Below are 72,089 nucleotides of genomic sequence, written 5' to 3'. Positions count from 1 at the left end.
AGCACACTGCTTCACTATATAAAGAGCATAAAAGTGTCGGCAAATGCCAAAGTTTTAACAATACAGTTTAATTCAAGGTCATACAATGTCATAACCTGGAATGCAGAGCCTGAGACAAGGATTTTTATGCAAGTAGTTTTTTTGGGGGGTAGAGGGGATTGATTCCAGGGAATAAAAGTAGGCAATTGAAGAAAAGGAATAGGAAAAAAGAGAAAGTCAATAAATCAATACAAAGTGTATTATTGAGTTGGCGACATCTGTGGGCAACTGGGGCTTAATCATGCTTAGACTCCCTGAAAACCTCTTAGAAATAAATCATACTAACATGTGGTTCAGAATTATCTGGCTAAGAATGGAAAAAGGGAACTTTTATCCCTGACTCCCATCCCACATTAGTCAAGGGCCTTTGGACCTTTAACTTCCTCATATTCCATAATACACATGTGTGGGTGCCAGAGGGTTCTAACAGGCCTTTGTGTTGAAACATCGAACAAGTCCTGGGGTGGAAAATGAAATATTCACTGCAAGGCTAAGGCAAGGTGCTATCTGGCTACACCCACATGAAACTGGTTACTGGATCAGTGACTAGACTAAAAGGTGGGCTGAAAGGATGTACAGTGAGGCACAAGATGTGCCCAATACACATAGCTACTAAGTGGCAGAAATGGAACTCAAACACGTATCTATCACAGTTCAAATATTAGGCACTTGGCACATAAGTGTATAAACATTGTCCACTGCCTTCAAAATAGCCATCCTTACATTTCTTCTCTGCTAAGAGAACACTAATATGCCACCACAGACCTAAATCCCTTTTTCCACCATTCTAACAACCTCGGTGCTGGCATACATCCAAGAGGTCACTCCACAGTCCAAGATGGCTCTGTACATCATGCCTGCATTCCAGGGTAGCAGCTGGAGAAAATAGGAGTTATAAAAGGGCCCTCCTTCCAGCCAAGTCAACTCTCTAGGCAGGCTTCCTAGAAGTCCTGCAAAACACAACATTATCTCTCACTAGCAGAACTCAGTCACAGGAACGTACTTTGATGCAAGAGATGCTGGGTAGCAGAGACTGTTCACTGGATGAATTGCCACCAGGAATAAAATTGGATTCTGTCACCAAGGGAGAAGGTGAGAAAGGATACCAGGTAGCAACTAGAAGTCTCTGCCCTAGTATCCATTCAATTCGGGACAAGTTTTTAATCTATATCTCAGTCTTCCTATTTGTAAAATGGAAAGAAAGTAGTACCTCACAAAGTTGTTATGAGGACCAAATAAGATCATGTAAATAAAACTGCACAATGCCTGGTATGCAGAAAAATGATTAATAAATGCTAGCTAGTATTAATTCACTTTGGTGACTCATCATCACCAGGCCTGACATTGAGCAGTACAACCTCAGAAAACTGATCTTATCAGTGTTTCTGCATGCATCAGGCTTGAAGGTGCTGGATGCTGACTCACACCCACAACGCTACTAAGTGTTTAAAGCCAGAGTACTGGCTTAGTATCTGACAATGAGAAATACAACTTCCGGGCTGACCAGGTTATTCTGTCCCAGAAAGCAATGAACATGGGGAATCTTAAGGTTGATTGCTGAGCATGAAATCAGGAGAAACAGAATTCATTACACAATTCAAAAGTTTAATAGCATTGGGTTCTAAAAGCCTATTGCATCTATTTCTAAAACTGAACTTACCTAATGTGGTGCATCTTATGATCAGGCTGGAAACATGACAGGTAACCTGTCCCCTGGACAGTGCTGGAAGGTATACTACCAATTGCTGGCAAAATTCACCAGGACTGTGGAAAATGTGTGAAAGCATTGAGAGTAAACACTTATGGAAATGGCAAATCCATTCTAAATAGAGGCCCTATTACACCTAGCAAGATTTTGGAAAAGTCATTAAGTGAGGGGAATATTTTAGCAAGACCCATTCTTTTGAAAAGAGCCCCAGAGTAAACAGGGAAGCAAGAAACCTGCCTTTATCTGTTTAAAAATGTTTATTGGATTACAGGTTGAATCCATTTCTAAGTTTAAAATGGAAACATTTTAGTTGTTTCATATAGACATAATAGAGAACAATAAAAATTAAAAACAAAATGTTTTAAATTGAGCAAATAGGAAAATATAGCATAATAGTGCATAATATACATACATATGTGCATAAAATCTCAACTGTCATTTAATGTACAAAGATTTTTTTTTTATCCTCTAGGCTGACCATATACCTTTTGCTGACATATTATTCTCTAAACAGGGTACAGTAAAAAGTAGAAAAGCCATGTAGTATGAAAGAAAGAGTATTAACCTTTGGCATCAAAGTTGATTTGAATCTTGGCTTCACCTCTTAAAAGTAATGTGATCTGAACAAGTTATTTAATATCTCTGAACTTTCTTTTTTCCTCGTGATAGACTGCAAAAAATGGCCCCTATTCTTCACTGCTCCCGACGTCCATGTTTTTTGCCATGTAACTTTGTAGGACCCTCCCACTCTGACTCTGGGTATGACCACATGGCCAACAGAATAAGGTGGAAGTGATGATATGCCAGTTATGAGTCTAGGCCTCAAGAAGCCTGTATATTTCCATTTGTTCCCTCTTGCACCTCAGCAACTGCCTTGAGAACATGACTGGGTAGCCTGCTATAAGATGAGAAACATGTAAAATACAGCCTAGGCATACCAGTTACTTCAAAGTTTGCCCAGATCAGTCAATATCCAGGTATCTCCAAGATATTGTAAGCAATCCTAGCCAAGATCAGCTAAGCAGTCTAGCCAACCCTCAGCTGACCCTAGACACATGAGCGATAAATGTGTATTGTCATATGCTTCTGAAGTTTTGTGACAGGTTGTTATACAGCATTATCATGAGAATAGATAACTGACATACACGCATCTGATATATTATAGGTTACAAGGATTAAATGAGGTACTATGGGTACAGTGACCAGCATACCACAGTCAACCTAGAAAAATAGCTATTATTCTTCTTGACAGATTTCTTCTTTATAAAATACAATCACATTCTTGAGATTATACCCAGTTCAGTAGTGTAAAGTTTTGGATAATTCTAAACCATTTAGTCTCACATTTATAGATCGTCTCGTTTTACTCCCACAAGAATAATAACATCCACGGAACATGAATTTTACTAATTTAACTCTCAAATAGCAGGCCAACCATTTTCCCATCTCCAATGATTTTGGAGAAGAGAAACTGATGTAGCTCTCTGTTGCTCTCATATAGAAATAAAAATATAATTAAATTAGAAGTAATTTAATGTTTTGAGAATTTTGTAATGCCTCTGGAGATTGTACAATCTCTAGAATAGTTAATCCTTCAAGAAATTCACATATAGGAAGCAAGCAACTAGTCTCTTAAAATCATCTTTGAACTGATATAAAAGCAAGCTGAAATTTAGCTCTGCAGTCAGAGAAGGCACATGAATAGAAACAAATGGGCTGATGTGTAGGCTCCATATTCATTCACCACAATTTGTGCAAGAAATTAAGAGAAACCTCAATGAAGCATTTTCTCCCATTTTCTCATCCTTTGTCCTATGATCAGAAAAAATAATTAGGCTTGGCAAAAGAAAAAATGCACCACAATCAGCAATTATGATAGAAAATACTGCAGATAAATTTCACATACATTGATGTATGTAATGAGCTAGACTCCCCCAATATCATAAAGTCTCAAAATAACCAGAGATATGTGGTTCACAAAGTATGGTCCATAGACAAACAGCATCACTATCACCTGGGAACCTGTTAGAAATGCAAATTCTTGGGCCCTACCCCAAACCCATTGGAATTCAGAGGCCAGGACCCAGCAATGTTTGTAACAAGCTCTCCAGGTGATTCTAATGCCTGCAAGAACTTCAGAACCACTAATCTAGACAGAACCATTCTACTTAAAATATCTCTGGATTAGCAGCACTGGTATTACCTGGAATTAGAAGTGCAGAACCTCAGGCCCCATCTAGACTTACTGAATTGAATCTGAACTATGAAAAGGTCTTCAGGTGACTTGTATGCACATTAAAGTTCGAGAAGTGCTGCACTTATGCAATGGTTCCTGTTACAGGCTGAATTATGTCCCCTCCCCAAATTCATATGTTGAAATTCTAACCCCTAGTACCTCAGAATTTGGCTATATTTGGAGATGGGACTTTTAAAGTGGTAAGGAAAAACTAGGTCATATGGCTGGGCCCTAATAAGACAAAATTAGGACACAGACACGCACAGAAGGGAGACCGTGTGAAAATAGAGAGAAGGCAGCCATGTATAAGCCAAGGAAAGAGGCTTCAGAAGAAGCCAACCCTGCCAACACACTGATCTTGGACTTCCAACATCCAGAACTGTGAGAAAATTATTTTTTGTTATATGAGTCTCTTAGTCTGTGGTACTTTGTTATGGCAGCCCGAGCAAACTAATAGTTCCCAAACTCAAGTGCATATTGGAATCATCTGGGGAGTTTTAAAAATCTTGTTACCTGGGTCCATTCCCAGAGATTCCATCCAATTTTAGTCTGAGGACCAACCCATACATCCGGATTTGTATAAGCTTTCCAGGTGATTTGCAAAGTGCAACAAAGTTTGAGGACCACTGATAGCCTACATCTTTCTTTTGACTGGTGGGAAATCTAAGACCCAGGGTCCTGCGATTGTTAAATTCCAGTCTCTCAACACTTGCTTAGCTGATCTTCCATCATTATGGCCCCAAACGTTCTGTAGTACTTCAGGATTCCTATTAGGAAGGAGACTCAAGAAAGCTGGCAGTAATATATGCTCTCTTCGTTTCATGCATCAACTTTGCGTGTGTGTACTAGGTATCATCTTGAACATTTTTTGTAGTACATCTTCCACAGTACATGGATAGAGAAAGCACCCAAAGAAAATCAGTTGCCGTAAACTGTCATTACTCACTACCTCTCTTTATGTTCTTCTTGTCCTTCCTGTTAAGTTGTCCTCCAGGTTCCTGGATCCAAATTAAGAACTCTAATATTGTGTAAACCAGCATTTCAGGGCATAGGTGCCAAACCACTAATTAGTTTTTTTCCTGCTAAACACTTTCACTTGTCCTTGTGAAGTTGTGAAGCTCCCAAAGTCTATACAGGCACACCTCATTTTATTGTGCTTCACTTTACTGCAATTCGCAGATATTGTGTTTTGTTTTGTTTTTTAACAAATTGAAGGGTGTTTTTTTTACAAGACCCTCTACGAGCAAAATGATTATGACTCACTTTACTGTGATATTCGCTTTATTTCAGTGGTCTGGAACCAAACCAGCAATATATCCAAGGTCTGCCTGTAGCCTACTCACAGGACAACTACTTACTGAATGTTTACTCTGTTCCAGAAACTGGAGGATCTGACCCATATTTAATACAATGGAAACCATATGAGCTATATCTATACATTTTTTCCTACCTGTAGTCTCTAAAAGTTAACACACTACAAAAATGATTATTTAGCATCCTTAAAATACTGTACACCTTAGAGGGAAAATCCCTGCTCTGAATGCGCTTTTGCTTGGACCAATCATCAATACAATCACAGTTTAAAATAGAACCATTTTCATGACAGTCAAGCAGACTTGCTGGTTAGCTCCCCAAAGCTATCTCCAACCCCCATCTTCCTGGCCTCCTTTCTACTATAGAAGCTGAAAAGCTTGATATTTTCCCAGCCTCCCTTGCCACTAAGGACTGTTACGAAGCCCACCCACCTCTGGCCAATGAGATACAATGGAGATTCTGTTGGGTAACTCTGGGAAAAGATATTTCTTCTCTGGTAAGAGAAAGTGGCATGAGGAAAATTATTCTACCACTTTCCATCCCCTATTTCTTGCCTTTGAACATGAGATAAGAATGTAATGCCTGGAGCTGTTAGAGCCATCTCAAAACCATGAGAGCAAGGTACTGACTCAGAACCCTGACATTGCTGGGCCACTGAACCAACAACTCCATTGCTCACCTGCTGTCAATGTTCTCTGTTAAAGCCATTTTTAGTTGGCTTCTGTTACATGCAGCAAAAAAAAACAATATAGTTATTTTCCATATATGTCAAACTCTAATTTAGTTACAACAGAGTGGTCTGAGGATCCACACCTTGAGAGTCACTGAATTATAAGGACTATCTTCTAGCAGTGAAGAAAAAGCATGCCCAGGTGGTGGTAAAGAAATGCTAAGACCATCTGGACTGCTGAATTCATTTATCTATTCATTCAACAGACCCACTTTAGTAGGCTCATGAGACACAAAGATGAGTAACACAGTATTTCCGCCTTTCAAGAAATTTTACTATCTTGAGCAAGACTGCTATGTAAAACAAGATGATAAGCACCAAGATTATGCAGATGAGAGATGTCATGTTACCAGGTGGGAAACCTAACTCACTTTAGGGTGCTCCCTGGAAAGAGCCAAAAAAAAAAAAAAAGAAAAGAGAACCATCAAAGCTTCAGTTCAACTCTAAAAAGTTATCTCTGTGATCTGAATAAACATGTAAGATTTTATTAATCTTCCCAGTGGAGGGGTTTTCTATAATCACAGACTATAAACCAAATAACAATTCAGGAAAGAGCAATTTATGATAGGCGACTCAATCAACTGCCAGGAAAGCTTCCCCCACCCATCTTCCTCTCTCCCACAAAGCAGGATAAAGATTTGGTTTTGTGGGGGAAGGGGAGGAATACTGTCCTCCATATCAGCAGGGATGCTTGCCTAGAGCAAAAGAATTCTGTGCTGCGAATAAAGACCACCTGTTAACACTGCAGCAAACCAAACAATATTGATGATAAAGCAATCAGTTAACATTAGCCACAAATGCATGCATTCTAGGAGGCTCTCTCCTATGCTACTTTTAAGCAGAAACGACAGCAATAATCAGTACCTATTTAATAGTTACAGAAACACTGTGCTTAACGGTAGAAATGGGGACTCATCTTCCCCGCATTGATTTTTCAAAAGGCAGTTAGTGGAAGCGCAACAGACACGTAGAGGAAAAGGAAAACATGTAGCTTTACATTATTAAATCCTTTTAAGAAACAGAATAAGTCCTCATTGATTTTCTTGCAAGGGAAATAATAGGTTTGGAAGCATCTCTGAAAATAGAGAAAATAAGACTAGCAGTAATCTCCTAAAATTTTCCTGGAATACATTAAAAATAAAATATTCAACAGTTCAATGAATTGTTTCAACATTATCGTGGCATTCACATTAATTGTGCCTCTGGAACATTTTGATTCAGCCAATGGTAACAAGATAGGCAGCCCTGGCATGTCCTGGGCTGGGGAGGGTTGTTCCAAGATACCAACTCAAGCTACAGTAAAATATCTGCCACCTTGCCGAGAATGAGGACACCGCCCTGGCAAAGGGTTCTACCCCATCCCCCCGCCCCACTCCACGCACCGCCAACCTCTAAGAATCACCTAGGAAGAAAGTGGGGGAGGAAGGAAACCCACCAAACAAATCAAACATTCCTAGCCCCATAAACGCCACATCCGGACATTTGAAGGTACCCGGGAAATTAAGAATATGGCCCCAGAGTTTGCCTTGTTTGGGGTATGAGCATGGATTTGATATTCTCCGTTGCGTTTTAAAAATCTAACTTTCTGTCTCCAATGGAGAGAACCAAAGGGAGGAAGCAAAGGCAGACAGATATACAGACTGGGAGATCCCCTCCCGCCGAGTCACCAATGCACGAGGCATCAAAAGACAAGAAACTTACCTAGACGGGAAAGCGGTTGGTCCAAGCCTCCGGAGGGGGACAATATTCGTGGGAGAGTCGTTGAAGCTGGAGATGAAATGAGGACCAGTGCGAGAGGCGAAGTCCCGCTCCTAACCCGGAGGAGCAGAGTGACTCACGCGCTCCGTGCCCGCCTCTCGCGCCATGCGCCCCTCTCCCTCCCCGCCCCGCGCAGGTACGGGGGCCGCGCGTTGGGAGGCGGTCTCCAGCCGCCCTAATCAACCGGGTTCTCTGCCCGACGCCCCCAAGCGGCGGCGCCAGAGCCCACCCAGCCAGACCCACTCCAGGCATCACCAGCCTCTCCAGATAACCGCCGGTCACCGCAGGACCGGAGCCTCCGTCGTGGATCTCGCCTCTCCTCTGCGACCCCGCTCCTCGCCACCCCAGGACCCGCTGCCTCTGGGCCACCCATCTGAGCTCAACGCACCTTCCACATGCCATTTGGACACGGCATGACCAAGGCCCTCCCTCCGGCCGTGCCAGTGGGCTCCAGGATGCACTGCCCCCCAAATCCGCCACTTTCGATCGCCCCCTTTTGGTGGCTTCAGAACCCACCAAGCCCAGAGACAGGTACAACTGGCTCTTCAAGATCCCAGGTGTATCCTTTACCATAGGTCTCCGCTCTTGTCAGACCCAAAACTTGCGGGGACTCCTTACCCCTCCAGGCTGCCAATTTGACACACTTTACACCTGCCAGCTGGGTTTGGCAACACCCAGATCCTCCCACAGTCGGTGTTTATGGCCAGAGTAACCCTATTGCCCACCACAGCAAATGCACAAATTACTCCTACCTGCTTAGAGTCCTCTTCTTCGCAGAGGTGGCTGTGAACCTCCCCCCTCTCAGATCCTCCAGAGTCCGAAAAAAATGCAGTGGGGATGATGGGCCCCTGGTGCCAAGTGGCACCCTCTTATTCTGACCGGTTAAGAAGAGCAGCTGAGGCCCTAAACCAAGCTTTATTAGGACAATTGAGGCACTGTAGGGTGCCAGGATTTCTAGAAGAAATATCTCCAGCGAATAAGGATTGGGAATTCCGCCTTGGGGCCTAACATTTTTTCTGGTAGAGGTTATCTTATTCTGCTGGAGGGCGGGGAGGGGAGTGATGAGACCACAGTCCTGTCTCTATCATACCAACTGGCAGGAAGAGTATGTACAATAAGAATCCCACTAGACTTAGCAGAAGTGAGGGATTATAGAGTTCAGGGAGAAATAAATAAAAATGAGGAGAGAGTAGAGTATTTTCCCAACTTGAGGACAGCATTTCAGCTGCCATACTTGCTACAACTTGAGTAAGTAATGGAAGGTTACTGCCTATTCAGAAATGTAGGCAATCTCATCCCAACACACATCCCTCATCATCCCATTGCTTCTTGACCACCATTATAAACCTAGATCTCCCCCAGGATAAGCAGGAACTATGACATTCATTTCAATGTCCGAAGAACCCAGAACGAGCCCTGACACCCAGTGGAAAATTAATCTTAATTGAAAGCTGCAAGGTCTAACATCCAGAACCTTCCTACTCCTGCCTTCCACCTCCACCTCTATACTTTTCATCTTTCTTATCTGTTTTCCTTTGCTTTTCTTCCTTATCTATATCTACTTTCCTGAATATCATCCCTCAATTTTCTACCTCTACTCTCTAAGTCTATAAGGTCATGTTTCTTTTCCAACTTTATTTCTTCTCTTTTTCTAAAGCCTCCCCTACTCTGCATTCTCCCTTCCTATCTTATTTTCAAGTCTAACCTCAATGAAGTGCTTTTGCTGCTTTTTTAAGCTGGTAGGTACTCAGATCAAAATTCTTATCTACCAAAAATCCTACATTCCTCAGAATGTGTGTGTGTGTATCTATCCAAGACAATGTGTCTTTTCTTGAAAGGTGATCAACCGTAAGTATTACTAGAAATTATATCATTATCCATTCATTCAACTCACATTTACTGTGCATCTACTATGTGCTAAGCATTGTGTTAGATCCTGTGTTTATAGAGATCAATAAGACAAAGTCACTACCATCAAGAATATACCAAGGGATAGGGGAAGAGGAGGAGCAGACAATAAACAAAGTATGTAACAATGCTGTTGTAAGGAAGTGCACAAGGTGCTGTAGGAATAAGAAGGGAGCTCATAGCACTCCATGAAGGAGGTGGGAATGATAGTGAAACATTTCACCATAAATTAACAATTGAACTGAGTCTTATAAAAAGATGGAGTTTCCAGGTAAATAATGGGAGAAGTACACAGAACATGAATAATTTACTTTGGATTCTTAATTTGTGTCTCTTTTCTCTTGTGATGACATTATTCTTTAGGCGGATAGTGTCAAAGAAATCCAAAATTGAGAGAGTTCTCATTCCACATAGCTCCAGCAAAGCTCCAGGGATAAATTCCACTTGGATCATGTGTCTGTCCATCCCTGAAACAATCACCATAGCTAGGTAAGTAGTATATTCTGATTGGCTATCTTGGGTCATGTGCCCATCCCTGTTTGTTTGTTTTGGGGAGATGTGATTGATAGATTGATAGTCTCACCTGATGAGGAAGGTACAGTTAGTTCCTAAAGGAAAAGATGCTAGGGAAGTTGTCGACAAAAGTAACATGCCAACTACATGTATGCAAGGATTTCCCCAAAAAATCTTTCATTTTGCAAAATAACACACTAAAATTAACAAGACTTATAGAAAAAAAATAGTTAGGAGCAGATCACTCAAAATTTATGCAACTTTATTAGCAGAGCATTAGCAGTGTATCTTAGGCAATAACTTGAACGGTTCAGACACACAGTTTGGTATGGCTAGAGGCTATCTTAGAGAATATTAAAAATGCAAGAAACCAATAAAGAAGAAATTCTGGGTCAACAGAGCTGAGACAATGCACATGGAAGCAAAGCTCTAAGACAGTGAGGCTACCATTAAGGTGGGCAGAGGAGGAAATGCAATCTGCAGGAAGCAAGAACCATGCAAGGCTGAAGATGTACTTCTTCGGGAGGAAGCCCTGGGTGCAGACCCTCACTTTTAATTTTCTGAAAATAAAGCTAAAAGGCTCCTGACTCTGCAACAGCTAAATTCATTCTTTTTTACTCTCATGATGATGGTTATAATTATTAACTCCGACACAACTTCTACACTATGTTGATGTAGTTCCCCTATTTGCAATTGCATGTAAGCTAATTTTATAGAAAATGTGTTCTAACAGAAGAGATAACGCATATTTATTTGTTACCTATCAAATATTTATCAAGCACCTGTAATCTAATCCAGTCTCATGTTTTTAAATCTAATGATTTGCTAATGACTCCCAAATTGATATCTCTGGTCTGAATATTTCTGAATTCCAGACACTTATCCAGCAACCTGCTTAACACCCTCACTTGGATGACTAATAGGAATCCGAAACGTACCTTGGTACAACACCCAACTCTCGATTTTTCTCCCAAATCTTCTCCTTCTGAGGTCTTCCCTATCTTGTTTAATGACAATTCCATCCATACTGATGCACAAACTAAAAATCCTTAGATCACTTTTTACTTTTCTCTTACACTCCACATCTAATCTATTAGCAAATACTATCTAGTCTACCTTGAAAACACATTTAGAATCTGACCACTTCTCACAATCTGCACTGTTACCATTCATGTCCAGCCACCATCATCTCTGCTGTGTTATTACGAATAGACCAACTGGCCTCCTTGCTTCTGCCCTTTGCCCCCTATAGTCCTTTCTCCCACAGTAGCTGAATGACCTTTTAAAAGTACAATTCCAAACTTGTCATTTATCTGTTCAAAATCCCCTATTGTCTCTCTGACTCTCTCAGAGTAAAAACCTAATTCTTACAAACAATGGTCATTAAGTCCCTGCATGATCTAACCCTTTCCGTTTTCCTAAATCTATCCTTTTCCATGATCTCCCTAGTTTACCTCACTTTATTCATACTTGCTTCCCTTCTATTCCTTCAACATATGAGGCTGTTGCATTGACAGTTTCCTCTGCCTAAAACTCTCTTCCTCCAGATAGAATCAGGGCTCACTCAACGACTTTAGATTTCTCTTCAAAAGTCATCTCCCTTGGACCTAGAGGGTATTATGCTAAGTAAAATAAGTCAGACAGAGAAAGACAAATACCATATGATCTCACTAATATGTGGAATCCAAAGAACAAAATAAATAAACAAACAAAACAGAAACAGACTCATAGATACAGAGAACAAAATGATAGTTGCCAGATGGAAAGGGGGTTGGGAGGGTGGGGTGAAAAAGGTGAAGGGCTTAAGAAGTACAAATTGGTGGTTACAAAATAGGTACAGGGATATAAAGTAAAGCACAGAGAATATAGTCAGTAATGTAATAACTATGTATAGTGTCAGGTGGGTATTAGACTAATCGGGGGATCACTTTCTAAATTATATGCTGTACACCTGAAACTAATATAAAATAGTGAATGTCAACTGTAATTGAAAAATAAAAAACAAACAAACAAAAAGTTGTCTATCCCTGAGTTCCTGCTTGACTGATTTAAAATACTGATTCTCCCACCTAACCCCCAGCATTCTCTGTTCCCCATTCCTCCTTTATTTCCTCCATAGTTCTTATCTCATCTAATATACTAAATATGTATTAATTTATATATTTCTTTTTTTTTCTGTCTCCCACCTGTACAATATAAACTCCATGAAAGCATAGATTTCTGTTTTATTCAGCATGGTATCCTTAGTGCCTAGAACACTATCTGGCATGTAGTAAGCAATCAAGAACTATTTGAGTGCACATTTTCCTACTATGTGCTAGGAACTGTTCTAGGCGTTAGGAATATGGGAGTAAATAAAAGAGATAAAGCCTCCCCATCACGTGTGTGTGTATGTATTTTCAACTAAAATACTAGCTTCTAGAAAGCAAGACCTGTTTCAATATCTTTCAGCCAATCCTGTATTGACAAAGTTGTAATGCTTAAGAGAATAATGTACGTTAGGTAATAAGGATTCACCTACTTACTAATATTTGTATATAAAGTCTGATGTGTTGCTTGATTTTTTTTTTTTAATCTGAAAAGTCCAATTAATCATTAAGTCTGATTTCACTGAACACTTTTTTTTTTACTGGTAGATAGTTCTATAACATCTTGACATTAAATTATCACTAGCTGAGTAAATCTGTAAATCTGTTTTGTCATGGAACTATTCCATTCTTATCAGTGCCCAACATAAAAGAAAAATGTCTGAAAAGTTAAATTACAATAAAGCCACATGGCACTGAAATAACATGATCATAATTACGGAGTAGCACATTGGTGTCATGGGGCAGCACATAATTAAATGGCAAATGAAATGGGGAGAGAGAATGTGTAATAAGTTCAGAGGTGGAGCAATAACTGGTGGGTAGAGTGTCTGTGTGTAAGAGTTGGGCATTTTCATATTTCCAGCCCATTAAAGGTAGCTCCCTTGGAGTTGGGAGGTGTCACATTAAAATAACCTGCGGAATTTGCTCTTCCTATGCCTCTTTTTATCTTTTGATTTATTTCTAGGCCTTTGACCCACCAAGGGTGGCCAGGAGGCCAAAGATAACTGCATTGCTTAAGATGGTTCCAGATTCTCCCTCTAAGTATCAGGGAATGGTTTCTTACTAAACCAAACACTAGAGCAGAATTGTAAAGTGTGGAGGTATTAATTTTGTCCATTGAATTTCATTATTGTTCTTGAGGGTCTCTCAATCTGCCTGCTGCTCTCACCATTGTGGCCCACTGTTCCCTCACTAAAACTTTGGCACAAGGTAGAGAACAGTTGAGACAATGCGGAATTTTAAATCAGAACCCTATAACACACCAAGGAAGAAAAAAATATTTTAGAAAGAATAAATTATCTTCAGTAATAAAAAAAAAAAGCATTCATCTATTATATATTTCTGAAGATCTTTACATGTCTTGGATTTTCCTCTTAGTAGCCCTAAAAGATAAGGTAGATAGTATCATACCCACTTTACTAATGTGGAAACTGAGACTCAGAACATTTAAGTGCTTTGTCTTTGCGCACATGAGCTCATCAGTGAAAGAGCCAGAGTTCAAACTAAAGTCTATTCTATAAGTTTTGTGCTTGTATTGTGCTGGCTGGAAAATTACTGCTTGGCTATCACCCATGGGAACATAACATTCTAACAATAAGCTTTCTGCTTCTGTACCCCTACTTGCACAACCGACCTGTGGGTCGACAGATAGTAAATAGAAGAAAAATAAACCTTTGTGTTCAGACAGAATGAGGAATGGGGTTTAGGGCTTAAAAACCCTGTACCTCTACATTTTGGGGCTGCTTAATTTGGGGTCTGCGTAGCCCTGGCAGACCCAGCTGGCTGAATGAAGAGTGTGTTTCCTATAACTCACTGGTTTCTGGTGGTCCGTGTGTTTATCGGGGGCTGGCGGCTACAACAGTATCAATTAGCCACAAAATGCTGCCCCAACCAGAATCATTTACTCTCACGCATCTGCGGATTACAGGAAACTGATTTAAACTGAGTTTGGTAGGTGATTCAGCTTCACTGAGTCTATTAGCATCCGAGACTAGAAGCCTGGGGGCATGTTGTTCTTATGGTAATTGTAGAAGGGCAAAACACAAAAGAAAATATGCAAAGCCTCTTGGTAGGCCCAGATGCTATTGCCAAATAAAGCCTTGGGCCAAATTCAAAGTTAAAGGACAGAAACACCGCACCTGTGGAAGACACTGCAAAATTGCATGGCAAAGGGCATCTGTTTAGGAAGGAATAAGAAATTGGAGCCATCAACGTATTCAAAGACTGTGTTCTCTCCCATTGTACCAAGCAACTTCTCCATACAGATTTCTCATCTACATTTTAGCTCTCTATGGCTGATACAATGGATGCCTATTGTCCTCAAACTAGAGTCTGTTAAAGAGAAAATCACAGGCTCAAATGGTGTCACTGGTTCTAAAAGCCCATGATATCAAACCTAGATTTAATACCTGATATAATTGCAGTTTCAACCTCTCTCAGAAACAGTCTTCATCAACTGGTCTGAAGCTTTCTGGTCAAGCACCAGGAAAGTAACCTGTCACATGGGCCCTTTTCCATCTCCCATAGAAAGAAGCAGCAATCTGCATGATAAAAACCCTTGCCGTTCCCTTCCCTCCGGAAGAATATGTCCTGGTCTAAAAATAATTCTTTTGTTGTTGTTGTTAATAATTCCCTTGCCCCACCCTTCTTCCTATAAAAAAACTTCCATTTTATACAACCCCTGGGAGAGTCATTCTAATGCTAGATGGAATGCTGCGCGATTCATGAATCGCTTAAAACAGTTAGATCTTCAAACTTATTTAAAATTTTTTAACATATACATACTTTAACAAAAATTTCAACCTCAAAAGTGACCCTGGTACCAGAGAGTGGGGATCCTCTCGCGGCGCATTGTCCAGGTTCTTGATGTCTCGAACAAAGAATTGAGCAAGACACCGAAATACAGTAGGAAATAAAAGCTTGATTAGAAGGGAAAGTACACTTCCAGACGTAGAAGCGGACTTGAGCGAGAGAAGCGTAGCTCAAAAGGCCTGGTAACAAACCCTTCGGGGTTTTTATCCCTTTTTGCTGTGGGTCGTTACTTTCCTTAGAAGGGTGGGCTTCCTTGATTGACAACTAAGATTAACAGGACTCAGTGATTCATCATTTTGCTTACTGAGCACGTTTGTTCCCAGAATTCAGTCTGTTATAATGATATTAATGACTTCCGGGTATATGCATCGTATTATAATGATGGTGTAATGAGGCTCAGGTGAGTTGAAGGTCGTTTGGGGTCTTCATTGCGCAGGTGCGAGTGACTGTCTTAAACTGGTACCTCATTCTCTGCCTACTGGTTTCTTTGTGTGACTTGTAAAATACCCTTGTTAAGGGTGGCAAATTTTCAAGTGAGCCAACTAGCTAACTCAGCTACAGGGAAGAAACATCTTTAGATACCAGAAGTTGTCCTACTAGCTTGTGTGTGGTTTACGTAGTGTATTGTATAAGATACGAAGATGGCCAATGTCTGCTTCGGTAATCCATTTACTTGTTAATTAAGGGTGTTGTTTCGGGCAAAGATATGCTAACAGCCAACTTGCACTTCTGTAATCTGCTTGCTTGTTCAGGAGACCACCAGGATATGGTCTTAAACTTTATTAGCTGCCTCCTCTGAAAGCTCGGGGCTGATCTCCTCTAGCCCTGCGTGGTAGAGTCAGTCGCCGGTCAGCTAATAAAGGCTCATAATTAATCTCAATTGGCTCCTTGGGTCTCAAAATCGTTCGCACCATAACGAAAGAAATCACAAGATAATTATATTAGTTAAGGTTATTTTATTTGCAAGCAACAGAAATTAACTTTGCCTTATTTAAGAAGAAAGATTGAGTGTTAGAGCAAATTTATTGTAATGATTCAGGGGTCTTCCATAGCCTTAAAAACAAATTCAGCAACTAAGGCTTGACACAGACAAAAAACAATCCAGCTCCAGAAATTCAGTAATTACAGCAGGATTTGGATCCTGGGTCACCTGAGTTCAGCCAGAAAGGTGACTTCAACTCCAACACTTCGCAGTCTCTGGGTCTCTATGTTCAAAGTTTCAAATTTCAAGGAAGAAGAACCTGATTGTCTCAGCTCATGTCAGTTTTCTACCACTGGATTGATTCATTATCGTGGCCTCTTATCAGACATGGCAAGCCATGGGGTTGCCACCTCCTATGTATTAGAAGACTCTTCCCAGATGTTAATAGGGAACTCCTGGAATATTTGGTCTCCTGTTATCTCTCTGCCCTCATCTCCTACAGTGCTCCAGAGAGGCTGACCTTGTTCTTCATCAAAAAACCACACTATGTCTCAAGAACTTTCTACTTGCTATTCTCTTTGCAAGGCATGTTCTTCTCTTTAGAAACCACACGAATAACTCTTATCTCTTTCAAATGTTTAGTTAAAAGTTATCAGAGAAGCCTTCTCCGAGGTTACTTAAAATTGTAACACATCTCCATTCCACATACACATATACACTTCTACTCCTTCCTTTTCTGCTCTATTTCTCTCTGAAGTATTTATAAACTTCAGTACCAGTTAGCTACTTCTGCCTAACAAAACACTTCAAACTTTGTGGCTTAAAACGATCACCATTTTATCTAGTTCATGATACAGTGGCTAGCCTGGGCAGTTCTTCTGACCTGGACTGACTCAACTAATCTCTTCTAGGTTTGCCCATGCATCTCTGGTCAGCTGGCAGGTAAGTGATGGCTGAATGATTCAGAATGGCCTCATTTACATTAGTAATTGGTAGTCTGAGGGATCTCTGTTCTCTACCATGTAGCTTTATCATCTTCCAGGTATCTTCCTTGGATTTGTTCACATAGTGGTCTCAGGGTTCCAGGAGCAGTAAGGAGTAAGCTCCAGTGAGCTACACGTTTCAAACCTTGCTTGTGTTTGTGTCTTATTTGCTAATGTCCTATTAGCCAAAGCAAGTCACATGGCCAGGCTAGACTTAAGGGATTGAAAAAATGGACTCCAGTTCCTGGTAAGAAGTGCTACAAAGGCATATTTCAAAGTAACATGATAAACGGGTATACGAACAGGGATGGGAAGAATTTGTGGTCATACTTACAAATCTACCACATTTTTTAATGTATCATGTAATTTTCTTATTTATTTTGCTTATTGTATAATTGACTCTCCGTCCATTCGTGAATCTCTGCCACAGGAATAACGCTGGGTGGAGGAGATTCGTGTGGAGGAATTAGTTTCACTTTTTTTGCCCACACTGAAGAAAAGACGTCTATTCATGTGAGAAGCTTTCTTTCCACTCAGCCCATCAATTGCCACATTTGTATGTTACTGCTTCTGTGCAATCTTTTAACTGTTTTAATAGTACAATGTCTTAACTGCCCTAGTAATTGCACAGACTAAATCAAAGTCCCACATGAACAATTAAATGAATGCAAATCAACCTAATGGTCTCTCCTAGAGAGATCATTATTATGCAATGAAAATTTGCTCTAACTGACCTTATATATGCAAAGGAGATTTTAATTTTGATATTCTGTCACATGGACATATTTTCAGTTCAATACAAATCTAATTATAGTCTATCACTAAGGCTGAATCAGTCTATTTTCTAGTGTGCGTATGTGTGTGCTTAATATTGATATAGACAATGGGGTTTAATTTTTAGAATACCAGGTGTTCTATTCTGCTCACCACCCCAGATGCCAGCATTATTAGGATAAGTTTATTTTAAGGATGGGGACATGATGTTTTACCCTCCTACATTTTTAATCTTTTCTCTTCCCCAATCATTCTCTACCCTCCCACTTTCCCTATTGCCACCCCAGACTTTTTATTTTGTTAAGATAATTATAAGGGCACAATGCTGTCATCGCTCTTTTTTCTGGCGCATATGAACTAATTAATTATGATTAAATACCATTTCCAGTACTGTCTGTTGCTTCATTCTGTGCCCCCCATTGTGCCCCTCACCACTGAGCCCCAGGAGGGAGTCTCAAGTAGATGATGGGAAAGATGCGACTTCTCCCCAGTGTCGACACAGGAACCCGTTTCTGAAAAGGCTTTATCACAGGCAGTGGGGAGGAAGAGCTCCGTCCTTCTTGACTGCTGCCTTCCTCGTGGCCACAAGGACGTTGCTCAGCTCCTTCCGCTTCCTCTTGGTGTGGATGTGTGTCCCCACCTTTTTCTTGGTGATCTTCAGGGCCCACTTGTCCTTGGAGACCTTGAGCACCTCCATGGCGCACCGCTCGTAGAGGGCAAAGCTGCACACCTCTTGGATCATGCCCTGCATGAACTTGCTGTGCTTGGTGAGGCGCCCATGACGGTAGCTATGCCTCAGCTTGCCCACGTTCTTGGTCACCTTGTGACCCTTGTTAAGGACCACAGTCATTGGGTAGTGCAGAGCCATGGCTGCCTCTCTTTAATGGCTGCCACAGCAGAAGTTTGTCATCATTCTTTATTGACTCATTTGACCTCTCAAAGTAGAAGAAAGGAAGGAAAAAGGACAAAAGAAAAGAAGGAAAGAGAGGAAAGGAAAGGAGAGAGCTAGAATTAGTTGAACACTTGCTCTGTGCCAGGCATCAAAATCCTAGACTAGTTCTGTGAAGTAGATATTATTGTCACTCATCTTACAGCTAAGGAAACAAAGGCAGGAAGAGTTTAAGTAATGTACTAAAGGTCATAAAATTACTCAGTGGCATATCTGGCTTTGAACCAGGTCTGTGTGAACAAAAATTTTCTCAAACCTTAGCAAAGGTGGATTGAAGCAGAACTTTTTGAGGATGTTATTAACAATATCCCCTGGAAAATATTTACATTTCAGATAAAAATGTTTGAATACCTTCCTGATAAATGTTGTGAAGTTTAGAGCCCTGTCTCGGAAGTTAAATTTATGCTCATAATGCATTAACCACACAGCCAACCATCTTTCCTGTCTGTATGCTAGAAGCAGACCTTCTTTCTGTTACCTATTAACATGAGCATCTAACCACACTCTCACCTTATTAAAAATATTTTCTGCTGGCACTCTCATACATTGCTGGGAGAAGTATAAATATGCACAGCCACTTTTGAAAACTGGCAGTCTCTCCAAAAGCTGTACTTATGCGAACCCTACAATGAATGCAGCAATTCTGCTCCTGGGTGTGTACTGAAGATAAATTAGTGCATGTTCCACCAAAAGACTTGTATGAGAAGGGTCATGACTGCCTTAATTCTAATAGCCAAACACTGGAAGCAACTCTAATGTCCAACAAAAGGTAAGTAAACAATTGTGGTATATTCATAAAATAGAATACTACACAGCAACAAAAAGAAATGAACTACCACTACACACAAAAACATAAAGATGCTCACAGACTTTTTTTTTTTTTTTGGTAGAACAAAAGAAACCATATAGTATGATTTCATTTATATAAAGTTCAAGAATAGGCAGAACTCATCAATGGTTACCTGGATGAGATTGGGAAGAGGCATGAGGGAGCTTTCTGGAGTGGTAGGGATGTCGTGTACCCTGAACTGGATTGTGGTTACACAAGTGTAAAAATTCATCCAGCTTAAGATTGATGTATTTAACTGTATGTATGTTATACTTCAAAAATAATTTCTTTTTAATAATCCTATTCCAGAAAAGTTCTTTACCTTCACTTGCTACAAGTTTGAATAAAACCTTTGATACATACTGGCAATCAATTTGAGAAATTGCTTTAACTTGTGACTGGCTCAAATGTTACATGCTTTACATTCACTGAATAAAATTGTGCCCTTTTGCTCTTAATTATCTAGCCAGAGGGCAACATAATTCTTTATTGTTCTACTTAAACTCCACCTTCATCATTAGTATGTCTATGGCTTATGTTACATTTAGTTCTCAGATTAGTAGATTTCCATTCATTCATACATTGTTAACCAGATATTAATTTGTCTCATATGCCTTTGTTTCTCCCACAGTTCCTACCTCAGTGCAATGCTGATTAAGGGACTGAAGTATAGTTGTTGAATTAAACCACAGCATGAGTTTCTTTATATATTTCACCCACATCTTATTTCTCCAAAGAGATAAACAATTTGGGACAAGTTTAGCATGCATAAATTTCTTCTTAAGCATTCCTTGCTCCAAGATTTCCTTTTTCCTACATCTATCAGATGCCCAGAAAAAGTGAGGTGATGCTAAAAGACAGTTGCAAAGCATTGCCAAGAGGCCCATGAAAGATAAAAACCATGGCATTCTTTTTTATGGGTAAATCTGAGATATTTGTCTTAAAACATATAATCACAGAAAATCCTTTGGATTATATATGCACATATGTGTATTTATGTACATATACATATGCATATACATCACATATAATATTTATATATCACATATAATTTACATACCATGAATTCACCCATTTAAAGTATACAATTCAGTGGTATATACTATATTCACAGAGATGTATAACTATCACCGCAATCAATTTTAGAACATTTTCTTCACTCCAAAGAGAAACCCCTTAACCATTAGCAGGCACTCCCCATTTTCCCCCAATCCTTCAGCCCTAGACAAGCAATAATCTACTTTCTGTCTCTGCAGAATTACTTATTTTAGATGTTTCATATGGGAGCACACAATGTGTGGCCTCTTGTGTCTGGCTTCTTTCACTTAGCATAATGTTTTCGAGATTCATACAGGTTGTAGCATGTGTCAGTATTTCATTTATTTTACTTAGTTATATTCCATTGTATGGACATATTATATTTTATTTATCATTTTGTCAGTTGATAGACATTTTTGGTTGTTTCTACTTTTCGGCTATTATGAATAATGCTCCTATGAACATTTACATACATGTTTTTCTGTGGACATATGTTTCCATTTTTCTTTGTTGTATGCCTAGAAGTAGAATTTCTGGGTCATGTGTTTAACTTTATGTTTTACTTTAAGTCAACTTACAGGGTTCCAATTTCACCACATCCTCATCAACATTTGTTATTATCTTTTTTTTTAATTATGCCATTCCATTGGGTGTGAAGTGATATCTCATTATGGTTTTAAGTTATATTTCCCTAATGATAAGTGATGTTGAGCATCTTTACATGTGGTTATTGGTCATTTGTATATCTTCTTTGGAAAAATGTGTATTTAGATCTTTTGACTATTTTTAATTGGACTGTGTTTGGATGATACTTACACAGAACAAAATAAAAATTCAAAACTTAAGAGGGCTTGTGATTCCCATTTAATTTTCTTTCATAGTGGCAAGGCCAATATACAAATAGGTTTGGGGATATCAGGCATCAGTATAACATAATAAAGGTCATACAGAAAAAAATCTAGAAGTGTAATTGTGATATATTTTTACCTATCTGGAAAACAAGTTGAATTCAGTCCTGCAAGACTGGACATTTACCTTAAGCATTAGCAGCATTCCATTTATTCAATTTTCTTTTAGCTAAAAACCAAGGAGCTGTTAAATTGCCAATAGGTGCTCATTTTGTCAAGATTGAGATTAAAGCACCTAGGAGGAGTTAAAGTAATTCTTTTCTACTGGGTAGGCTATTATTAGGCAAACTTCGCTTTGCTTTTTCAATGTTTCTAATAAAGATTTTTTGGATGATCATCCCCAAACAAAAACCTATCTAAAATTCAGGAGTTATTTGGCTTCATATGACCTTACTGTAAAAACATTAAAACCTATCATCCAAAAATGTCTCTAGGATTAATAATAACAGTAGTAGAGGAATCAACTTAACTTCTTTTCTTTTTTAGTATAAAAAAAACCCCAAAAACTTGAGAATTGTCTCCACCGGATAGCTCAATAGACTGGCACAAACTCCCAAACCTGAAGGAGGCCTGACACATCACAACAACAAACTCCCAAACCTTAGCTGAGGCCTGACATCACAACAAACAAACTCCCAAACCTGAAGGAGGCCTGACACATCACAACACAAGAGATTTTTATGATAAAGAAATATAATTCAACTAAATAATCTGCAACAAGCCAAATGCTGCAACCTGAAGTCCCACGGGGCCTGATAGTATCTTAACACTCCACAGTGAGTATTCTCCAGGTCACTTACAGTTCCTGTGACTCCCTGCAGAAGCACTCCTGCTACTAATAGTAGTGAGCAGGGTTATAGTTAATTCAGTATCCTCTGCCAGCCTTGTGTCTTTCCTATAACATCTGGGGCATCTAAGTTTCCCTTGATGCAGCATTGACAGAGGAATCGGCGAATGGCCTCTTCTGTCCTGCTCGTAACTCCAATTCTTTAGTGGAACCCACAATCCTTGCAGTAAAGTGTCTGATGAGAGATTTTCACTTCCTGAGGCCTCTCTCTTTATGGCATAATCGCTTCTGAAAACTAAAGAAATTGACTCTGAAATAAGGTCAAGGTGGACCTTTCCTTTTTCTTTCTAAGACCTTAGGATCAAAGAGGTTAGAGTCTTAAAGAGTCAGACCTAACTTCAAACCTTAGATCTGCTCTTTACTGGCTGTAATGCTTTAGGCAGGTTAATTTGACAGGTTCTAGGTTACAGACTTCAGAATTTATTTTAAGCAGGAGAGAAATTGTAAATGAATGTTAAAAGCTCACAGAATGAGCTTTGGAAGGGTTTGAGGAATAGTCTCTATGCTGAGCTTCTAGTAACATTCCCAGGGTACATGGCAGAGCTGTCCTCTTCCACCACTGAGGCTAGCAAGACAGTTGCCCCACACACTGCCTTTCTATCTTCTGTCTTGACATTTATAGTAGAGAAGTGTTTATCGTTGTTCAGTGTAGTTCGAATTACAAAATATAGCTATATTTAACAACATAAAAATACTAACAGAGAGCCTCTCACATCTCCCATCTTCAATTGCTTGTGAAGATGGACATATGGAATTGACTGGGGGCACAGTGAAAAAATATTAGATGAGACACGAGGAAACCCAAACTCTGTGTCTAGGTCTGCCAACTTACTTGCTCTGTGAGTTTATGCAAGGCACCGGACCTCTCTGATTGTAATAATCTCATCCAGAAAATGAAGGAATTGGCCCAAACAGTTACTAAGACCAGATCTAATACTAGGCAAGTGATCTGTAATTCTTCTTTTTTTCTTTTCTTTTCTTTTTTTTTTTTAGTATTCAAACAGCACAGAAAAAAAGAGAGAAGAAAACCAGGTCCCTGGATGATTTTTTTAAAGCAGAGTTTCCCTATCTCTCCATCCACCTCTCAGTCAGACTTCTCTGTAAGAGGGAAATAAATTGTCAGTCTTTTAAAAAATTGTTGTTATCTGATCTTTGTTAAAGCAGCCAAACACTGAGTTTGCTACCAGAAGCAGGGCTATATAACAGAATCTGAAATATGTGCTACTTGCCTAGCACTTTGGGCAGCAGGCAAAGAGGAAACAGATAACGCAGGCTGGATAGATGATGACCCTTATTATGTCATAGTAAACATTTGGTAAACCTGTGGAAAACCTGGTGCATTCGAAGGAAGGCCATTTGCCTACTGAGCTTGAAGCTCATGAGGAAGTAGTTACAAGTCACTTTGTTGGTATACCTTGGCTTCTTTTAGCAAAGTACTGTAGTTAAGAACTAAATACAGGCAAGGGTTAACCATTTTGCAAACAAAGATGAAAGGGAATACAGTTCTACTAAGGGATGCTTTTAGCATGTAGTCTACAATCTAAATTTACTGAGAATCTGATAATGTAAGGTTTTGCATGTTTGGAAAAATTATACACCCAACACCACAGAGATAAGACTGTGGCTCCAAGCCTTTCTTGAGAGCATCTCATATAATTGTTCTTTGACAGGCAACAGGAGCCAGACCAGCAGAAAGGTCCACATTAAGAGTATTATCATCTCTCCCAAGCTCAGTCAGTGCTTCAGGAGCCTTCAAGGTAGCCACCATTATACTAAGGAAAAAGAAAAATAATTGAGGAACAAGACAAAAGTTGAGCACAGATGTTAGTAAATAAAAGAAAACGTTGGCAAACTTAAGAACTACTATCCCTGGTTATTTTCCATGGAATTGATTGAAAGCAAATAAACTAGTAGTTTTCTAATTTTTTGGTGGAATTACAATGTCAAAACCTGTTTAAACCATAAAATAACCCCTAGTCCCTCAAATCTGTAGAAATTGGGCTATAAAAAGTTTTGCAAACCCCAACAAGGGTATACTTTCCAATGGCCATTTTAAATGCAGCCCTGCAGAATGAGAGACAAGGGAGTCACTCCCAGAGTAGAACCGGTGGCAGTCCACTGCCAGGGCAGGAACTTGCACAATTGCTGTGCAACAGAATTTGATAACTGCAATGGACAACGAGTGTTATGTGTTTCTTATTCTTCCCTTTTACAGTATGAGAGCTGTAAGTGTGCTTATCCTATCCCTCTTCACCATTTATCCTCAAGTTTGTAGGTTGCCAGACTATGAGAATTCATCTCCAAACCTAATAGTCAGAACTATACATCACCCAGAGATGCTGGGTTTTGAGTTAGATGAAGTAACTGCAGGGCTCTTTGGGTTGTTTCCTTGGCAAACGTGATATTCATGGATACTTTAGTGGCCAGAGAGTAGACTATAGCCTGGACTGCTAAATGTCCCCCATATTCACTCTTTCATTTTTTTTTAGTATTAGAAACCTCCACTTTTTAGCCACCCAGCTAAAGTCTACATTTTCCAGAACCCTTTGCAGCTCGGTGTGGTTAACATGTTCTGGCATGCAGCTCCTGGGTTATATCCTCAAAAGAAAGTTTCCTGGCCTGTACTTCATTTTCCATTTTTTTCTTCTTGAGTTAATAAAGATGTGATGATGATGAACCTCCTACGTCTCCTATGACTCCCATGGGTTAAAAAAGATGTGATGATGATTAGCCTCCTATGACTCTGAGGATGAGGACCATCCAAGGGGTAGTCAGAGCAACAAGAAAAAAGGAATATGAGTCTCTTGATAATGTTGTTGACCATTGCTTCTTTATCCTTATGTTCTATTAGCTTGGACTTTCATATAGAAGAGAAATAAACTTTCTTTCTTGCTAAAGCCATTGGTATTTAGTCCTTGCTAAAACAGCTGAACGAATAATATACACAGGCCGCTTCTAAAATAATTCCAGTTGTCACAATTTAAATAATCAAGTTATTGAGACATCGATAAGACCAATATAGTTTTTCTATTGAAATGCATGGTCCCTATGCAATCTCATATTTCTTCTCAAAATATGTGTTAATTGTTTGGTAAATATAATTATGGTAAAAATTACTATTTCATATGTTGCTGAAGTTTTTCAGACAGTATGTAAAGTTTGGGAAGTTTGTGCTGACCTACTTCCAGATTCTTTCCTTAGCCTTGTCCAGTCTACTGATAAGCCCATCAAAGGAATTTTTCATTGCTGTTAGTGTTTTTGATTTATAGCTTTTATTTTTATTTTGTTATTATTTATCAGACTTTCCACCTGTCTACTTAAATTACTCATCTGATCTTGCATGTTGTCTATTTTATCCATTAGAGCTCTTAACATATTAATCATATTTATTTTAAATCCACCGTCTGATAGTTCAAAACTCTGTCTGAATCATGTGTGGTTCTGATGTTTGTTTTGTCCCTTCAGACTGTGATTTTTATTGCCTTTTAACACAGCTTGATTTTTTTGTTGTTGTTGAAAACCAGACATAATACATCAGATAATAGGAATTGTGGAAAATAGGTCTTTAGTGTGAAGTTTCATGTTAATCTCGCTACGAGCTGGGCTCTGATTAATGTTTGCTGTACCTATAGGTGCCAGAGGCTTCAAGTGCCTCTAGTGTCCTTGTTTTTGCCTTCCCTGTTGACTGTGGGCTTTCCTAAGTAGTCCTACTCAGAGTCTGCATCTTGCTGCTCTTTCATCCAAAACTTATTATTATATTGGAGCCCCATTGGTGTGCAAACAAGGTGTTAGGGAGGGGAAGCATTCTGTAATCTTATGATGAAGTCTTATGATGGGCTTGTGTCTCTGGGCTGTGACCTTTATATGCATTTTTTAGCTTTATTTCTATTTCTCTTAGGTGAGAAAGAAAGGCTAAAGGCGAATGGAGTATGAGAAATACCCTTCTTTGAAGTGGGATAAGACTCTGATAAAGTTGTCTCTCCCTGGAGAGTAGACTTTGTCATAGAGAATAATCTGGGCATATCTCACAATGGTTACTCTTCCTCTCTCACTGTTCAGAGTTACCAGGGGATCTTTTTTAGTTCTTCACCATGAGAATACCATGGGAGTTCTTGGAGGTAAATCTCAAGAAAATATGGGATCCCCACAAAACTCTCCCAGGAGTTTCTCCTCATCCTAGTTCCATTCAGCCTCCAGTAATTCCTCACAATTACCATTTAAGTATTCCTACCAGTTTATGGCTCAAGCCACTTCTGCTACAGGTAAACAGGTCTTGACTGTGACTCTGGATTTGCCTATTTCTCCAGACTTTGGGGTGGTAGTTTGCCCTGTAACCTCAGTTTCCTGATGGGTCTGAGAAAAATTCACTGATCTTCTAATTTAGCTTTTTCTTGTCATAAGGATGAAAATGAAAATTTCCAAACTCTTTACACGTTGAAGTTGAAACCAGAAGTCCTATATTATACAATCTCAACTTTTAAAATTATGTTTGGGTGCCATATAGAATTTGAATGATAATTGCAAATAAGTACTTTATTTTAACCTAGATTTGGCCAAAATGGTTTTTTATTCCAGTAGTGGGAACTTGGGATCTTCTGGCAAGCTGTTTATATAAACATCTGGGTCTGTCATGCTACATAGATGGGAACCCTCTGGGCTAACTCTACTAGGGCTGACTCTACTAAAACTACTCAGTAGGTTCCTAGCCTATATATGAGGATATCAAATGAATTTGAATTTTATCTTAGGCTAAATGAATGAATTTCTACTGATATCAGGGTGGACTCATAGTCTCTTGGAAATTTGGGATGAGAAAAGGGGCAGGAAACAAAATGGGCATCCAAAGTTTAGGGCCATAAAAATCAGTGGAGTCAGGGAAGGTATACACTGGAAACATCAATATACCAAGAAATTGACTAGCCAGGACTTCCATGGAGTGTGTAACGGTGGCCACAGTGTAATGTTGTGGTTACCAGAGTGATCTCAGATCCCACAATGTGGACTAAGGTTGTGGACTCAGCAATGTGACCCTGAGTTGAGGAAAATCTTGGCTCCCAAATGATCCAAGATGTTCTAGTTTCCTTGGAATAATCAGCCTATGTTATTACCTCAATCCACTGTTAACTTGTATAAGTTCACTTTCCTGGACTTATTCAATATTCCCTTTGCAGCCATATGCTGTTAGCACTGTTAGTTTCTCTTTCCAAGTCTAGCAAATGATCCAAATCTATTCCCACCCACTTGCTCCCTCTTGTACTCTGAGAGTGGGCTATTTCCACTAAAGAGAACCTGTCAGTGCTAATTAGGGAGGAAAGCCTATGTGGCAACGCGCAGGTTTAAAAGACAAGAAAACTCCCCCACAGACATGCCATGGAACACTTTGGATACACTGACAAGTTAATAAAAAGCTTGATTCAGTGACATTTTTAACACACCACCATGGAAAGTACCACTGGAAATAAAATCTTTCAAGGAAAAATACGTTTCATTGAACTGTGTGAAAAGCTATGATGGCTCTTAAATATCCTCTGCTTCATGGTTTCTGAAGTGATGCATCAAAGAATAAGTGGTAGGGGAGTTGAGTTCCCCCTCAGGTCCCACAACCTGACAATAGCTACTTTGTAGCATTTGCTAGTGTCATTGTTGGAGAAACTCATCCAGAGGAAGCAGACTGAGTGTTCTGGTTTTACTCTTTCCAAACTTGTATTCACACAGAGCTAACTTGGAGAGAGAGAAAGAGGAGGGGAGAGAATGAACCACTCTGACACAGATGGATGTGTGTACGCTCTGGGTGGGGACAAACAGAGTCAGGAGAACATTTGGTATTCACAACTTTGAGAACACCAGGCTTGATATTGTTTATTTCAGATGTGTGAAGGATCACTAGATTTACAAAAAGTTCTCCTTTCTCTCTTTCATCACTCTCATAGAGGTAGTAGAAAGCCATCACTGCCTGCCTGATTTTCATTGGGATTCTAACAAGTGGCTTAATATACCAGGCATATGATAGCCAAGCAATTCAATGATGAGTCTGTACATTATTACATGACTGGTGAGATGAGGGGAAAGTTATTATTTATGAAGTGGCATAAGAGCTCAGTGTGCATAGTAGCTAGTAGGGTTAGCAATTCAACCTGAAGAAAAACACTATTCAAACTTCTAAGTGGCTTATGTCTATTCATATTTGTGACTACACATCTACTGATATTTCAAATCATCCCATCTAATTAATCTAAGGGAAGCCATTTAGTCAAACTATAAGCATTTATGCTTATTTTCATGAAGAAAAAAGTATAGTCAGACTTACCATGGCCACGAATTTCAGAGTGACTGAAGAAAATAAACAATGTGGTAGACTGATAGCAAAAATGGTTCCAATTCTGCCCTTCCTGTATCTGTGCCCCTTTCATTGTGATATTTCAGCTCCTCCCACCAACAGGTGAAGTCCCTTCCCCTACCTTTTGAATGTGGGCTAACTTTGTGACTTGCTTTGGTCAACATAATGTGGAAGAAGTGAAATTGTTCCAATTCCGAACCTAGGTGGCAAGAAACTTTGCATACTTCTGCTATTTATCTTGGACTTTTTCCTCTGTATGAGAATGAGTCCAGGCTAGATTGATGAAAGATGAAAGGCCGCAGGGAACAGGACCTAGTCATCCCAGCTGAGATTACCCTATACCTGCCAGCCACCAGCTGACTTGCCAGCTGAACAGAGATGTGTGAATGAGCTAAGCTGAAATAAACTGAGCCCAGCCCCAATCAGCAAAATGCAGATCACTCGGCCAATCAATAGACTTCTCTAAAAGTATAGATGGTTATTATTTTAAGGTATTGCATTTAGTAATAGCTAATTGACATAGTCAGTGAATATTAACTTTCTCTTGGACCTACTGTCTGATTTTCTTTGGAGTCCTCCTGATTTCTTTCAGGTTTTAAATATGTGCTATCTCTCATTGCTTAAATTGTTTCGCCCCAGAAATTTTAGCTTCCAATATCCCTTAGCCTCCTCTCATTTCTCACCACACCTGCTTTTCAAGTTTATTGAAAGTTTGTATTTGGTCCCTCCATTTTCTTGCAGTGTGTCAGCCCTCCCTTGATTTCATTTCTGTGGCATACACTATATTGGCTTACTCAACTTCAATATCAAACCCCTCTTCCTGAGCCTCCTTGTACAATAGAGACTAGAAAATGAAGATCTTGAGATTTTCTGTCTCTTTTGCAACAAAGAGTGCAATGGGATGCAGTTCTGTCCAAAGAAAATAGGGCAAGTCCCAATGGAAGTCTTCCCTTCTCAAACAGAACCTCAGTAAGAGTAAGCCCTCGATTCCTTCCTTTTCCTTTCTGCCTGGAACTCAGATGTTATGATGTACTTGTTCCGCAGCTATACTGCAACCACAAAGATCAAAGCCATGTGACAAGGATGAAGAAGAATGATATATTGATGTTAAAATGATGATACTGTGGAGTTACAAGATGACCTCACATCCCTTCTTTAGGACTTTTGTTGAATGAAAAAAACGGTCTCTTATTTAAGCTGTTATATATGGTAGTGTTTTCTATTGGTCATGGCCGCATTGTATGGCTGTACTGATATAACTTCCTTCCCTATTTTGTCCTTATGTATTTAATATATTTCACCTTCTATCACACTACCCTGTGACATTCCAAAGTAGAATCCCTCCAACTGCCCATCTTTTCCTAGACCTGAATTATGAAGCTTATCTAGAGAGATCATGCAAGCATATATTCTTACCACTATAAACTTATCATCCTTAGCTTTAGTTGGTAAAACATCCTGACCTTTACTCAATACTGGAATAAGGCTTCCCCCTCTTTACCTGATAGTAGCAATTAATGTTTATCATTCTTCTCACTCTTTGCAACGTGACTTTGTAAAGTTCCCTGACCAATATCCTTTTGTTATACATAGAGGCCATAATATGGGAACTCTTTATTTTACTTCTCTTTCTCCTATTCCTTCTTTTTTTGGGAACTTATCTTTATTCCAATTCTTATTTCTAGCTTCTCAGCTCAATGGAGAAGTACCCCTGCTTTTAATCAAGATGATTTCCTCTTCCTTTGCCCTAGTGGTCATCTCCTTCCACTTGCTCAGGGATCACTATGCATAAGTCATTCTCCTTTCTTCTGTGTTTTCAACTACTCCCTTTTTGCTGGTTCTGTCTCCTAAGTATGTAAATGTATTCACATCTCTACTATCTTCAGATAGTATTTTTTATCCATATCTCTCTACCTATTACTCTCTATCTCTCCACACTCCATAGTCTATCTCTATAAAATGGTAGATTGCTTTATCCTTACATTCTTCAAATCCTCTGCAGTTGTGGTTCTGAATCCACCATTTCATTGAAGTCACTCAGATTAAAGTCAGCAGAAACCTTCTAATTGCATAATTCAATGTACTATTTTCAATCCTTATTTTCTTTCTCTGGCGTTCCACACCACTGATCACTCTCCTCTTGAAACTCTGTGTATTGGTCATCTCTTGCAGCATAACAAATCACCCCCAAACTTGGTGACTTAAAACAACAATCATTATTTCAACATAGGTCTGTGGGTCAGGTGGGGGTTGGTTGAATTAGGTTGGGCTCAGTTAGGAATAGTTAATCCCTCTCCTGTGACCAGTGAGCTATCCAGACTAATCCTTCTCATGGCAGAGATGCAAGAGTATAGGCTCAATTGTTCAAGCTGCTTTTCAAATGCCTGTGTCACATCTGCTAACATTTCATTGACTAAAGTATGTCATGTGATCAAGCCTCGCGTCAGAGTAAGAAGGCACTGAAAATGTACATAGTAATAGGAGTAAATATAGAGAGTGGTGAAAAATGAAAGGCATAAATGCAATTTACCTACTCTGTTACTTCAGGGTTTGTATGTATTTGTGATTTAACTTCTATAATTGTTCTTTCTGTCTTTTGGGAGCTATTCTACTGCTTATACCTTGGATATGAGTGTTTCCTAGTATTTTAACCTTTGTGCTCTTTTTTCCCCCCTCACTCAATATCCTCCCTGTCCTACCTCCACAGGTGATCTAACAACCCTCTGTATATTAAGGACTCCCAATTTTATATCTCCACATGTACCCATTCTCTAGTCAAATGGAAACATTTATAATTTTTCTCACACATTTTGCTTTTTCATGCTTCCATGCTTTTGAGTATGCTGTTACTTCTTCCTGGCAGTTTCATCTTCCTTAGCCTGGTTAATTTCTACTCTTCTTTTGAGAATCAGCTCAGCTAAAGCATTATTTTGCCTTCTTACCCTATCCCTCAAGGTCAAGGCTAGTGTTAGAACATAGCAGGTCATCAACAAACATTTTATTGAAATAGTTATTTAAAATAAAAATAATATGTATTTAATTTTATTTAAAAAATTATAGTCTACTAGGCAAAGATATAACACCAAAATTCGTTTAGACTACCTTAGATGAAAGGTGACACGGAAACAGACTATGTACTGCTTTTCCTCCTACTCTTCTTTAATAGAGATTCACAGTGCGATATGTGATAGCTAGAAGCGAATGATTCATTTTATTTAGACCTCAAATATGCTCTTTAAATGATAGGCCTTAAATAATTTTTTTCCTTACTGGATGACATACTGTATTCTGGAGTTGACCTTTTGTATCTCCATTTTCATTTTATATGTAAATGGCTGAATGCTTTTCTTTGGGGGAAAACACACTAAGTTCAATCATGCCTTCGGTATTTAACATGAACATATATTTTGCAATGCTCCAATAAATAGAATAGAACAGAATAAATAAGTATAATTCTATCAAAACATTTTCTTGTACATTTCCCTTTTTCAAGTTGAGGTTTATTATTTAGCTTTATGATAAACAATTCACTGGGAAATTTACACATTACTAGTCCCTGGGTAGCAGCACAGTGTAATATGAATGCCATAAACCTGACAACTGTTTATGTTGTCATAGACTGTGTTGAGTTAGAAGTAGACAAGCAACTACAGATAAGTATTTCAATAGAACCACTGCTTTGTTGATGAAAGACTACTTACTGTTACAGGGTCCTTCGAAAGGAACAAAATTATTGAAATTGAACCATAAAACACTCTGGATTCCATAACACCACTCTGCCTCACCACATACCCCTCTTAGTTCTTGTTCATTCATTAAAAGCCAAAAAACAAACAAACAAACAAAAACAAAAAACAAAAAACAAAACTCCCAAAACATTATTGAACCAGACATTGATCTCTGCCCTAGAAATACAATGAGGGGGAAGGATAGACCAGTTCCCTGCCCTCATGGGATTTACATTTGAGTGTGAGATACAAGACAAGCTGGTTGGCAGTTACAATAAACCCTAGAAGGAGTAAGATTGAAAACAGAGGAGAAAACAGCAGAAAAACGTCTTTCTATAGTCTGTGAGCAAGCAAGAAAGAATAAATGTCAAAGATTCAGTAGAGGGATTACCACTTCTGTTATAAGAGAAGCAAAGAATGGCTGGCATTGCAAGTGTATTCTTAGGTGGCAAGAAGTCAAAGGAGGCCTCATATGATGGATTCAGTTTCTTGGTCAAGTGGGAAGCAATAGGCTTATAGTGGCAGGAATATTCTGGAGTCAGAGGGTTGGACTGTGACAGAATGTTTGTACTGGTCATGGTGGAGAACCAGAGTTGAGCAGTCCAGAGAATTATCAGAGGATTCCCCTGCTGCTCCGAAAATCCAGAGTTATAGAGGCCTCAGTTTGTCCATTAAGAGACTTTTACTTCCAGCCTAGATTTAGTCAGAGAAAGGGCAGATGAGTTGGGTCAATTCAAGTGTTTAGCTGCATTAAGCTTTTAGCCAACAAAGAATCAAAGAAAATCACAGCTTTTTTTACTTTGTGATGATTCCTAAAATAAACAGCCAAAAACCAAATTCCAAAATGACTCCAGGAGAGATATCTCTAGTGAAAAGCCCCCAGTGAGGGCCTTCTTCACATCTGAACAAATTCCTGCCATAATGACCAAGGCCCTGCCACAACAACTGGCAATCTCCAGGCTCTGAATCCCTGATTCCAGGAAACATTAACAAAGGGTTCAACAGAGATAAGACTCCATAGGCAGAACATCCTTTATAAATAGCTTTTATTGTTCTGCACGTCCTTACCTGTGTCTGGGAAGAGACAGTTGAGCCTTGAACATTTCAATCAGTGCTGATCCCTAGTTTTTTATACCTTGGAATAAAAGAATAAGAAATGTGTTTACTCGTTTCTTCAGCACATCGTTTAACCTCTGTATCATCCGTGTCTTTACCTAAGGAGGATGGAATATAATGATGACTGCACAATGAGAAATCTATCTGCAATCCCTTAATGTTGACTGACATCAATCTATATGTTTATATTTGATTATGCATATGTAAACCAGGACTGCATCATGTCCTGAATAAACCTATATGCTTAGTGCTAGCACTTAGCAAATGCTTTCTTATGTGGAAACCATGACACAAATGCTTATTTTGTTCATATTTATTGTTATTTTCTCCCCGTCAATAAGTTGTCTTGTTTTAAAATTAACCACTTTAAAGGTTCTCATTGGGCCTATGAATAAATACTTATAATGCGCTTTCACTATGAAAAGGGTCATTAGCATATAAACTTGGACAATGAATGATTTCCTCTGACAAGCCTGCAGATTTCTGATGAGCAAAATGGCTAAACTTAATGAAGCATTTTATACTTGTAAATACTTTACTCTAGTTCCTCAAAATCATCAAGAAATGTCTTCCATGAGGCATGGTTTAGAAGAATCACAGAAATTAAGAGCTGAGTGAGACTTAATGGGTCTCCTTGCACCTGTTCTTTCCCTGTATCAGTACAGAACTGATTCATACACTTATTATTTAAGCATTGTTCCCTTCAGTGCAATAAGGCACTATAATAGACAGCAGGGTCAGATTATAGACCCCCAAATCAAAAGGTCAGCATTTCTTTCCACTAAAAGACAGACACTAAATTAGAAATAGATTTTTTTTTCTCTGTGATAGAAGGAAATACAGGCATACCTTGTAGATATTGTGGGCTCAGCTCCAGACCTTTTTGCTGGTGGAGGGTGTTGCCTTCAATTTGTAAAAAACGTATCATCTGTGAAGTGCAGGAAAGCAAAAATCAATAAAACAAGGTATGATAATTCTGAGAGTTTTGAGATTTGTTTCAAGTTTTTAATTTCTGGTTGAAATGGAGCAGGGATTGTCCATAACAGAAGTAGAATTTTTAGTTAAACAAATACTTCAAAAAAACTACAAACTTCGCTAGAAATGGCAGAGACGGGAGGAACCAAAACACATAAAATAAATGAATCTTTCCAACCTTAGTCAATTGCAATTGTATGAATAAGCAGACCATACCAGAGACATAAGTATAATTTCACCCTTAGCTACATGAACAAGTAAAGGAAAAAGAGGGAAGGGTATAAGATAGGTGTCTCACATAAAATCTATGAGTCTAGAGGAAAGAGATCAGTTTATATGGAAAAGTCTTTTTCTTCTCTGATGCCTGCTTACCTCCCCCTAGACAATGTGGTAATCCTGGTACAGTACAATAGGCTTTGTACTCATCTATCCCTTTTCACTCACATCCCCCAGACCATCCTATATGCCAAAAACTCGGGAAAAAATACATCAAGTCAAAACCATAGAATCTGATAAAAGCACTATCCCCTAGCTGTGACACCAACACAAAGTGTCTTGTGCTCCTAGTAGTCCACCCATCCCCTGGCTTCGACGCCCACAGTGGGATACAAAGGAGGCACCAAGTAGGAGAGGATCCTCCTTGTTCCTTAGATCTTGGCCTCAAAAATATTTTTTTCAATCATCCGACTTTCTGACCCTTACTCTCTTTCTTCGTATCTCACTTTTTCTAAAACCCTCACCACAATAATTCTCTGACCCCATTCAGACCTCGAACGCAATAACCGCTTTTTTGCTACTCATCACTACTTACCCAATTTAGGATCCATGATCTATTGGCACAATCTCTTCCCTGAAAATGCTTTTAAATCCCATGATCCTCTCCTCTTCAGTTAAAATCATCCCAATCCCAGTTAATCGTACTCTCTTGCACATGCTTCCAAGAGCTGAATGTGGCTAGAGCCCATGGCCTCAATTTGAAATTACCACCACAAAGCCCAATTGAGCAGCCTGAAGTCTTACCATATTTTCCCAATTCCCTTCCTTACTCTCTGAGAAAACACATTGATTGACCCCTCTCAACTAACTTCCAATTTCTAATCTAACTTCCCAGTTCTCATCTAACTTCTTTACATTATTCAAATGATTGCTTAAATATTTCTTCAGAGGAGCCTTCCCTTATCACCTCATCTAAAATAGCCTCTCCTCAGTCATACTTTATTGCCTCACTTTGCTTAAGTCATCTTTATAACACAATTACTTGACATCACATACACATATATACATATATATGTGTGCACACATACAAATATATAGTATTTGCATATTGGCTGACTTTCTTCACTAGATCATAAACTCCATAGAGACAGGAAATTTTTCCTGTTCACCCTCATCTAACACAATATTGACATTTTGTGCAAAATATTTTTTGCTGCAGGGGACTGTCCTGTGCATTGTAGGATGTTTAGCAGCATCTGTGGCCTGTACTGCTTATATACACCCACTCTAGTTATGACAGTCAAAAATGTCTCCAGACATTGCCAAATGTCCCCAGGGGCCAGGGGACATTTGCTCCTAATTGAGAAATACTACCTAATAAAATGCCCGGCGCATAGTGTGTGTTAAGTAAATATTTGTTGAATAAATGAGTGAAGAATGACCAAACCATAAGCCACAAAACAAAAACAAAAACAAAAACAAGAAGTAATATAATTTATTGTTCTAACTTCCAGCAGAACTGTATTTAAACCTTACCAGAAAAAGTGCATTTACTTTGTTTTTATGACATCTAGAGGGGGGAATAAAAGTTTCTTAACCCTGACGACATGGAGAAGCATATACATAGTCATGTGGGGAAGCTCTTGAAAAACTACTGATGCCAGGTCTCTCTCCAGAACAATTAAATCAATCTCAAAGGGTAGGATCTAGCATAGATTTTTTTTTTATTGTGGTAATATTGGTTAATAATATAAGTTTCAGGTATAAAACATTCAGTATCTGTATACATACATTCAAGCCAAAACCGCAGTGAGATAGCATAGGTTTTTTTTTTTTAAAAAAACCTCCCCCTGTGACTCTAATTTGCAGCCAGTATTCAAATCCTGTTTTTTTTTAATCCTCCAAAGACTACTGCACAGCATAGCAATCCTCACAAATAGGACGTTTCTCTTCACACATATACATTAGCAACCAGTGCCTTTAAAATGGAAAAAAAAGTATATCTCAGCATAGTAACTTCCTGCTCCATTTATATCTTCTATTCCCTGCCCCATTGTTTGATCCATGTTCATCCCAAGTAAGTCAATTTAAAAATTAATATTTGCTCTTGATTATCAGTTCTGGTAATTAGTAAAATTGTATTACCTTGCAATTTTCTTTTGTAATAATTGTTTGAGTTATGGAAGAAAATTCATTCTGTCACACTGGGACCAGATGTTACTAAGGCCTTGAAATATTACTGTGTAAAAGTCTTGAGTTATAGTGACATACATACTAGAAACAAAAAGATTATACAAGCAAATGGCTGAAACAAAACCTATAAGGAAGCAGGGTTAGCATTACAAATTGGAGATTTCCAACAGTATTTACATATCATATGATGGTCTACTAGTGAGAACGTTAATAACTGTGATTCGAAGTCTTATTCAAATACAGTAGTCCCCCCTTATCCACAGGAAATGTATTCCAAGACCCCCAGTGGATGCCTGAAACCACAGATAATACTAAACCCTATATATAGTATATTTTTTCTCTACATACATACCTATAAGCACAGGCAGAGATTAACAACAACAATAATAAAGGTGAACAATTATAACAATATATCGTAATAAAAGTTATGTGAATGTGCTCTCTCTCTCTCTCATAACTGAGATAGCTACTGACTACTGGGCAGGTGGCTGGAAACAGGGCTGATTCATGTCCTGGGTGGGATGGAGTGGGTCGGCACAAGATTTGAGCACGCTACTCAGAACGGCACATGATTTAAAACTTACAAATTGTTTATTTCTGAAATTTTCCATTTAGTATTTTCAGATCATGGTTGACCATAGGTAACTGAAACTGTGGAAAGCAAAGCCATAGATAAAGAGGGGTTACTGTATACAAAATTTTTCATTCCCAAAGTGGTACCTTGTTACTTAAACAATGAACTCTGGTTCTCAAAGATGAATAGTTCTGAAGTGAAATAAATGTTTTCTAATTCTGGAAAAGGTTTCTTATGGGAGTTATGTGTTCATGATTTGAAATTGAAAGACGGTCAGCTGTAAAACAAATAGGCATAATATCTATCCCCATATTGCAATCATTGTTCATAAGAATAGTGCTGATTAAATTCCCCATGCAAGATAATCTAGTTCCTATAAAGTTCTGTTTGTATTTCAAAAGAATATGTACTCTGCAGTTGTGTTCAGAGTTCTAAACATGTCGATTAGATAAAAATGTGTTCACATTGTTCAAATCTCCTATATCCTTTCTGATGTATGTTTTTGCCAGCCTGTTATGTCATCTATTGAGAGAGTGGTATTAAAATTTTCCATACAGTTATGAATTTATCTATTTTATCTTTTAATTCTATTAATTTTTACTTCTCATGTTTTGAAGCAATTTAAGTGCATATGAATATAGGACTGTTATGTTTGCCTCATGAGTCGACACTTTTATCATGAAATGTGTCTCCTTTCCTCTAGTAATGTTTGTTTTAGAGCCTACTTTATCTGAGATATATATATATATATATGTATATAATATATATATATATATATATATATATATATATATATGACAACTTTGGATAATGTTGATTGGTATATCTTTTTTATCCATTTACTTTCAACTTTTTGGCATCTCTGATATTTTTAATGTGTCTCTTGTAAACAGCATATAAGTGGATTATGTTCTGTTCTGTCTTTGATCTTTTAAATGAAACATATGATCTATTTATATTTATCATAATTATGATACATTTGGGTTAAAATATATCACCTTACTATTTGGTATCCATTTGTACCACCTTTTCTTCTCCTACCTTGCCTTCATTTGAGTTGAGCATTTTTATTATTCTATTTCCTCACTCTATTAGCTTGGTAGTTATACATCTTTTGAACTTTTCCTTTATTACTTACCATATACAAAATGCCTCCTTGACTTATAAAAATATAAACTTGGTACTTTTACGCACTTCTTTGAATTGAAAGGGCCTTTGACCACCAACTCAATTTCTCTTCCTCTCAACTTACATTATTATCCTGTATTTTAATTTGACATAATATTAAACTCCATAAGACATTATCATCACTGCTTTATAGCGCTGGTAATCATTAAATTGGTCCACAAATTTATCTCTTTCATTACTCTTTATTTCCTTCTATATTGCCCAAATTTCTATCTAGGATTATTTGCCTTTTGCCAAAAGAATAGATTTTGTATTTCTTAAAGTGGTGACTAATTTTCTCAGTTATTTCCTTTACATTTTTATTATTTAGTTTTCATTTTTGAAGGTTATGTTTGCTGAGTACACATTCTAAGATCACGGAATTTTCCTTCCGTGTTTTCAAAGTGTCAAAAAATACATTGTTTGGGATTTCCACTGTGTCTGTGTGGAGGTACATGTCAGTCTCCGTGTTTGACTTTTGAAGGTAATTCGTTTTTTAGGGGAGGAAGATGCTACTTCATAATTTTTTTCTTTCCTTTGGTTTTCAGCCATTTTACTATGTTGTGCCAAAATATTTTTATTTTTATTTTTATTTTATTTTATTCTTTCTGCTTGGGGAACCTCAGGGATTCTTGGATCTGTGGCTTGAGATCTCTGCCTGTCTACATGCATGCTCCACCTCACTCTCTGCTGTGGGAAACTGACCCAAGGATTGGATTACAATAGCTCCCATGCCCTCTGGTTTCCAACAAGGAGCTTCAGTAGATCAGAGGGAGGCAGAAGAGGTCAGGGTAAATATTCCCCTGGTTCCCATTGTGGAAGGCACCTTGTGTTTAATGTATCCCTTCACAAAAGGTCAGTGCTTCTCTCAAAGTGGCCTTCTCCACATGACTGTTTAAGCCTCTCTTTCCCCCTCTCAAGCTGTTTTTTTTTTTTTTTTTTTGAGAAAAATTAGGATTTATCGAAAGTATATTTTAAAAGGAGATGGCCACACTAAGGAAGGCTGTAGCCCTGTGGAATTCAGGAGGTGAAGAGATAAGATAATACACTGCAAAAGGAGGGGCGGGTTTCCAGCCAGGAGTGCTGTAACCCTCCCCATACTTCTGTACCTAGAAGTGGTGACAGCTCCCAGGTTCTTGTAATGTCACTTGTCATTCACCTGCCCACAACTTTATAATTAGTCCCTTTGTAAGTGGGCCCCCTTCAATTTATGCTAATTTGAGTGTGCAATCTGATTATCTTGGCAATCTGACTGATACAGTAACTAGTATCAGAAGTAGCCTATGATGGTTAATTTTGTATCAACTTGGCTAGGTCATGGTGCCCAGATATTTGGTAAAGCATTATTTTGAATGCTTCTCTGAGGGTATTTTTGGATGTGGTGTACATTTAAATCAGTGGACTTTGAGTAAAGCAGGTTGTCCTCCATAATGTGAATGGGGGTAATCTAATCAGTTGAAAGCCTGATTAGAACACAAGGCTGACCTCCCTCAAGCAAAAGGAATTCTGCAGATGGCCTGCTGACTTCATCAGCAACATGGGCTCCTCCTGGTTCTACAGCAGACTACCTTTGGACTTGAATTGCACCTCTTTCCTGAGTCGCTGTGCCTGATCTTCCTCATCAGATTTTGGACTCACTGAGCTTCCCACAAACGTGTGGAGCCAATTCCTTAAAGATAATTACCTCTCTCTCTCCTCTCTCTCTCTCTCTCTCTCTCTCTATATATATATATATTTATATATATATATATTTCAAATATATATATAAATATATATATTTCTTATATATATATATTTCAAATATATATAAATATGTATATATATGTAAATATGTATATATATTTGAAATATATATATAAATATGTATATATGTACATATTTATATATATATATTTGAAATATATATATAAATATATATAAGAAATATATATATATATTTATTCATTATTGGTTCTGTTTATTTGAAGAACCCTGACTAATATAGAATATTAGGAAGTAAACCCTGAGGAAGTAGATCCTCAAATGTAACACTGGGACTTGATTGTTTCTATACTCAAGGAGCACGTGAAAAATCTTCTTGCTGAGAAGCAATTGGGCATGAGTAGTTAATGGCATGAAGTGACATGATAACTCATATCACCAGAGGATGGAATGCAGGTGGAGGGGAAGACATTGGAGATCAAGTGACTGTAGCACTTAGTCTCAAAGGCAACAGAAGATTGTATAGTCACCTGGCATCTTATAATAAAGCATGGAAAAAAAAATATATATATATATATATTAAGAGCTCTGAATATAAAATTAAGAACATGCATTAAAAAATTAGAAGGCTTCCGTGGTGGATTTGAAGAAATTCCTCATCTCTCCAAATTGTACAACATGACACTGATCCATCACTTTGGTGACATTACATTGCCAACCACAGGGCCCATATAAATGTAATAGGTGTGTGGTTTAAAACATGCTCACTGACAATTAGAGGTGACCCATCAGCTACTGTATTATTCTAATGTAAAAACAAGTTGGTCATATAACTACCTGAAGCCACAAACATTAGTCATGATCAGTTTCCCTTATATAAGATGGTGAAGTTAAAAGCAGGACAGGATCAAGTAACATAAAATAGCTGTAATATTCCTGGCTCTGTAGCTGGTCAAGAGGATGAACGTTGAAGAGCAAAAGAAGCATACTGTATCATGTTTCTGAACTATTCCTTGCGGATTCCCCATATCCACTTCCCTAATATATATCATTGCAAATCAATCCTTAATGAATTATTATATTTTTAGTGTTCCATCTGCTTCCTGTAGTAACTGTGACCAATAAAGTTCTTTCATCACTTATGGAAGATCTTCAGCTATTATTTCATCAAATATTGCTTAGGTCTATTTTCTCTAATCTCTTTTTGGAACTCCAATTATGTATGTAAGACATTCTCACAGTATTCCTTGTGTTCCTATGCTTTCTCACATATTTTTATTCATTTATTTCCCATTATTAATATTTTCTTAAAGACTAATTTTAAATTTTTACTTATTAAATCTTCAGCCTTGTTTAAACTACCTCAGAATCCATCCTTTAAGTTTTTAATTTTGGTTATGGTATTTCTCACTTCTAGAAATTCCATTTGGATATTTTTTATAGCTTACAGTTCTCAGTCTTGTCTCCTTGAACACACTAAGCATAGTTATTTTTAAGTCTGTTTCTCATATAGTCCATCATCTAGACCCCTGATTGGGCTGTTCCTATTGTCTGTAGATTATGATAATGTTGTTTTGTCTTTTTATGTGCCTAGTTATATTTTATTCTGCACCTGATGATGTATGTGAACAATTATATATCTAATTTGAGGCCTAGGATGATGTTTTCTTCCTCCAGAAAGAATTTACATTTGTTTCTGGAAGGTGGTTAGAAGCATTAGCAATGCCAGATCACCTTAATTCAATTTCAAGGATTGAAATGGCTTAAAACTAAGCTTCGGTCCTGGAAAAATCAAGCTTTGTTATTTTACACTCTTACCTTGGAGGGTGTGATCCTTGGAATCTCAACATGAACATGAAGTATGATTCTTACTGGAGACTTCCTTGGCAAGCCATGGAAACTGAATATTTTATCCCTTGGCCCATGAGCAAAAGGCTTTGAATTTTTTCACAACCAGGTGAAAAGTTTTCCCAAATGCTCAGCTCATTCTTCTAGGTTTCATTCCTCTCCTAGGTGTTAGGTCCTCAATTTCCACCCATATTGTTAAAGCTCCATTCCTTTGAGCAAAAGCCTATTATATTTCGTACTGCCTTCCTAGTTGTCAGTGAAAGGGTTGGTCCTAATTACTTAGACTATCATTACAGAAGCCTTTAAATATAATTCGAATGGTTTGTAAAATGGGGCTAAATGTTTTATCAGTTACTTCTATGAAGAACACTTCTCAACAATAGATTCTATTAAGATTTCGAGGACACATAATTATTAAAAACTCTCAAACAGGAAGTTTTTAAGCATAAATCCGAATATAAAATGTAATGTTCACCAAAGCAAGATTGAGAGCCTCATTAAACCATTTGGAAGATTTTATTTGGAAGTTTTTACAAATTCAATTTTTAACATCTTTTCTACTTTGTTTTTTCTTTTAATTATATAATGTAAAGAAAATATTTTTAACCAAAGATGGAACCAAAGCCCCCTTAGTTTACCCCAATATACTATGTAAATTATATCATCTTTTATATGTGGACCATGGCATCAAAAAAGTGGGAAAGGACTGTCCTACAAATATTTCACTTCCTTTTTTCCTTTCTAGCAGAACTCACTTTTCACCATAGAAGATGAAAATGCCAAACCTATGTTTTTTCTATACATTTTACCAAGGAAGAAATCACCATGGCCAATGGAACCCTAGAAGATTCCTGGCCATTTGAGGGAAAGATTTGCCTTCCTAAGAAAAACTGATCAACCCAAGTCAAGGCCACATGTGAGCATGAGAATAAATATTGCCAGGGAATATAGGCAGCTTCTAGAAGCTGAAAAAGGCAAGGAAATGGACTGTCCCCTAGAGCCTCCAGAAGGAACGCAGTCCTGTAGATCCATTTTAGACTTCTGACCTCTAGAACTGGGAAATAATAAGTTTCTGCTGCCTTAAGCCACTAATTTTATGGTAATTTGTTACAGCAGCAATATGAAACTAATACAGTAGTTAAGAACTTGGGTGATGCTCTTAGATTACCTGAGTTTAAATAATTCTTCTACTTACATATGTAACCTTAAGCAAATTAACTTATGGTAACAGAACCAAATATGCTGGGTAGTTGTGGGTTTAAATGAGGAAATCCTTGGAATCATCTGGAATTTAGTAATTTTTAAATAAGTGTAACCATCATTTGGCTAGAACTTGTAATTTAGGGTATTTTTAACTTCTCTCCTATAAATCAAATATTTCTTTTTACATAGTCATCGAAGAGGTGTATAGGAGCATCTGCTTTAGGAGTTATGTATACAGCATCTCATTTAATCCTTACAACCAACCGTGAAAAGGTATAATTTTAAGTTTTCATATGAAAAAACTGAGGCTGTGGGAGGTTAATTTTTCCAAGTAAAATAGCTAAAAAGCGGACAAACCAAAGCGGCTTGTTCACCACTGCATTAACTACACTTATTTGCTATATGATAGTCAACAAATATGTGCAAATAACCACAACGGTGGGCACTCAATCAATAATGTGAAGTTTAGACTAACACCAGGTCACCCTATCTGATCCACACTGGTACAATTCCTAGCTCATTAACAGCCATCCCTTGTTTCCAGAACGGTCGGAGGCATCGAGGAGAGGCCACCCGCGACCCCCCCACCACGTCCCCCCACCCCCACCCCATCGCCTGGAATTCTGCCGGTGCTGTCAAGAAGGCAGCGTCGCTGCGACACAAAGGCGCGTCCTACGTGAGGACCGCCCAGGGTCATAATCCCAGGCGGGTTCACCCTGGAGACCAGTGCGCGGCCGCGGATCTGGACCCGCCCGTTGCTCCGCCCCACCGGGAGAGTCGGTGCCACCATGGAGGAGTATCATCGCCACTGCGACGAGGTACCGCCCCTCGGCTGCCTGCAAACGACCCCCGCCCCCGCCCGCTTCGGCGCGGGGTCTTGGCCTGCTGGTCTCCCAGCGCCTGGCAGCCCCCGAGAGTTGGGGGGCGGCGTCCTCTGAACTTGGGTCCTTTTCTCGGGGCCCAGGATCTCCTCCGCTAGTCTCCATCCCCGCATCCAGAATCCTGGAGGGTGGGCTGAGAGTGTGGCAGGGGTGGCCATGAGCTCTTGTGGCCGGCAGTGCGGTCGGGGCCGATGATTTGAAGGCCTGACTCGCGGTGTGTGGGGTGGGGATGGGGTGGAGGGCGCCGCCCGTCTGCCGGCCAGGCCTTGGAAACCGGTTTTCCCGGCTGGCTGCTTCCTTCATCCCTGGGGGTCCCCAGCAAGTCCCACCGCCCTGAAAGCAAGGCCCTGGTGGCGGAGCCACTCCAACTCCCTGGCACTCGCGCCTGGGTAGGCTGAACGAGGTGCTTTATGGATTACGAGCCCTTGCTTACTGACTCAGGCTTCCCATATCTTCACCAGAACCCCATGATGTCAGTTGGTATCTTCCTGTTACTTATGGGGACTCTGACTTTCATGGTGGCTAAGTGACTTTCCCAAAGTTCAAACTGCCAGGAATGACAGATCATCCATTTGAACCCAGGCCTCTGACCGCTCAACTACAACTCTGGCTTCACATGAATCAGTAGGAGGATGAGGCCTGTTGGATCCCAGCATATCCTGTGACAGGCCTGCAAGGGCAGAATAGACAAAGACATTTTCTGTCCAGTGTTAGCCACAGGTGAATAGTGTGGTGAAAATAAAAAAGGGAGGGGCACATGGTGGAGGTATAGCATAAAATGATATACTATTAGATCCTTGGAAGGAAGGAGCTTCTGGTCCAGCCATGTTTAGGATCTGGGCTTCTGCAGAAGGTAAAACCACATTAAAATTAATTAGTTCTGTGATGAAGGTAGCACACATTCTTACAAGTTAGTGGTAAAATATTCTTACTTTAGAAATTGATCCACAAGCAATTTCACCCTCAGGCATATCCTCCAGCAGGTGCTATCTCCTGATTCCTAAGAGGGCTATGTAGGGTAGTACTTCCTAAATATGTGTATTTAAAAAGAAATAAAATTACATGTGTTACCATGGCCACCCAGTACATCCTAATTATTTGGTGATCTTCCAAATCAGAGTGAAATGGACAGCCTTTAATTTGTATAGATGAGGACCTTATTTTAAGGTAAAAGGATCATTTTAATAGGGTCAAAACGTGACACCTGTCTTCATATTCCTAATTAGGGTATTTTTATTCCTTTGTTGGGTAATTCTGTGGTGTAATTGAGTTTAAAATGTTTTACATGTATACTACATCTATATTCAAGACAATACTTATTCTCAGAATTTACTTGTTTTTTGATTTAATTTTAAGATGTACAGTGGGATTTACGAAACGGCTGATGTCATAAAGCACCTAAAAGTGTCTTCATGGAAACAGATGTATTACCTGAAATATGATGGTATCGATTTCAATCTCAGTTGAAATAGCCTAGTTCTCTACTCTAGGACAGACATTTGGATGTCATTAATAGTTGCTTTTAACGCAGGGGTCCATCAAGTCACTCCAAAGGAAAGGCTGAGTTGCCAGACCTATTATGTAGCATTAAAGTGACATTAATTTAGGATGATCAAGTCTCACTTTGCTGCAGCCATCTCCCATATACTGATAACACATCAATATACCCTCCTTCTGCTGTTTCCTGCGCTTTACAACGCAATGGTTCTCAATCTAAGGTGTTCATCAGAATCACCAGTAGAACGTGGTTCCATAGTGTAGCAGTTAGCATGTCTGCTTTACACGCAGAAGGTCCTGGGTTTGTGTGCCAGTGGAGCCACTGTCTATGGTCTATGGCCATGCCACCCTGAACAAGCCTGATATCTGATCTCAGAAGCTAAGCAGGGTCGGGCCTGGTTAGTACTTGGATGGGAGACCACCTAGGAAGACCAGGTGCTGTAGGCATAAATAATAATTAAAAAAAAAAAAGAATCACCAGTAAAACACTTTTTAAAAAATACATGGTTACCCAGGCTCTGCTTCAGACCTAATGAATCGAAATCTCCAGGGAGGTAGGTGGGGAAAGTATTCTGTAACTTTAAGAGTTCGAGGTAGGATTCTAGCAGCCTTAGTAGACCGGATGCCCCTTATCACTATGGTCTCCTGTCACTAACACTTGTCTATGCTAACCTAGGGGATTCTCTGTATCATCATGGTTACAAATAAAAGGAAGTCTGTGTTGAAAGCAGCTTTATCTTTTGTTTTTCGCCTTTAGGTTGGCTTCAATGCGGAGGAAGCCCACAATATTGTTAAAGAGGTGAGTTATACATCTTGTTCATTTTGAAGCCTGCTGCTTTGATTACAGTTTTAAAAAGCTGTGTTTTGACTTTCAGTACAAAGTTAGAAACCTTAGTATTAAAACAAGATTTTTAATATTTGTTTGCTAACTCTTTATAAGAGTGCTTCTGTTTTGTTGTATGCTGTTAGGCATCCTGGGCCTTACTCTGAAAGTGATGTTAAGTATGAGTCTAGGAAACTGGTTTGCTGTTTTCTGAAACTGATGCCCTGTGTTTGGAACAAAAGAACTTTTAACCCAGTACGCCAAGTATCATTTTAAATATTAATACTATAAAAGTATTATAGTACTTTTATATATATGTAAATTTGTATATTTATATATATCTTATAGTTATATGTGTGTGTGTGTGTGTGTGTGTGTGTGTGTGTGTGTGTGTTAAATAAATAAGAGACCCTATCTGTCTTTGGTCATTATATGCTTTTCTTTTACTCCAATATAATCAGAAAAATAATCACTTAATACCTTTGAGACACTGGTACGATAGAAATCAAAATCTTAAGAAAAATATTTGAAACATCAAATCTGACCCTCCTGTTAGGCAAATAGACAAGTAGTTTTCTCTAGGAATCAATTCTGGCATGAAATTATTCTAGGGGCATCACATACACTGTGGGTAAGATATTTATGAATACTTTTAATAGTCCTGAGTCATTTTTAACTGTGCCAAATCCTAGGAAAAAATGAGCTGGCTCTACCTGCCTTTAGTCTGGGCTGGATTGGCTTGCCCTCTCAGCATTGAGCACCTCATCAGTCTGTCCTGAGATAGTACCTCATCTTCCTTAATGTTCTGGGACACAGACTCACCCAGAATTCAATCGGGGCTGGCCTTGTATAACTAGAAGCAGCTTGAGGCCTAGACAGGCACCTGAAAATCCTGCCACATTTTAATAGTTCATAATTATGTATTAGAACTATGTAGCCCAGGAATATTTAATTTTTAAAACAGAATGCAAATGTTTTCAATACCTTGGCAATACAAAAGTACAAATGAATGCTTTTGGGAGGTGAAAGAGGGGATGGAGGTCATGAGAAGGGCAGGAATAACAACAACCTCATTGTCAGGAGGGCCTGTCTTTGGTTGATGGAACATGAAGAAAAGGATGCTGGGTTATTTGAGAAGCCTTTTAAATAGTGCCTTTTTCCTTACTCACATTCTGAGCCAAATGAAAAGACAAAAGAGCCACTAGAAAAAATAAAATTTCACCTTTATTATTGGTAAAGGCAGGGTTGGAGATTGGAGCTTGTTTTGTTAACTCTCTACTTGTTCAGTTCAGACCTACCTTGGAAGAGGCATCCAAGGGAAAGACTGAGTCAGCAGAGAGACACACTTAGCCAGGCTGCTGCCTTTTGTTGGTCTGGTCGGAGAGGGAAAGAGAAACCAAATACCCACATCCAAGGCATTTGGGAGATTGGCTCTCCCAAATGAGAATGGTGGAATAACAATTGTCACTTACCAAGCAGATAACTCACAAGAGGCAAGAGGCCAGGAATGTTAAGGAAGAATTCTCTGTGTGGAGGGAAATGCCAGGAGTAGAAAAGAAACATGCTCCTAATGGTGCAAATATATTCAAGTAAAAATAGTGAATTCACTATATTGGCGGAAGAGGGGAGGAAGATGGCAGGTGGTCTGAGGGAACTAAATTTTCATCTCTTATAGCAGGAGCTCTAGGGATGATGCCTATAATTTGTAAATCAAGAAATAGTGTTGTAAACATTATTTGGAGATACGTAAGTAACCCTTAGAAGAAATTAAAAAATTAGTTGTTCTCTGATGATATTTCCTCTAGGGAGAGACACTGGGGAAGGGATTCTCGCTTTTCCCTTCTCTTCCATTGGAATTTTAAAACCATGTGCATGTGTTACTTTGATGTTTTATTAAATTAAAAGAGCCATGCTTCTTAAACTAGGATACACATACTTGGTGGTGGCTGGATGAGGCTAGGAGGTACTGGGTGTCTTTTAGAGCATCAGTTTTACTTAAATATTTGGCAAGAGGTAGTTAAGTAATATAAATACTTTAACCAAAAACATTTTTAATGAAAAAACTGACACTATGAAGTCAAAAGCAGGCTTCACTTGAATTTTTATATGAAATATGAGACTTCAAAGAAATCTCATGTTTGCTACAAGTGACTTTCAGTTCTATGTCTATCCTCTCCCCTGATCTCTTCCCATGAGCCAACTCTCTTTGCCTTAGAGGCACTGGAAAGGCTTGAGAAGAGAGGGAGAGAGCACTATTTTAAAATGTTTCAGCACTTTCTAGATGCTTACACAGTTTCAGTAGGTATTTCTGTTTTCCTTATCCCTTACTGATTTCTTCTTTCCTTAGATTTCTTGTTCTGAACCCCTATGCTAATATTTTTCCCTCTGAAGTCTTGGAGCCACTTACTTATCAGTGACATGCATATATTTTATTTATTGTCAGTAATAGAATTTACCCACAAACAAATTCTCAAAGAAAAATTGAGTTACAAATGGAGTTAACATGGAACTTAGTCTAAAGTAGATTTGATTTTGGATGCCCAGAGAGTCTATCAAAGGCAATATTACTTCAACAACAAACATTTACTGAGTGCCTGCCACGTGCCCACATTCTGAGTTTGGCCCTGGAAGTACAGACAGGTTAGGACCTCATTACCTAGTGAGCCTCCTGGTTAATGATAAAATTAAGAAAGCTAAATGTTAATTCATAGTAATTGGCAGGCTTATTTACAGTGGGATCCACAGCCTCATGATGTTTTCTGAAGTTTAGATAGCCCAGAAGAAAAACGAGTGCTCTTAGTTTCCCGTTAAGGAAAGTCAGTCTAGGGAGAGGAAAAGATTTGCCCAAAGGTCAACGGCTTGGGGATGGTAAAGCCAGAATTAAAACCCTGTTGCACTGACCTTTGGGCCACTGGCCCTCCTAACTCTGTCATGTTGTTGAACACTCTAGGAGAATAATTTGAGCCCTGTTTCTTTCTTCAGTCTCTCTAAATTTAACTCTTTTTTTTAAACATTATCTCATTAGTGAAGTTTTGATGCTATCCAGCTTAACATTCTATATTAATTAGTGCCTTTATGATTTTTTATTAAAATCTAATTGTAGTAAATGATTTACATGTGTGTGTTTGTGTGATTCAGCGGAATTCTATAAGTGAATGAGTGCTTTATTATCTAGGCTATATCACTCGAATATAAAATAATAGCTGCAAAATAAGTCAGAGAAAGACAAATACCACATGATCTCATTTATACGTGGCATCTAAAAAAGCCAAACTCACAGAAACAGAGAGTAAGGTGGTCATTGCCAAGAGCTGGAGGGTGTGGGAAATGGGGAGATGTTGGTTAAAGGATTCAAATTTCCAGTTAGAAGATGAGTAAGTTCTGAGGACCTAATGTACTGCGTGGTGACTATAGTTAACATTGCTGTATTGTATACTTGAAAGTTGCTGAGAGTAGATCTTTTTTTTAAATTATCAGAAATCTTTTTATTTATTTATTTGTTTGTTTGTTTGTTTGTTTATTTTAAAGCATACAGCACCCGATATTCCTAGGCAGTCTCCCATCCAAGTACTAACCAGGCCCGACCCTACTTAGCTTTCGAGATCAGACAAGATCAGATGAGATTGGGCATGTTCCGAGTGTCATGGCCATAGACCGAGAGTAGATCTTAAATGTTCTCACTGCACATGCAAAAAAAGGTGATATGTAAAATGATGGATTTGTTAACCTTATCATGGTAATTATTTCACAATATATATGTGTATCAAATCATCACATTGTACACTTTAAACTTACATGATCTTATTTGTCAATTATATCTCGATAGAACTTGAAAAATGAAATAAGCAGTAATAATGATAACGACAACGACGATAATATCTAACATTATTTATGTACTTACTCTGTGACAGTCACTGTGTTTGAGCACATGGCACTCGTTATGTCATTCCATCCTCACAACAACCTGAATAGATGAGGCTTTTATCTCTACTTTAAAGATTAGGAAAATAGGGGCTTCAAGAAGTTAAGTCACTTGCAAATTGTCGTACAATGATTAGGTGGCAGTGATGACCTTAAAACCTAAGATTGTGATACTAAACCAGTGCTCTTAATCAGGTATCAGAAGTGGAAGCAAGTAAGCACTGTGGAAAATTTTTAACTTTCCCTTTCTAGAGCACCCGAAAAGTAGCATTTGTTGATTTACTTTAATGGCAGGTGTGCCAGTTTTATAGCTAAGCAATTACTTAATATGAATGAGAATGTAATTATTATACATGAGAATTAAAATTTTAAATTGGTTTCGTCCTTTGTTTTAGCATCTGAAACCTAGTTCAAATCTCACTGGTTTCAAAGCCATTCTTTAACCAATTGATATCACCCTTTTTAAATCTCCACTCTTCGTAATTCTTTTATGACATAGCTTATCACCCTTGATTAGTCTTCCTTGTGTTATATAGTTCTCTTATTAGCTTCTCTGCTAGATTAAGTTCTTTACAACCGAAGCCATACCATATTTATCTTTATGTGGCCCATAGTATCACCTAGAGTGAGACAATACGTGCAGAAACGCTTTGAAGATCCTTAAACAATTGCAGTGCATAATAAATACTCACCAGATGTATATTTTCTAAGATGCTTTAATGGGTTATAAATGCATTTTATATTTTGAATAAATTTTTGCTGCAATTTGTGTTTAATTTGTTTAATTGTCCTTTGTCCTTTTAGTGTATAGATGGAGTTTTGGGTGGTGAAGATTATAATCAGAACAACATCAACCAATGGACCGCAAGCATAGTGGAACAATCCTTAGCACATTTGGTTAAGCTGGGAAAAGCTTATAAATATATTGGTAAGTATTGGTGTCCTTCCTCACAAGTTTACTCACCTTTGTCCTTGTGGTTTTTTTCTGAATTTAGAGACTATAAATGAATTATAGACACTCAAGTTAGATACTAATAGGATATGAGAGACTTCTCAATTATTCATCCAAAGATAATATATGGTAATACTTATAAGATGGAGATCTTTTGCTACACCAAAGCAGTTTAAGCTCCTGCCAACCATATAACTGTCCTTGGTAGCATCACCTTTTACATTTGCATCAGTTATCTCTTTCTACCCAAACCTGCTGAGTTCTGCTGTCTTCCTTTCAGTAGCCCCATGCCTCCTTGCATGTAGGACTGTGAAGTGCCACACAATAATTGTAAAGTGGGAATATTTTCTTCGTTTCTGTGTCTGAATGTTGCCCATGAGACAAGGCACATAAATTGGCCCAGAATTTTCCTGCTCCAGTGGTTATGGGCAACAGACTGGATCCAGTGAGGACAAAATCAGGGTAGTAAATAAGATGAGAGACCCGTTATTTTTTTTTTTCCAATCCATTTTCTGAATTCTCTGTTTTCTGTTATTTTTACACCTTGTAAAGCTCTGAACTCAAACACTGAGATTGTGGATATCTTTTCCTTTATTTGTAAGTGTCTTCATTTGGTGACTTTATTTTTAGTGACCTGTGCAGTGGTCCAGAGGAGTGCATACGGCTTTCATACAGCCAGCTCATGCTTTTGGGATGTCACATCTGATGGTAAGAGACCTTAAGCCAATTCAAACAGAATCCAACTTCTGGCAAAGTCAAACAGTGCACTTATTATCAAATGCTTATTTATCTCTAATTAAATTCTGAAAAGACTTTATCAACAGAATTACTTTGAACCTAGTAACTATGATTTCAGACAAATGTGAAATGTGAAGATTTAACAGATTGTAGGAAACAAGATATTTAAACCTATGAAAAATGTATATACATTCTCTGGAAATTTTGATGTTTTGCTGGTTTTTCTAAGTCCTTTTCTGCATGTGTTTTTAGGAACCTGTACCGTAAGATGGGAGAACCGAACCATGAATTGTATCGTCAATGTTTTTGCCATTGCAATTGTCCTGTGACAGACTAAAAATGTTTCTGCTTTAAATTTGTCAGTGTATCCTTTCTAAAAAGTAACAGTTACTTATTAATGTGCTAGATGACAAATGTGCAATATGCTTCAAAGCTATCAACAAAAACTGAATATTATAAGCAAGCAATCTCCTAGTAAGTTGGAAGATTATCTCATATTCTATATAGAATCACTTAAATAGGAAAAAAATTAATGTCAGCAAAAAACAAATACAGAATCATGGCATGACATGAAAATACAATCATATTTACACCAGCTTTTCACCAATGTTATGTACCTAAGGGGATAAGAAATTCATTCAGATAATAAAATTCTTTTTCAGTTTCAGAGAATTTAACAGGGATAAATATAAGAACAAAAAGAACTGCAAGGATAAATCTGGAGAAAATAATAGTTAGCTAACACTTCTTAGCTTTTTATTTATTTTCCTCAGTTGTACATATGGCTTAGTGGAAAGTAATTGTTTTTTTTTTTCTGTCGACTAATATTATAGTAGCAACTATTATTAACTTGATTATATGAGAACTGTTAAAACAGTTTGTAAAATTTCAAATTCTTAAATTTACATCCGAGGATGAGTTAAATCTGGTAAACTGAATTCTCTAGTTAAACAGAATGAGTTATAGTATATGATCAAAAATATATGACTAACTGCTGCCTTATAATTCACATATTCCATGTGTAACAAACATGTATTGAATGCTTGTTATGAGCATATTTCTCTGGTACTCATTATCATTATCAATATGCTGTTCAAATTCTAAGTTTCTTTTCAGTTGGACAACTAACATTTATGTTTGGGGAATAAAAAAAAAAAGAGTTCTTTTACAAGAGAGGAACAAAGTGAATCTGGTTATCCATGTAGAAGCAAGCAAAATGGAAAGCACAGTGCTGACAGAAAATCATAGATGTAATATTAAGAATTGCTCCTAGCAAGTAAAAAAATGCATAAAATATGCAACTGTTAACTTAAAGGCCTTATTAGCAGTCTGACTGTACAAGTAGTAAATTTTGTCATTGCTACATCTGTAAATAATTTTAAATACTTATGTGGGGTTCAAATTAAATGGAATAAAGCGTAAATTAAAAGTATACAATCATTAGCAGGTTATTGAAAATCTCAGGGCTTATGAAATGTAGTTAAATTTATTAAGAAAATAAAAGATGAAAAATTAAGGTACACAGCTGGTCACCAAATGCGAATTTGATCTGCTATTTAACCTTGAAAACAAAATGAAGTTTGCATGTTACCACTAACACTAATACCTATAGGGAGTGGAACCATGATTCATTGAATTTTGGGGGGAAGGAAAGCTTGGTATTAATACTGACAATATTAAGATAGTATTCTTGTAGGAATACTATGTGCATGTTTGATATTTTGCTGAGTAACAATAATTGTTGGTGTTTAAGAAGAATATATAAGAAAATGCAAAGGTAGAGTTTAATGCAGTGATCTACATTATTGGCATGTCGAAAATTCTCATAGTCATTACGTTTATGTTACTTTACGCTGCTGGCTTTAGTGCCCTTGAAGATTATAATAGTGACCAAACTATCTGTGCAGTTAAGACTAATTTTGATTATCGTTATTGAGGCTTGATCTTAAAAGAATAATAATCGGAAATACCTCGTGAACTTGCTGTCTGCTCTGTTTCTAGTTAAAATATAATAAAGATTATCTTCCTGTGCTGTACTTTTGCTTCTGGATGATCATTGAATAGTGAAAGAAATGGCATTGTACATACTCTTAAGAAATTCTAAATAGGAATGAGGAAGAGTAATGAATGTCAGACCATATAGATATATCGTACAGAATAAATACTGTTAAAATAGCAGCCTGAACTCAAGATTCACCATTATAACATAATTAATAGTTTCTAGTTTATGCCTTTTATTTTATGATTTCAACACAAATTTCATTTTGAAAAGTCAGTGTAAAACATAGTCTATAACTATTAGCTTTTAATGACTATTTCTCTCAAGGAATTTTGTCCTGTTTGCAATTTGCAATTGAGTTGTTGCATTTTTTTAATTAATGACTTTAAGTATGTAAAATTAGGGTATTCAAAAGTTAAGTACTAACTCAGATTTTTGTAAAGCTGTAATTTTATGTTTGTAAAGTACCATTATGCTGTCCTAAATGATGGCAACATCTCATTATATTTTCTCTAGTAAAAAGTAGTTTTTGCTCTTTTCTCCAAGTTGGGTGTTATCTAATTATGAGTCACTGAAAGCATTTCCACCACCTACATTCATCATCACTTTTTAAAGTAATCTTACAGTGCTATAGATTATATTTTCAAAGTGTGAGTTAGAAAATCCTGCCTATCCTTGATGAAACAGCTTTTTAAAAATGGGAGAAAAATCTGTGACTTTTTATGGCATAGACACTACGGCTTTCTTAAAGCAGACATGAAAGAAAAGTTTGAGAGATGAACTGAAAATTTCACCCCATGTGCTAGAATCTCTCCAAGGGGAATTTGTTTCATAATCCAGAAGGTAGAGCTATATTTATGGCTTAAGAGGCTTATAGTTTTCAATGTCTAGTAATTTAGTAAAATTGACCTTTGCATATTAAGTTCCCTATAAAATGATCTTAAGCATTCAGCCCTTACAAGATTTAGATGGCCACCATCAATACATGTTAACTTTAGTTGTCCAGGAGATTCTAGCCCACCTTTTCTAATTGTAAACCCTGTATTTCTCACTGTGGTCCCATTTAATGTAACTCCCTGTCATCCTTAGACATATGTAGAGTATATTGACAATCCAGGCTAATTAGAAGTAACCTCCAATTGCTTCATGAAGAGTGTCTCTTCCCAAAATGGTTTCTAAGGATCTCAACGATAGAGCTAGAACTTTGTACAGGCATTTGTAGCACCCCTGGTATGGTATGTTTCTTCCCTGTAGGGCACCACATGGTGGCAACTGCCCCACTCTGGAATCCTTTAAAGATGAAGTTTCTTTGTAGCTCTGCCTGACCAGGTCAGGGAATTTGATGCCGGGGTTTATCCAGTACTATGTATTCGATTTTCTTCATGCCACAATACATACCTTTTTACTTTACTGAATGCTTTATCTTTTTAGATATATTTTTATGTATGCCAGCTTCTAACTTGAGACATTTCAATCTGGATTTCTCAGGGCAGAGTTTTATATGTGGCAGTATTATTAATCAGTGAAAGTTCTGTCATTCATTTTCATCCCCTGTAGTGCCTTATGGAGAAAATCTCCATGAAAATTGCCAGATTGTGACCTGTACTGACCCTTCCTTAACCTTTAATTTTGTTGGCTAGGAATTTGGGTTAAATTGCATGAGCTGACACAGGCTTTCACATTTAGTGCTCATGCAGAATACACCCAAAATGATCCCTTTTTCTGCCATCTGCAAACCAAGAAGCAGGTTCCCACTAGACACCAAATGTGCTAGTGCCTTGATTTTGAACTTCTCAGCCTCTAGAAATGTGAGAATAAATTTCTGTTGTTTAAGTCAAAAAATAAAAATAAAAAATAGATTAAATTAATACAAACTTCTGCAAAGAGTCTAATAGTAAATATTTGAGATTTTTGTAGGCCTCTGCAACTACTCAAGTATGCTGTCCTAGTGTGAAAGCAGCCATAGACAATAGGTGTGGCTGTCCTCTGATAAAATTTTATTTACAAAAAACAAGTGGCAGGTTAGCTAAAATTTACCAACTCCTACATTAGAGTAAGGAGTGTTTCCTAGCCAGTTAAAAAATTATATCTTAAAAATAAAAATAATCGTAATTTAAGAAGAAAAATAACAAGAGTTTTGAAAATAACATCTTCTGTACAAATATACAATGTATACATATATGGCTAAAGAGATCCTGTGCCAGCCTTTACGATTATTCATTCTAAAATGGGATTAATTGAGAATCACAACATATTCCCCCAACAAAGCACAGAAATTATACACACTGGGCCTGCTCTTTTAGTCATGCTCAGGATTCCATACCTGCCCAATTCTTTATTTATAATTATATTTATTTGTTTATGTATGTTTGTGTGTGCATACACAAGTGTGTATGTGTATGCGTGTGCTGCATAGAACTTGTAATAGTTTCTTCTGGATGACTGTCCTGAACCATAGCAATTACTGTGGAAGTAGGAGAGAAATGTGTAAATGTAAGAGATATAATGGAGTTTCAATTCTTTGTAACTCATGACTGGTAGATCTAGGGAGCCAGGCAGGGAGCAAAACTAAAAGATGCCATAGGGTTTGGTTTTTCATGTTGAGGCAAATAATGTTTGTTAAGTTATCCAAATAACAGGGAGCATTATTCACTAGGATTCACTCATCAGTGTCCATCCGTAACTTTGCCTCTCTGATGCCAACAATAGCACTTGACTGTGAGAAAGAAGGCCTACATTTTGTCCTGGCTCTACCTCCAGTTGGCTAGGTTACCTCGAAGGAATCATTTTACCTTTCTAAGCTGTACTTTAGTCACTTAAAAAATGTAGGGAACAAATAGTTTCTTTTTAATGTTAATAACATGGAATAAAAATAATATAAACGAAGAGTATCCATCTAATGGATATTTGATGCCAAATTAACCCTTCGTACCTGTCCAGGAGCTTCTCTGGTACTTTTCCCCCCATATATTACAGGGATTTACAGAACTAAAAAAGGGACAAATAGAAAATCCCATGCTTAAGACTGGCATCAAGCAAGGAAGCAGGTTCAAGTAGGAAGCTTGGCCAAATTTGGCCATGATCCTGAAGCCAGGAAGACAGAATGAGAGTGATTAGTAGCTGCAATGAGAGATCTTTGCTACTTTGGGTCATATTTGTCTCTAAGTCAGCATACAGGATATATCTTATGAGAAGGCCAAATTCTACCTATGACATTTGCAAATTTATTGACTCTTTGCTTTTAAGGGTTCAGGGCTGTGTCAGAGGAGGGGCTTCAGAACCCTCTTCTCTTATGCTACCCTTTTGGCCCCTGTTTCCCAAGCGTCATCCACAGACTACTTATAGTGCAGAGACCTGAAGTGCTAGATAAAATGAAAATGCCCAGGCCCCATCCTTGATGCTCTAAATCAGAGTTGGAGGATGAGATGGGGAAGAATTGGAATTCTCCATTTTTGACATTCTCTTCTGGTGATTCTTATGCATGTTAAAGTTAAGAGGACCATTAGCAAGGAGTCAGCTGTGATCAGGACACATTTTAGAGATAAGGTCTCCATTCACACAAACCCAAGAGTAAGAACTTTATTGTTAGAAGTTAGAAGTACAAGGTAAAGAATTCAAGAGGGTTGTAGATGCCGCCAGCAAGTGGAAGTCAGGGATACCCAACTTAGAAGTTTATAACTTTATGATGAGCCTGTGTCACTCCACTCCCATCTAGTCAGAGTTGGAAAGTTAGGGATGCCCAGACTAAGACTAGATGAGAGTGGAGTGAGACAGGCTCATCATAAAGTTGTAAACTCCTAAGTTGTAGGGGACTTTGAGGTTGCCTATGCCAACCTCCCAGCCACAAAAGAAATCCTTTCTACAAACACATTTGGCAGATGTTTATGAGAGCAGGTTGTCTAGGGCCTGGATTGGGGTGGGTGTTTTATAACCAAACCTAGCTGTGCTAGGGGAGTATCTTCCATTCAACTGATCCCCTTTGATGCTGAAGTCACATGAGTAAGGAAGCACGGTCAGGTTTCATGGGGGAAAAACATTGGGAGATCTTTATTCCAAACAAACACATGTATGCACACACACACATGATTGCTACATGCTTCTAGAGCTATAACCTTGACATTTTTGTTTTGCCTGTCTTCTTCAAAGAATGTATCTTTCTGTGTAGTTTAACTGTGCTGCCACTAGGGCACAGAATGATACCATTGATTGGGTACTGAAGTATAAACCAGATTGTGCTCTTCTTGAGATTCAAAGGATGGACCTCTGCTAGCTTTTATTCCTTACTCATGATGTATAGTCATAGATCTCCATCTTTTTCTATAAAATATATTCATTTGTTAAAAATAGTTAAAATCTGTCAAACTAAACCCATTGCACTGGAACTCACATTTCCCAGGCCTTGAGTATAAACAGGAGAAATAGCAGCAGTCTGGTTTGGAGGAACTCTTACTCAGAGAAATCATCAGCATTCCAGATCCTTTTGTATTATTCAAGGAGTCTTTCAGGACTATCTCATTTTTATTTCTCAGTGGCCCTTCCAGGCCTCCTCTTGCCAAACCCCCAATATCTACTCTCTTTACCTGTTCTCTTCCCACACATAACACAGGGTGAGGTCAGTGGTTCATGCTGTAAATATTTACTTAGTGCTCACTATGTGCCAGACACTGTTCCAGGCCCTGGGGAGACAAATGAACAAAACTCTTCCCTTGTGGAGCTTACATTCTAGTGGAAAGGCAGACAATAAACATGTTCCAGATGGTAATAAGTACTACATAGAAGTAATAATAAATATGAAGTAATACAATGGTGAGAGAGTGATTCAGAGAGGGGACAGTGGCAGGGCTGCTGTTTCGGACGGAATTATCAAAGCAGACCTCTCCAATAAAAAGGTGATATTTTAGCTGAGATCTGAAGGAGGTGAAGGAGGGAGTCACACAGATTTGTGAGAGAAGATGAATTCCAGGCAGAGAGAACCACAAGTGTAAAGATCTTGAGGTGAAGCCAGTCTTGCTATGTTTGAGGGATGGCAAGGTGGCCAGTGTGGCTGGAGCTGAGTGAGAAAGAGAGAGTGATGGGAAGTAAGACCAAATAAATAACAAAAGATTCAATCATATAGGACCATTTCTGTGTGAGATGATATAGCACTGATGGTCTCGAGCAGAGGAGTAATATGATTACTGTGGCTACTGTAGGTGGGCAGGGACATTAGCAAAGAGCCCAGTTAGGAGGCAATAGTGCAGGTAAGAGATGATGGTGGCTTAAACTAGAATGGTAGCAGTGGAGGTGATGAGAAGCAGTAAAGGTCAGATTCTGGAAATGTTTTGAAGGTAAGGTTGACAGGATTTGATAACGAATTGCATGTGGTATATGAGAGAAAAAAGAGGCAGGGATAGGCTAAGGTTTTGGAGGGGTTTTTTTACTGGAATGGGAAAGACTGTGGGATAGGTGGTGAAGTAAGAAGGAAATTAGAAGAGTGTGGGGTCCTAAAAAGTCAAGTAAGTTTTGCAAGGAGGAGGCTGTGATCAACTATGTTACACACTATTGAGGGGATGTCATCCCTTCTGGCTGCAGCTGTGGCTACAGATGCTGCCTGCCTCACAGCCTCACTGACATCGGTGGACTTCTCCACCATGTCAGACATTTGCTGGGTTAGGATATGCTCTTCCTTTTCCCAAGTGTTAGAAACAATTCTACTAATGTGTTATTGGCTGTTAACTGAGAATTGACTGGTTTGCAAGTAGAAATTACAGTAACTCATGGGTATCAAGTAACGTTCCCAGACTTTGAGCTTCATACTGTGACACGATGAAAGAACTTTGGGGTTGGATTGTCAACCTTGGCATGGGCTGAGTATATTTTGCATACAAAAAGAATCATGAACTAGTGCCATTCTCCAAAAGTGTCCAATATTACTTGCAGGCACACGGCAAGATGGCACTTTCCAGTCCCCTTGGTATTAGATATAATATCAAGAAGGGAAGAAGTGCATCCAAAGAAGTAAACACAGTCCCTTTTTAAGTCATGTGAAAAAGTCGGGGGTCTTTCCTGAACCAGTAGAAAGGCTTGAAGAGTTTTAAAAAGAGGGATGGCTGTTTGAAATTGCATTCTTCGCCAAAACTTAGAATAGGCTAATGTTTTGTAAATAACATCCATGCACAAATCTGATCATGTAAAATCTGATGAAAATATTTTTAAAATAATATAAAGCGTAATATAAAAATATAGAGTTACTTTTCACCTAACCCCAAATTCTCTCTTACTTTCCTAGATTATCATATCAATAGTTTGGTGTGCATCTTTCCAGACCTTTCTCATGCCCTTAAGCACTGTCTCTGTCTCTGTCTCTGTCTCTGTCTCTGTCTCTGTCTCCATCTTCTCTCTTTCTCTCTCTCTCTCTCACTCACACACACACACACACACACACACACACACACACACAGAGTGGGCTTTTTTTTTCCATTAATGGGCTCACACATATAGATCTTACTATATGACTGTACTATAAGGATTCCAGTGGATGCACTATAATTTCTTATTGAAGGACAATTAGGATGTTTCTAGTACTGCAAAATATCCTTGTATACATGTATTGTAGATGTAAAGTCTGTCTCCAGATGGAAGTGTACACGACATATGACTCTTTTCACTTGAAAGTATGCATGACTCTCTCTAACAAAACTAATTTCCCTTTTAGACTCCTTCTATCACATATAAGTAAAACTAATCAGTCTCTTTAGGGTTATGGCTTTATTGCCACTCATGGAATTGGGATCATAGTTCCAGAACCCTAAACAAGCCCAGAGGGCTGGAGCATTTGGACACTCTGTCATCTGTCCATTTTCCCCATCAGATCTGATGGCCATCAGCTATTTCTGTGCCACATATGGGCATGTGAAATTATTTCTATGAAATTTCCCATACATATATCTATGTAAACAGGTGGCATATCTCTTTTTCTGCCTCAAGTCTTGCCAATACTCCACCTCTTCTGTTGCACTTTTAATTTTATATTGTCAAGGTTGATCACGTTCTATTTTTTAATCAAGCTAATTCTTCTATGGTTTGTCTATTATTTAATTCTAAAATTAGAAAACAAATAAACATTTACATTATTGTAACATTAAATTATTACATATCATATAATATATAATATTTTTAACTTCAAGCTGAGTTGTGTGTTAAGTTTATTTTTCCTTCTCTATGGCTCTAATGTCATGACTATACCACTAAAAGGGAATATTTGTAGAGTGATTTTTTTAACTCTCATCAAATGCTTTTACTATAAGCTCAAGAAACCCAACTCTCTATCACTTCCATCAAGTTTCTGTATTTCCTGGAGGTCTTATTAGAGCACTCTTTTCTCCTGCTTCTATCTGAAATAACTGCTTAGCCTAAAATTCTGCACAACCATAATCCTGGAAAATTCTCTACTCTCCTGGGTTGGAGTCGTTGCTTTTTAGATCTTATTTCCTCATTTGTTTTAGATTACTTCCTCATTTTTCAAAAATACAGCCTCAAGTGACTTCTCAAGAGTTATGGGAAAGTTAATTTTAGTATATCTAAATATCTGAAAATGGCTGAGAGTTCCAATTGCTCTATGTCCTCACGAACACCAGTACATTTAAATTTTAGCTGGATTGGTGGATATGAAGTAGTACTGCCTTGATCTTAATTTGCATTTTCCTGATGGCTGGTAATATTGAGAATTTTTATGTTTATTGGCTAATTAGATATGTTTTGTTGTGAAGACAGTCCAAGTGTTTTGTTCATTTTTAAATTTTTTGTCTCTGTGTTATAGATCTGTACAAGGTCTTTATATATTCAGAATATGAGTTCTTTATGGACATATGTATTGTAAATATCTTCTCCCAGTCTGTGACTTGTTTTTTCACTTTCTTGATAATATCTTTTGATGAACAGAAGTTTTTAATTTTATAGAGTCCTAGTTAAATATTTTTCCTTTTATAGTTAGTGCTCATTGTATACTGTTTACAAAATCTTTGCCTACCCTTAAGATCATAAGTATAGTTCTATTCAAAATTTTGTTTGTTATCTTTTCCATTTAGGTCACTTAGGTCTATGCTAATCTCTAATTTTAGGGTGTGGTGTGAGGTAGAGGTCAAGGTTTATATTATTCCATATGAATATATAATTGCTCCAGCACCATTTATAGAAAAGATTATCCTTTCTTTTAACTTAATTTCAATGGCACATTTAGTATCAATCAAGTTAATATATATAATACACATATATTAATTTGATTTGTTAATATGTTAACTTGAATATATACATATATATATATATAATGTTGATTATATATATAGATTTGCCTATTTTTTTTATCCTTGCCCTGATACTACACTGTCTTAACTACTATACCTTCACAGCGTTGCTAGTAGGACTATAAACTGGGACAACTACTTTGGAACAAAAATTTGACAGTGTCTATTAAAGCTAAACATACACTTAGCCTATGACCTAGGAATCTAACTACTACATATATGCCCAAGAGAAATGAATGCATATGTCTACCAAAAGACACGAAACAATGTTTGTAGCAGTTTTATTCATGATTGAAAACAAGCCAAATGTTTATTAATGGACAGATAGATAAATGGATTGCAGTGGAGCCATACGATTGAAGATTATGCCACAATAAAAAAGAACAAACTCCTACTGCACACAACATGGATGAATCTCAAGAAGACTTGAGCAAAAGACACCAAACTGTATATGCTACCAGATTCTATTTATATGAAATTCAAGAGCTCACAAAACAAATACATGATATTAGAAGTCAGAATAGCAGTTGCCTCTAGAGGGCAGAATACTGACTGTCAAGGGGAATGAGGTAAATCGAATTCTGGAAATGTTCTATATTTTGATCTGAGTGGTGTTAAACGGTTACCTACATATGTAAAAACTTATCAAGTTGTACACTTAAGATTAGTGTTTCTTTTGCATTTTGCTTTACATATGGTATATATCAATAAATCATCCAAAAAAGAAAATGGAAGTCTGAAAATGTCTGTGCTGCCTCACAATTGAGTGTTTAGCTAAGTTATAAGACACAAACTGTGTACTTCCTCTTAGATTCCCTCAAATGCCTCTTTTCTTTCCCTCTTGGCCAGAAACCCATCTATGTGGGATTGTCCTCCTTCTAGACTTCGATGAATGTTCCAATGCAAAACATGAGGTCTAGTCCTTGACATATCACTGAGGCCTCATGATGCAATCCAAAGGGGTGTGTGTGGGGGGAGCGGGGTGAAAAGGAAATACTCTGTTTCTCCTCTCAATACTACTTCTCTTTTGGTCACTAAATGTGTGGATTTTTCTCCCCACACTAATCAATTATCCAACACCATCTGAGTGTCTTGCAATTCAATTCAGTTCTGACACTATCTATCTGGAGTTAGTGTCAGATTCCACAAGTTAAGGACTCAATCCCACAAGATTGCTCCCATTTCAGACACCAATCACAAGTTCCAGGTTGTCACCTGTATTTCTGACTGATCAGCTATAAATTAAGGTTCCCACAAATCCCTCTTCAGTTTTGATAATTTGTTAGAATAGCTCACAGAACTCAAGAACATTTTGCTTACTAGATTACCAGTTCATTATAAAAGAATACAACTCAGGAATAGCCAGGTAGAACAGATGCATAGTGTAAGATACATAAAAGGGGTTGCAGAGCTTCCATACTCTCTCTGGATGTGTCACCCTCTCAAAACATCAACTCACTCAGCAATCTGGAAGCTCTCTGAACTCCTTAGTTCAGAGATTTTTATGGATGCTTCATCATATAGGGAGGATCAATTATTAACTCAATCTCTAGCCTTTCTTTCTTCCCTGGAAGATGGGATGAAAGTTCCATGTTTCTAATCATGGCTTGGTCTTTCGGGTGACAAGCCCCATCTTGAAGCTGTCCAGGAGCCCACCCAAAATTGCTTTATTATAATGAAATATGCTCCTATCACTCAGGAAATTCAAGAGGTTTAGGAGCTCTGTGTCGGGAATCATGGTCAAAGACCAAATGTTAGAATAAAAGATGCTCCAAGTACCATTATCACTTGGGAAATTACAAAGGAGTTAGAAGCCTGAACAAAGACCAAAGTGGTGTGTGTGTGTGTGTGTGTGTGTGTGTGTGTGTGTGTGTGTGTGTGTTTAACAGGGAGTTATATTCCCATGGAGTGAAACTTGACCAATGGAAAACAGACAAGAGGAGTATAATGGGAAGATAAATTCTTTCCCCTTTCTTTCTTGGATGACTTACAAGAACAGTTCCTTTTGAAGCTCTTCCAGAGAAGACCCATGGACTGATCATACATACCTGCTGAGTTTGGGGCTTATTGTGAATTGGTGGCCAGTACAGTGATGATTTACATTTAGTGCTTCACATTTCCTTGTATTACTTCCCCTGTTCCTCATCCTTACCACCCTGGGCTTATACCTATCAAGAAAAGTATCCATACTTTAATTCTTGTTACAAACTCTGCCTTCCTGAGGACCTGGGCTAAGACAGCTAAGTATAGAATTCTAGGTAGAATATATTCTCCATAAAAACTTTGAGAGCCTTAGTCCATGTCTAGTTTCCAGTGTTGGTAGAATCAGTTTTATTCTTGCTACTTTATGGGTTAACTGTGTTTTGATTTGTTTTGTTTCACTTAATTTCCTCTGAAGACTGTTGCGAACTTGCTTTAACCTTGATATTCTGAAAATTTGTAATAATGTATCTAGATGTGAGAATTTGTTTTCAATGTCCTGGTTACACACTGGACCCTATCAGTATGACCAATTGTGTCATTTAGCTCAGATAAATTATCTTAGAATTTCTTTGATACTTTTATCTCATCTGCTACTATACTCTTCCACTGGTTGGATGATGGACTCTACTTTTTTCAGTCCTTTGTGTCACTATCCTCCTCCTTTATATCTGGTATTTCCATGTTCCTAAACTCTATGTCATTTTTCAGGATAGAAGCCATCTTCCTAAGTTTTAGCTTCCTCCTCATATACTTCTGATTTGTGTTTCCTTGATCTAAATTTATGAATTACCACTTCTCTATAAATTATTTAGTTTCTAAGAATATGTTGAAACACTTTATCCCTTGATGATCCTCTTCTATTCTCTTTGCATAGGTTATACTATTATTATTTTTAAATGTACTTTAAGAGTCTTGGGAGAGAGAGAAGGATAATTGTTTTGGGTCAGTTCACCATCTTGAACTAGAAGTATCTGAATTTTTATTACCTCTTGGAATCTGTCTTTTCCACATGACTTGTGGGTTTCATGACTCTTTAGTGGGGCTATGATTTTTCTAAATGTTAGGCATGCTTTGGATTCATTTCACCAGTTTAATCTTTGCTTAGACAAAAGCTTATAGTTTTCTGCTGTCTCAATCAATAACTACTACCAGTAGCAGACTTTTATTTAGCAGGCAGGTCAAAACTTTCTCATTTCTGAAAATAATTATGTCTTTAAATAACACCAAGAAAGCAGGGCATAAAAAAGTTGTTAGTATATTCTATATTTTTCACTTTTAGCAGATTTAAGGAATTATTTTTAGAATAAAACTTTATTTTTCTTCTTTTAATGCCTTAAGTATCACATAATTTTGATTTCCCCTCCCCATTTTTAAAGCAATTTAATTCTTTATTTTTATCTTTAAGTTAATTTGTAAACAAATTTTACTTCTTTCGGCCCAATCTACACAAGTTCTCTTTTCTTTTCTCCCGGAAATATGGACATTCCTATGTTGGGAATGGACATACTAATTATACAGAACTTACAGAAATTAGACATACTAATAATACAAAATTAAGCCATCTGGGAACACTCTGAAAGGAGTCATTCTCAAAATGTACACTTCCCAGATAACTGAAGATTTACCCTTTAAACATGGGCAAAAATCTTAACCATTGTGTATGACTGTTTTAGCTAACTTAACATGATTTAACCCTTTAGTTAATGCACTATTAAAAATACCAGTGCCATTACACATGTTATTGTGCCAAACTGTAAGCTCTAATTACAATTATTAGCCCTTTAGGTTCTGGCCAGTACACTGACCAGAGAAAAAGTTCAGTATATATAGAATTTGTTGAATAAATGCATGAGTGAATGAATGAAGAAATGTAATAAAATGATGCTCCTAGGTTCTGTCGAGGTATATGGAGCTTTTTTCCCTTACATTAAATGACTCCAGACTGCTATGCTTCTGAGACTTTTAAATTTGTTTATAGTGTTTCTTTCTTTGCCCTTTAAGTTCTCAGATGTCACTTGTAATCATTCTGTATATGTGTATCTCTAGTAATTCTTCTCTCTTCTTTTAACTTGCCATTTTTCATCAACAATGAACTTAGGACCAAGATCACTAAGCTTGTTATGACAAGTATATAAAAGTTCTGAGTGAGTTCCTGATTGGCTTTGCCAGAGTTTAATGTATTACTCTTTGTGGATTTTAGTTCTATTTTGATTGCTCAGACACTTCCTCTTGCCATCAATCCCAGTTTTTACTTCTATTTCAATTAGTGAGATTGCCAGATAGCTTATTTCTACGTTGATTGAACAACATGCTAGTTATTGGGGTAGAATTGTCTAAAATAAATCATATGATATATTCTAGATGACAACATCTTTGTGCTCCATAAGCATAGTGACTTTTAAAACAAGTATGACAAAAAAGTAAAATAAAAAATAAGAATAAAATAAGACAAGTATGACAATTCAGAGAATATAGTGTTTTCCTTATAGTAAAGCTAATATGTTCTTTGCCATAATCTTTGGAAAAGTTTGTCATGCAATGTATGCATGAATAGAATCACCTACAACTCTCATCCTGGACCCTTCCATCTCTTTTATCAATTTGTAATATCATTTATGTCAGTAGCTTGGTTGTATAACAAATACGCTGAAGTAAGCGGCTTAAAACGAGAGCTCTTTATGATTTTCTATTCATCTACAGGTCATCTAGGTGATTCTGTAGTTGTAAGCGAGACTCACTTATACATCTGTAGTCAGCTCTGTGTTGCCTAGGACGTTCTGTTAATTTTGAGGTCTCTCTCATATGTCTGGTGTCTTGGCTATTATTACTAGGCTGACTCTGCTCTGCCCTACATGTTTCACCCTCAGGCAAGCTTGCCTGGGCATGCTGTCATGGAAAAGGTGGAGGAGTAGAAGAAAGAACAGAAGCATGCCAGGTTTCTTGAGGTCTAGACTCCGAAACTCGCACATCACTTTTGCTGCATTCTATTGGTCATTGCAAGTCACAAGAATAACCCAGATTCAAGGGATGAGCAAACAGACCACTACTCATGCTGAAAGAAACTGCAAAGCCACATTGCAGAGGACATGGATACAGAGAGAAGTGGAAAATTAGAGCCAGGTTGCAATTATCTTAAGCATTATTAATTTTTTAAAGCAAGGAAAAATAACCACTCTGTTTAATTTACTTTAATATCCCCTATCTTGCTTCGTTCTCTCTAGTTAATGCTGATACCATCTATGTCTCACTTTTCCCCCCTGCATCACTGTTCAATACACAATATTTTAAAGAAGAAGATTTATCAAAATGCATTTTTGTGTATTCCAAATGGAAAGTAAAGTTTGCTGAATATTTTCTGGAAAGGAAAAAGTACAAAAACATATTTTTAAAGGGTGTTTTACAGCCTACTTCCACTGTGAGTTGGACATGGTCAAACTCACTGTTGCCTTTGTTCTCAGTAAAGTCACAGGCACATTTGCCCTAGTTGAATGAAACACCTGGTAATAAAATCAGCAGGAAATTCATAATACAGATGAGTGAGTTTAATGTTTGGCCATGGTGATGCAGAACCTCAAATGAAAAACAGAATGATCAGATAGCTATATTGACCTTCGATAGCTAGATCTGGAATAACTACCATGTAAATAGTGTACTCTGGTGTTTTTTGGCCAATACTTGTACATTAACCATTCCCAGGAGATGTTTATATAGAATATTTTTTCCCCCTTATCAACCAATGCAAGGAGCTCTGAAATTTGCTCCGAAGTCTCTTTGGAAAGACAAAGGAGACTCACTCTTCATGCCCTGAATTTCTCCACATCTGACCTAAAAGAGTGAAGTTAAGCTTTTTCTATATGAGTGGGTGGGTTGATGATTTTATCGTTCCTTAATTGGCTGAAAGAGAAAGCAATCCAGCGAGCTAACTTAATGGTAAATTTGGTGATTACTTAATATTCTAATGTAATTCTAAAATTTATAAAGATCTTTTAAGCCTCATTTTTATATAAATCAGCTTTACTGTATTTGAAGCAATCTTCTCTGAAGAATGAAGTTTCAGAATATATAACATTTTGGGCTGTTCCCAAAAGCCAGACAGATATAGTCTTCAGGAAAGATGAAGAAAATCAACTCACGGTAGCCATTATTTATGTACAACCTTTTTTAGTAATTCATTTTGTCCACGAAACAGTATATATTATGATTTAGTTTCTTCTCTTCTTATACCTTACCCAACCTTTTTGGCACCAGGGATCAGTGCTCCTATTAGAATCTAATGCTTGATGATCTGAGGTGGAGCTAAGGTGGTGATATTAGCGCTGGGGAGCGGCTGCAAGTACAGATGAAACTTTGCTTGCTAGCCTGCCGCTCACCTTCTGCTGTGTGGCCCCAGTTCCTAACAGGCCGCAAACTGATAACCTCTGCCTTACAGTATTCTAATTCTTTGAAAATTCTTTGAAAATTGCTAATCTGTTAGCAATAATTCTTAACTGGAATATCTAATTGCTGAGATTACTCTTTTCCCCAACCACCACAACAAAATGATAAAGACTATAGTTTCAAAAGAATCTCAGGTCACCTGGTTGATCTTTTGTTAGATTTTTAGAATCCTCTAAGGGTCAGATATCCTAACCTCTGTCAGTAATTCGTTTTTTAACCAATAACATTTACAGTTGAGAAATGCTGTCCTTTTATAACTTAGCTTCTTGCAATTTTATTTCAACACACACACATACACACACATACACAAACACCTATGATATAGCTAATAACTGACTATTCCCTGCCAGGTAGAAATAGTTTATAAATAAAATTAAAATGTATTTAAAATGTTGATTTATTTAATATTATAGAGTCACCCTAGAGCCTTCTTTTTTCCAAGCCAAATAATTCCACTTGTTGATAGGTCCTATCTTATCTTAATTTAAAAGTAAAAATTAGAGTACATGGAATAAATGGTGAGGTAAGAGAACCCAGCTCCCCTGTCCTCCCACAAAGATCAATGATTGGACACTATCCATGAACAAAAACAGCTTTGGGAGACCTCTACAGTTCACTTAGGACATTTTAGTGACACTGTAGAACAGAAAAAGAAAAAAAAAAACCCAACAGAATAATCACACTATAGAAAAGAAAAGCAAATTCATTATCCCTCAAGCTGACATTTTTCAGGGCAAGCTAGAAAGAGTTCCCCTTATCTGGAAAGGAAGACTGGGGTGAGCAATCAGCGTCCTAAGCCTCTGGGGACACTGCATACAGGTCCTGCTTCAGTTTCGCCCCACCCACAACTGCAAAATTGAGATATGTTGAGCCAGCTAGGAACAAGGAAGAAAAGCAGAAACTATCATTAGCAGACACATAGCAGGAGCAATCATGGTTCACAGTGACCTGTTCTGCAGAAAAACTCAGCAAATATCACCAGTGATGAAGTCAATGGCCAGCATAGCTGCTGTGGACTCCCTGCAGATCTCTCCAGCTTTTGCCTCAGAGGTACCACACCAGCAACCTGAGTCTCTCCCTGCTCCCTTCTCGCCACTATTTCTACTGGAGCCCTAGACACATCTCCTGCCACTGAGGTCTCTGTAGCTAGGCAAGTGTAAAATGTTGGCTGCTTGAGTCTCTTTCCACCCCTACCAGAGCCCAGGAGCCATGCTCACAGCCAGCTGAAGCTTCTGCAACTGTGGAAGTGTAAGACAGCAACTGTGTACCTGCATGCCATTGGCCTGACACCAGTCATTGGCCTCTATTGAAGCTCACAAGCACAGGGGGAGAATGTACAGCCATGGGTGAGAACACCAAAAACCAGGGCCCTTGTAGCTGCTTATGGGCCCAGATTGCTGTCTGGCATCAGCACGTTCACCTATAGCTATCTCCTCCAGTTTTGCACCTGCATGTCTCCAGCCTCAACCCATCACCAGCCTCCTCCACTATAGTGTGCATGCCCAGAGTGAGAGTGTGCTGCCGCAGGATAGCATGTCAATAGTCAGGTCTTCTGCACCTGCTAGTGAGCCCATAGTTGCTATCTGCCCTGTCCCCCATGACTATGGGTATGTCTGCAACTAGTCCCAGTTATTGCATAGACTCTTGCAGCTGGCTCTTGTAGCCAGCCAAGTGTGTGCACACCACCAGCTCTGGTCACCAACCCTGCCTACCATAATCCCTAGATAACAGAGCTGGAGGTGCTATTTCAGACTTCAATAGCACTTGCAGCTACTGCAGATCCCCTGCTGTATTCACCAAGAGCCACAGAATTTTTGATGCTTTTGACCATAGTGGCTTGACCTGAAGAGACATCACATTTCCCCAGACCCGGTGCTGCCACACTCCGCCCTCCAACATTTGGCACCCCGCATGACTAGACCCAGGGTCACAGCATGATCCAGTGTGCCCCACCCTCAAGTGAAAGGCTGCCCTTACTAAATTCAGTCCATAAAGTCCAGAAGATGTGACTACTTCTTCAAATGTGCAGACTCCTATGCATGGCTACAAGAATCATAAAGAATCAGGGAAATATGTCTCCATCAAAGGAATACAGAGAAACTTCAGTAACTGGCTTCAAAGAAATGAAGATCCAAGAATTACCCAGCAAAGAATTCAAAATAATTGTTCTACAAATGTCGAGAGAGCTACAAGATAACAGGGACAAATAATTTAATAATATCAGGAAAACAATACGAGGACTAAATGAGAAGTTCAACAAAGAGATAGAAAAAAATAAAAGAGAACCAAACAGAAATTTAGGAACTAAAGAATACAATGACTGAACTATAGAATTCAATAGAGAGCTTGAACAACAGACTTGATTATGAAGAAGAGAGAATCAGTGAGCTATAAAAAATATCAATCGAAATTATCCAATCAAGGAACAAAAAAAGAAAAAAATGAAAAGAAGTAAGCCTAGGGGAATTATTGGACATTAGAAAAAGAAATAATGTGCACATCATTGAAGGCCCAGAGGAGAAGAAAGAGGGAAAGGAGTAGAAATCTTATTTAAAGAAATAATGGCATTCTGGTCAAGATGGTGGAGTAGTAAACGCCGAGCTCGCCACTTCCCATGACCACCTCGAAATTACAACAAAACTACAGAATAACCATCAATGAAAATTGCCTGAAGTCTAGCTGAACAGAGTCCTACAACTAAGACGACAGAGAAGAGGCCACCTCAAGACTGGTAGGAGTGGTGGAGACACAGAATGGGCTGGTTCCACATCTGAGTGTGGCAGTTAAACACAGGGAGGTATATCTCGGCTGCGGAGGTCCCCTTTGAGGAGCGAGGGGTCCCAGTCCCACATCAGGTTCCCCAGCCTAGGGTTCCAGTGCCAAGAAAAGAAGTCCCCACAAATTCTGGCTGGGAAAACCAGTGGAGATTGTGGCTGAGTGAGATGGAGGGCTGCAGGAGTTGGAGACATTCCTCTTAAAGGGCCCATGCACGGACTTACTTGCTGACAGACTCATTTACTCTGAGCTCCAGTGCTGGGTCAGCTGCTCAAGGAGTGCCAAGGACATACGGGGAGGCACTCAATTGTTGAGCTTTGGGGCGAAGACTGGAGGGGTGGTTTTCTTCTGGACAGAACACCATATCTGAGTCACCATCAACCTGG

General features: G+C 38.2%; 3 protein-coding genes and 1 pseudogene across 6 annotated transcripts in view; 2 read left to right on the top strand and 2 right to left on the bottom strand.

Moving 5' to 3' along the window:
* Positions 1–7,982, bottom strand: part of SYTL5 (synaptotagmin like 5) — a 216,674-nt gene extending 208,692 nt beyond the window's left edge. For 3 of the 4 annotated variants that reach the window (XM_039888172.1, XM_039888171.1, XM_039888173.1), the window contains exon 1: positions 7,729–7,982. The gene's annotated coding sequence lies outside the window, so the exon portion shown is untranslated. The remainder of the gene's footprint in view (positions 1–7,728) is intronic. The other variant, XM_039888175.1, reaches the window with a different exon arrangement.
* A 10,330-nt stretch (positions 7,983–18,312) lies between these two features.
* On the bottom strand, positions 18,313–18,654 carry LOC120618853 (60S ribosomal protein L36-like). Its single transcript, XM_039882901.1, has one exon. The coding sequence runs from the start codon at positions 18,652–18,654 to the stop codon at positions 18,313–18,315; it is 342 nt and encodes a 113-aa protein (XP_039738835.1).
* Positions 18,655–44,089: 25,435 nt separating this feature from the next.
* On the top strand, positions 44,090–54,263 carry DYNLT3 (dynein light chain Tctex-type 3). Its single transcript, XM_039888170.1, has 5 exons — positions 44,090–44,233; positions 46,551–46,592; positions 51,342–51,465; positions 52,120–52,197; positions 52,480–54,263. The coding sequence occupies exons 1-5, from the start codon at positions 44,204–44,206 to the stop codon at positions 52,554–52,556; spliced, it is 351 nt and encodes a 116-aa protein (XP_039744104.1). The 5' UTR covers positions 44,090–44,203; the 3' UTR covers positions 52,557–54,263.
* Positions 46,125–46,240, top strand: LOC120622934 (uncharacterized; annotated as a pseudogene).
* Positions 54,264–72,089: the final 17,826 nt, after the last annotated feature.

Source organism: Pteropus medius, unplaced genomic scaffold (assembly GCF_902729225.1).
Source record: "Pteropus medius unplaced genomic scaffold, Ma_sr-lr_union100, whole genome shotgun sequence".
NCBI classification, from domain to species: Eukaryota; Metazoa; Chordata; class Mammalia; order Chiroptera; family Pteropodidae; genus Pteropus; species Pteropus medius.
The sequence above is the reverse complement of the archived record's forward strand: the minus strand, read 5'-3'. Positions and strand labels throughout refer to the sequence as shown.

Coding starts and splice junctions, on each gene's coding strand:
- LOC120618853 (XM_039882901.1), bottom strand. CDS start 18,654: ATGGCTCTGCACTACCCAATGACTGTGGTCCTTAACAAGGGTCACAAG.
- DYNLT3 (XM_039888170.1), top strand. CDS start 44,204: ATGGAGGAGTATCATCGCCACTGCGACGAG. Junction 51,466..52,119: donor AAAAGCTTATAAATATATTG/GTAAGTATTGGT, acceptor CTTTATTTTTAG/TGACCTGTGCAGTGGTCCAG. Junction 52,198..52,479: donor TTGGGATGTCACATCTGATG/GTAAGAGACCTT, acceptor ATGTGTTTTTAG/GAACCTGTACCGTAAGATGG.